Below are 71,013 nucleotides of genomic sequence, written 5' to 3' on the forward strand. Positions count from 1 at the left end.
GCTTGCGAAATGCCCTTCTTTGGAGATTTCCAAGACAAGGCTGGGCGGGCGTCAACCGTGTGGAGCCACGTCCGTCGGAGGTACAGGACGTCCCGTCGCCAAGGCAGGGGGCGGGGCTAGAAAGGGGAAGGAGCCCCCCGCCCCAGCTCCGGGAGTGGAGCGCCTTGCGCTTTTCGATCCAATCGGCAAGGAGGAAAGCACTCCTCCGCATCCGAGGCTGCTTCCTCTCCTCCTTTTTAACGCATTTCAGCCTCCCACGTGTTTACTTCCCACCCTTCCCGTTGTGCAAGCAAAACCCGCCTCGGTTGAGGCGAGTTAAGGGGCCTGTCATGTCGAGACGACGAATCTCGTGTAAACAAGATGAGCCTCCGAAAGAGCAGACAGAGCCAGCGCTGCGCACGTGCTGGAAGTGCCGCCTGCAAGGATTTGAGGGGGAAAGACTGGGTGGCTGTGCGTGTTAAAGCAGATTTTCCAAAGGAACCATTTCCCCCTCCCACCGGCACCGCACAATCAAAGCAACAAAAAAGGAACACAAAGCATGCTTTGCTCCGTGCTTATGCCCTCTTTTCAGCGGTCGTTTCTCCACAGGAGTTAGGAGATCTTACCTACTATGGTCACTGACAAGACAAATCTAAGGGCCTTTGCGCCAGGGCCGTTGGAGCATCCTGAAAGTTATCCATTCCTGCCCCCTCATCAAACTTGTGCTGCCAGAACTGATATCTCTCAAACACTGGACTTCTTCAGCAACACTGCCTGCTAAGCACAACTCAGCTTGTGGTTTAAACTGGTCCATTTTACACTGTAGTCAGTAGCGCCTGCAGTGCAGACTTTCAGCATGGACTGCAGTTAGCACACCAGAGGAAGGAGGATACCACATGCTATTATTGAGTGTTTGTAGTCTCAGGGATGAGGGGCATATATATGGGGGGCGGGGAGCAGGATATATCCCCCTGCTAAATATGTCCCCCTACAGTTTCAAACAGAGATCTTGGTTTGAGCATATCCTAGCCAGCAAGGAACTCCAAAACCTACCTCCAGCAGCTACAGTTCCCCTCTGCCCTTGAGCACTTTCTTGCTCAGCTCTTCAGCCCCAGCTCTGCTAAGTTCTAACAGAGATCATTGACTGTTAGTTCTCTCAGTTAAAAAAAAATATATATAAACTCTTTACAGGGCCCAACTCTTTCTTCAGGCCTGCAGATTCCTCCTCCCTCCTTCTCTCAATTTACAGCACCTGCATCACCAGCTCAGAGAAACCCCCATAATGACAGCTACTAGGTCCAACAGACTGAACTAGGTAGGCCGAGGCAGAGAGCCCCCAAAACTAAGGATATAACTTTATTGCCACGTCTGCTAAAACCTCAACAGATCTACTGAAACATAGGCCGACCTGCTGTTTGAAAAACACCTTCAAATGAGACAAATCTACTGATAGTTGATCTTACATGACTCTTTAACAATTATATAATCCACAACAATGTAGCAAAACTCTTAAAAGACTGAGGTGTGTGTGTGGCCAAAAAATAAAGCAACCCCTTTTTGTTCCATTCGATCCCAGCGACAAAGGAAACCTAAGCATGTTCCTTGCATAGCGACGTAGAATAGGACGCACGCTGCCGAAGCCCTCAGGAATCCCATGTGCCAGCAGACCACCTCGCGTGCTGCGCACCACCGACCTCCTTCCCCCCTCAAAATATCCCTCAGTCACGCAGTTTCCGTTCAATCTGCCTCCATCCGCCGCGCCACCCTGGCAAGCAACAGGAGGCTCGAGCGGGAAAGAATCACGCGCCCCCTAGCGAGAGCGCCGGATGCTTCTGCTTGCTCAGCTCACCCCTTGCTCCGCCATTCTCATCGCCTTGGAAACGTCGTCGGGGAGAAACAGCAGCACGGAGATCGTGTCTCGCTCCTTCTTGGCAGGGTGAAAGAACAGGGAAGAGATCTCTCTCCCCCCGCCTCTTACAGTGAGGATTCTTGATAACAGCTATTTAACCAAAGCCTTGGGCTGAGAAGGGCCAGCCTTGGTCTCTTCTGGGAAGAGCTCCCACCTCCAAGAACTGTCAAGACCAGAGCCCTCGACTAATAGTTGACTGACATACATGCCCTGGAAATACTTTTTTTGGGGGGTGGGGTTCATAATTAGGCAGCTGCATAAACCTCCTCCTCCTATCTCATTATCTGTGCTCCATTGCCCACCCCATCCCTGCCAATCCCACTTTTGCCAAATTAATCTGAACCTTGCATATACCAAAAATAGTGCAATACTGACATTATGCAAATTAATTAGTTTCAGGATTGACGTAATTTGTTTTAAGCACAAAATGCAAGTTTCCCTGGCACAGAACGTTGATTTTTCTCTTCTTATTTTTAGCTACAGTCAGCCCAACAGAGAGCACTATTACACACCCTCACAATGACTTGTTTTAACATAAACTAAATGTTACCCTGTTAAGCGATTATGTTATATATGGCAGCAGGCTTACACGCCCATCAACCTCTCTTCTGAAGCTGGAATGTCAAAAGCTAGGCCTGTCGGGGAAATACAGTGTAAGATGTTTTACCTGCTAATCCAGGTATGAGGGTAGGAGGTATGAGAACAAGCATCTGTTGCGGCATAGCTGTACAGACACCCAGTGGCATTAGATGCTAAACTCTGCAGAGGATTAGAAAATGTAAAGTGAACCCAGACTTTAAACACAACAAATGTAGACAAATTATGCAGTGATTGCAAAAGGGTGCAGGTTATGTTCGTCAAGAGCACAGGCTATCCAGGCTGAATTTGAGAACATTCAAACTTGGGGTACTATCGATTAAAGGAACCGCAGACTCAGTCATACAAATCACAATTTTAGCACTTAAGTCTGCAAAAGATTGGTTCTGAGAAAAAATAGTTCTGCAGAAAAGATTAGTTTGTTTTTAGATGTGTCGCAGGAGGCATCATCTTAAAAGAGGCAGTTCATTTTCTCTCACCTAGGAGGCAATACCTCTTCTAAAGTGTTGCTTGCCATATGCAGTTTCAATTAACACTGTTAGACACTTCTTTTAAAAAAAGAAAGGAGATAACGTCTGCCAACTGATTAAATGGGGATCTCATTTTAAGCCATCAAAATGGTTTCCTTCTGATCAATTGGCCACACATTGCAGCCCTAATTAGAAGTTATGCTCCTGCAGCTGTAGTGAGTGAATAAACCATCTTGGGCAGAAAGGGCCTGGGTATTAAAAACCTATCTATTGTGGGTGTCTTTCAGCTCCAAAGCTGCTGCTTTCTCAACAGCTTGCTACTCCTTCAGTTGCAGCCTGGAGGTATTTCCAATGGATTCTTTTTGCTAGCTAAACAAAGAAAGCTGAATCAACATGTACGATTTATCCAATTTTAATTTCAGAGAACCTTATAAGTTCAGTGGCTCACTCTTACCAAGAAGAGTGACAACACACCATAAATCGCATGGGCCCCGATTCAATTAACCCAGTGTCTGTGCAAGGAATCCTGCTAGTGAAGAGTGCAATGCTGAATTCCCACCCTGGATTAGTGCTGTTAAGTGCAAAACACCAGTTCTCCCATTAGGCAAGAACTGGTTTTGAGCAGCTTCAGCTCCTTTCAGTTATTTCACACCTTCTATGCTGACCCAAGTAAGATGCTTTAATAGGTGCCTCCAAGTCAGGGGTCAGCAACCTTTTTCAGCTGTGGGCCGGTCCACCGTCCCTCAGACCATGTGGTGGGCCGGACTATATTGGGGGGGGGGGATGAACAAATTCCTATGCCCCACAAATAACACAGAACTGCATTTTAAATAAAAGGACACATTCTACTCATGTAAAAACATGCTGATTCCCGGACCGTCCACGGGCCGGATTGAGAAGGCGAATGGGCTGCATCCGGCCCCTGGGCCTTAGGTTGCCTACCCCTGCTCCAAGTAGTGACGGGCTGGATGAGGGCCACAAAGCACATGCAAGTCCTTGGCTACAGCAAGTGGGCCTGCCTGCATTGCATTACAAAGGATTCAGGGGCTGCTCAGGGCCAGCCCACCAGAGGCTCAAAGAAGCGACCACAAGGGCAGCGAATCCCAACGTTGTTCTTTATTCCCTCCTCCCCTTGTTCCTGATGTCATGCTTCTTGCCTGGTGAGGAGGGGCACTACTTTGTGGTTCGCCTCAGGTGCTAAAATATATTGGGTCAGCTATGGGGATTCCCTTTGTGGTTGAGCAACAGATTCCCACACATCCCTGATGGTAGGGCTAAGAAATCAAAGCTCAGCTCAAAGACAGACTGGTTGTGAGTAATTGATCTGATATTGATTAGATGCTTACACTATTCAAGGTCAGCTCAGGCTTCCAAGAGTAAGCTTGCTGCCTCCTGTACTTTGGTACTGGCACAATCAGGGCAGTTACAATTTAGCCACCGTGATACATGCCATAATAATCTCTGGATTAGGTTACTGAAATGTGTTCTACATAGGGCTGCCTCTGAAAAGTTTTCACTAGTGCAAACTGTGACTGTTCCCAATAGCTGTTGTCAGCAGAGAGAAGGCTGCATATATTTTGTAATATTTGCCCTGGGTGTCTGTGTCTTCTGGTTCAAGTCCCAAATCAAAGGGTCTGGGTCCCCTAGTAGTTGAAGGAATCCCTGATCTTAAATATGCATCCCTCTTGACTCTTTAACTATTCAAATCTCCAGAGATACCGTCTTTCTTAGGAAGGCCTTTGAGTCGTAGAAACAAGTGGCACACTCTTTTTAAGCCAGCTTGATTTGGGTTTTCTAATTTGCATATTCTAGAGTATATCCTTTTATATTTTTTACTGTTTAAGTATTTTATGTGAATCTGAGACATTCAGAAGCCTCCGGGTTAAGTGCTTCACGAACAGCAGGAATGCTTTCTTCTATCCATACTATTTATTGAATTTTAAGGCATTAGGGTTTTAAGGAAAGTTAAGCCAGCCCTAATTTTAATACACAACAATAAATTGATACTCTATCAAACTTACTCCATTCAGTGCCTTAAAAAGAGGGGAAGGTAAAAAAAATAAATTACTAGGCTATCCCCTCAATAATAGCCTGTCATTTCCCCCTTCCCCGCCACAATTTTCTGAATAGTGTACACTGCTCTTCTCCAGCACATCTGTTGTTTAAAAGATGAGGGAAGGCCAGCAACAAGTTATTCCTCCACAAGCACTATGACTTCTCTTCCTGGCCCACTGCCAATAGCAAAACTACTTCCACCCTGCCATTTTTCATAGGAAATGCAATAGTGTGCTTACTGAAGAGGCCCAGGGCTCATGAAGTCCTACAAGGCTAAATATTTGAGGGGGGGGAGGGGGTAGTGCAGATGCCAACTTGCACTGGAATCGCAACACTGTGTAAAACTGTTCTAATGTGTTCTATGCTTCAGCAATGCCAAGCACATTCAGTGCTATCTTTAATCTACAGCTTCTAAAATATGTGCGGTCGCATAAAATGTGGCAGTTGAACTTTTGTGCATTTCACACATACATATCTGTGAAGTTATATCTTACAGATGAAGGAAAGATATCAGACCCCCTGATAACAGCTACATCTCAGTTAAGATGGCATATACACTAGAAAACCCTGGAGGTGATGCATTTCTATAACAAATACTGTGGGATGAAAGTCGAAATAGTACATTTTGAGACATATTCACAAATCATGTTTCTGAGTGCTATTGCAGTTATGAAAGAGACACACAGCTGTAATTTTGAAGGAGGTCCTTTTATTCCTGGATTTCCATTGGGTGAGGGGAGAAGGAGACACCCCCCTAAAAAACAATCAATTCCAGAAACACTCTTGCCTAGGCAACGACAGTAGATAGTAGCATGTCCAATTTCCAACTCTTTTAGTGGGCGTATCTCCAGCATATACATTTTATAATATCACAATTTTATATCTTTCATACATAAGTTCACTGCCGCTATGGAAAGACAAATCAGACAGGAGTTAGGCTAGAGAAGAATTGCTAACAGACTGTAGCACAGAACTGTTAAGACAGAAGAGAAACAAGCAAAGGTACAAACTTAAAATTTAACAGGGATGGGGTGGAAGAAAGAGTCAAGGCAGAAGCCTATCCTCAAGACGCAGGGAGAATGGAGAACAGACCCAGGCCAGCAAGTCAGACCAGGGTTTTGGCAGACACAAAGGACAATTCTGAAGTGCTCATAGAACTGAGCTCAGATGCTCCTGACCTTAGAAGTATATGGATACAGCCATAGTTTTGAATTTGGAGGTGGAATAAAAGGAGGAACACTCAGTTCTTAACACATAAAACTAGGGGTGAAAGTCACCTCATGAGTCCCATAAGCATAAGTCCTGCATGAGGGTTCTGGTTTGCATAACAGGGCTTTCCCCTCTGCCCTCCTCCCATGCTCCTCAAAATTGGCTTGGGAGTTGGGAGAACCCCCACAGCAGCACTGGTGTGCGGGACAAGAGGTGGAATTGTTCTGTCTCACAAGTTACAATACTTGCACTGATGAGACATTCACCATAGTGCAACCCTGAATTCTACCCTAGACCTTGATTTAGGCTGCAATCTTCACCCTGCTTACCTGGGAATAAGCTCCATTAAATAGGACTTACTTCTGAGTAGACGTGATTAGAATTGCACTGCTAATCAAGCAAGCTTTTAAAATACAGCGGGGGGGGGGGGGGAGATTCCTAATTAGTTAGAGAGGCTGCCAACAAGGGAAGATCTGTTTCTAATTGATATGCTGGAAGCCCCAGGCCCATTATCTAGCAGGTCTCATGAAAAACAACTGAGTAGCAGGTGCTGGGAAGTTTGGGGACAACTTTCTCTGCCTGAGAACCTAAGAAAGTCACTAGCCAATCAGAGTAGACAATACTGGTCTAGATGGACCATAATCTGACCTGATGCAAGGCAACTTCCTAACAGGCACCTACCACCATACAGATAATTGGAGACAATTAACTCCTTCTTCCAGATTTGATGAAGAAAAGATACTTGAAACTTACATTTCTTTCTCTCCACTACTTCAATTCAAAAACCAGAACACAAAATTTGCCAATGTGTTTTAACACCAATAACTACACTTAAATATATATTTATAATACTGATGGAACATGAAGTTTTATTTCTTTTTTTAAAAAGGGGTGTGTTTTTTTGATAAGGAGGGAATATTCTATATTCCCAAATTTGATTAAATGTAAAATATTAAGATGACATTTTCTACTGGCAATAAGTAGCAGATTTTATTAAATCATATAATCTTGCACCTAAGGGAAACTGTCCTTTTTATTAGTCTTTTGCCTTATGTACCTATAACAAGTCTTAGGGATGTCACGCTTAAACATTACAAAAAGGAGTCAAGTTTAAATGACAGAACTACAGGTTTCCCTGTCAACTGTGAACAGCACACAGGAGTTTAAAAAACATGGATTCCCTGCAGTAACACCTGGAACTGGGACTGACATCCATATTTATTGCACTGAAACCTGCCCATGTTCTATTTACAGTTGCAGTCCACTTTCCATTTTTAAACTCTACCTTTCAGGTTGCGTCTACAAATGTACATCAGCTCTAAGATATTATGTGGGATGAAGTGACTAATGATATTCTCAGACAAATTTTCAGATGATCAGAAATATTTTTCAAAAGTATTTGAAAGAGGCAGAATAAAATCAAAAGATAGGGAAGACAGGGAAAAGACACAATGAAGAAGTCTGTAAATAAAACATCACGTTCAACTGGAGTTTCTAAGGAAAGGAATGAGAAAGGCTCACTGAATTGCTAGCTGGATGTTAACTGACAGGCTGCAAGAGGCACGTGAGAGTGTGTAGAGAAGACAAGGATGGAAGGCAGTAACAAAAGATCTATTTGCCACACAGAAAACAATGAAGAGAAGCTGCTCTTTTCTAATTCAGGGACATGCTGACTGATGCTCCACATTCAGGAGCATCAGCATGAAACTGCCCAGCCCCTGGCAATGTGTTCACTGCATCCACTTCTGTACCACAGCAATGAATCATCAGGACATACAGTTAGCAAACAAGTTCAAAATAGTTCCAATATTATCAAGAACAGTGCAACACTAGCATGAGATACCATAGGTGAACTGGCAGATGAGGTTAACTGCCCAGGAGCAAGGCAGATCTCTCTCTCTCTCTCTCTCTCTCTCTCTCTCTCTCTCTCTCTCTCTCTCACACACACACACACACACACACACACAATCTCCAGGTTAGAAATAACTGCTGGGAGACTGAAGAAGTGCGCACTAGATATAGAATAAGGGGAATTATTTGAGATTGGAAATCTTTAGTCCAGGCAATAAATAGGTCTACTTATCAGAGCTTCATGAAGGCACAAATGCAGCTCTGTGGGTGGCCTTGAGCTCCCAGCCATGGAAGACTGTAGAAGAGATTCCTATGGAGAAAGATGACTAGGACTTTCAGCCTAGTTACACCAGACAGAAAACATCTACACTTGAATCTCCTAATGTTTTCTGAGCTCTTCACCAAAAGAGCCAAGCTTCACCTGGACAAAGCTGCTATTTTTCTACTCTAAGGCTAACAAGCAGCTTTGAGGTGCGATGTGATTAGGAAAATTGTGCAAGGGAAAAGGGTGAACCCTACACTTTCAATGCTGCTGTTCCAAATTCAGAGAACTAGCACCTGCTTTACATTAAAAATGAAGACACCAGGAGGTTTTATTAGAGACCTCTCACTTTTCAAGAAGTTTAACCCTTTGAAAAAAGTGCAGAGGGCTCAAGATTTTAGGCTCGAATCCATGCATGCTCCCACATTGGCACAGTTGGCGGGTGAACTCTTTAGAAAACATTACTAGGACAAACAACAGAATCACATCATTTCTTGGGGGAGAAAAATAGGGCACAGTGGTCCAGAAAATAAATAAAAATACAGACTCAACTTTTATAGGTTCCCGAGGTAAATGACAAATCCTCCCCAGCTTTCCTTGTCAACTCATACTGGCCTTATTGGAGTTTCAAGAAAGAAATTAAAGCTAGAAACCAGTATGCTGCCACCAGCTTCCATTTAACTTGTGTGATCACAGCTTTATGTGCTTGGCCAAAGAAAAGGGGGCAGCAGGGATAAATGTCAGAAGGTGGTGGAGAGGAAACATTGGCAATCCCACCAACCATTGCACCCACCCTGGGAGATTGTTTGGAGGTGCGGGGAGTCTGTAGCAACCTTGGGAGAGAGTGTGCAGCCTTCAGATAGAATGTAGAGGTGGTTGGAGAGTGCTGAGACATGCCTTTTACTGTTTTTAAAGGGTTGTTTTGATTATACTTCATTTTGGCTTTATGCGATATCCCCGGAATGAAACCCTTGTGTAAGTTGAGAGTCAACTGTAATTATACTCTAGTGTTTGAAAACTTCCTTACTTCAATTAACCATGTTAAAAACAAACAAACCAACCAAAAACCCACAGCCTGTCATCTCAGAAAAACCTGCAGGTATTATCTTGACATGTCTACAAGCCTTAGCATCTCTCCATCACTCTCATTGTGCATTAAGGGACCAAAGCAAGTCATCTGGGGGAAGTCCTGGGCACACACAGGTTATCCCAATTGTGTCCCTGCAGACTAGATATGCCAGTGGAGGCTGCTCTTGCATTGCAGCTGCCATTCCTGAGCTTCTCCTTCTACCCATTTTCACCAGCAGAACAGACTGGTGAATATTCCACAGGGAACATTAAAAGGATCCATTGCTTGGGAAACAGAGCTGCTTACTTGTTTCTTAGAAGTTCCTGGTGCACAGTGTTCACGAGGGTGAAGCAAGGACGCTGGGGTAAGGAAGAGAGAGAGATACAGAAGGACCTCCATCCCCAACAATTAAAAATGTACATATGCTATATACATACATTCATAGATATATCAATATAAATATATAAAACAAACTCCAGCAGGTGAGCAGATGGGAGGCCAAAGGCCAGGATCAGGGCCAGCCCTGGAATGTTTCACTAGTTCCTGCCATCATCTCTCCGCTATGGAAAAGGTGTGGCAGGATGATCCCTTGGCAGTACACTGAAGACCTTTGCAGAGGTGTCTACTTTCCCCCGTCCTGGAGCATTTCCTCTGTAGGGTGGAGTCTGCTGCCACCCTGAAACGATGATCCCACACTCATACAGCTAGCATGTGCACTGGGTTGTAAGCCAAGCCAGTGCTAAGCCAGTACCATCTCTTTTGTTGAGTCAGCTCGCTGCTTGGCCAGGCTCATAGAAATAATAGGCTGGCGGGACCTATAGGCGAGTGGGTTCCTCTTCACTTTCACTGCAGTTCCCACAACAGTCCTGGAGAATGAAGGAAGGAGGAGGCGGCAGGAGGAGGAGGGAAGGGTGGGGGAAAGCAAGGGGAAAAGGGAGAGCACACAGCAAGCACAGAGTGAGTACAGTTATTATTCAACACGCAGACATGCCACAGGATTCTATTCCCAGTCCCACAGAAAAAGAAACCATTGCTTAGAAAAGAACTTTGGGGCTCAGCACCAAAACCAAATCTGCTGGTGGAGCTGCTTGCAGTCAGTGCTCTCTGGCAGCCAACCTGCAGGACTAGAGAGGGAGAGAGAGAATATCATGCTGGACCTCCTGCCACACTCCCTTATTCACAACCAGACTGTGCCTTTTCCATACCCTTTCAATGCCTATTTATGGGCTGTGAGGAATCTAATTGTACTTGGCCATGGCCAAGTACAGAAGCAGGAAGAGAAATTATTCTATGTTAGTGAGCCCAGGACAACAGTGGGGTCTTACGTAGGCCTAGTAAAACCACAGCAGGAAACAGATAAACACAGAAAGATGAACCATTACTTCAATGGAACAACTGCAATAAGAGCATGGCCTAACTGTAGAAAGCAGGACATGTCTAGAACATCAGCAAGCTCTCAAAAAGTGTGCGGGGTTCTTGGGTACATGAGGGAGAGAGAGAAAACTTCCATTCTTAATAGCAAGGCCACATAAAGAAGGCATGGGAGCTGGAGAAAAGGGATGTTTAAATAATAATCCAGCTGCTTCCATGGCAAGGGAACAAGGCAAGACATTCACGATGCTTTACAGGAAGCAGGATTAGTGGCTTGAAGAACTATTAATGAACAAACAGCGTATTTTGGAGAGGGGGGAGAGGGGGAAGGAGAGGGAGGCACTGAAGAGGTAGAGTCCTCATCCCCTTGTCTTGTCATGTCCGCCAGGGGAGTTTGGGGCACCAGGTAGTCATTTTCCTGAGCAGAGCAGCAGAGAAGAGGTTGCTCACCTCTGGAAAGAGAAAACATGCTGTGAGAGCCCGGCCAGAAATAGCCATGCCCTCTCCTAAGGCCTCTCCTGGCCTACAGGGATAACTACCACCAAACAGAGCAGCCAGAGCAAGACCCAGAGGAACTGCCAAGGTGAGGGATACTGGAAAATGATGAGCCCACAGAAAGGAGGGAAGATGCCAATTTAAATGGGCTCTCATTCACACAACACACCACAATAAGGTCAGGTTCCTAGCACTGGGAGTGAACACTTTTTTCTAAGCAAAAAGCACCACAAACACATGTGCTGTGCAAGAAGCTATATTTCTAAATCATGAAGACATAAGGGGGTCCAGAGACTAGTTTCTGAGAAGAACAAATGACACTTTATCAAGTGTTTCTCTCCCACAGCTGTCTTAGAAGTTTTGGGATGGGAAACAGGCAGGCCGGACTGGCCATGACAAGAGGCATTTGGGTACATGGGGGACTACATTGCTTTCCAACTATTTGTCCAGAGCCAAAAGGAGCAAGCCTGTCTAAAGCCAAGAATTATTAGACTATGCTTCCAGCCACCCACAAATCCATGTTAAGTATCACACATACAAAGCTAGGGCCTCTTGGGTACCAAACCCAAAGACGTCCTTCTGGTTATTCAGAAAGAAAGTTGCCCTGGAAGTGGGAAGTCACATAGTTTATGGAGTTTATGTTAGTAAACTGAACTAGGTGAGCTTGAGTGCCACTACAGCAGCTGGCCTGCTAATGGGTCTGAGGTGTATAGATACAGAAAGATCAGTGGTGCTAGGACTGGCATAAGACATGGTACCACTTGAGGAAAGCTGCTAACCTCTCTTCTTACACCTTCACCCCTCCTCCACACCTCTTCTCTTCTCCTCTTCTCTCTCTTTTAATGTTTTGCTGGTGCTAATGCAGTAGCAGCAGTAGCAGTAGCAGCATGCCTCCACCTCCTCTCTGCCTCAGGAAAACAAGGAGGTCCTTCCTCAGAGCAAGACATACTGAGAGAGGTGGCATAGGAAAGTGCCTATACCACCGCTGCGCTTAAACTTTTAAATAATGTTAAAAGACCACCCCAGGAAAGTGGCAGTGGTGCAGGCACTCTCCTGGGTTGCTCGGAGGAAGGACTCCCCTACCCTTCCTAAATGCAAGGCAGAGGAGGGAGACGCTGAGCAGGCTGCCACCATGTAAGGAACAGCAAAACATGGAAAGCCTGGGAAGTGGGGGCAGAGAAAGAAGGGCAGATGAAGCAAGCAGGAGGCACTCATTTACTGCCCCATCATCAGACAATGCTTCCCAAGAAAATTCCTTCATTTTGCCCCATGGATGGGCCAGCCCTGTGCAGTGCCAAGAGAGGGCAGAGAGCATTCCAGAACTGGTTTCTGATCCCCATGTCAAGACAAACCTGCTTCCCACATTTCAGGCAAGTTACCTGTCTGCTGAAGAGACGTTGGAGGAGACCCTTTTTGGGCTGGATGGGTTGCTGTCCCTTCCAGTCCAGATCAGGCGGTATGGCTCCATCTGAACCAAAAACATTCAGCTCTTTGAAACACTCTGTGTCTATCATCTAGGGGAGAATAAAAAGATGACGAGCTCACTATTGGTCTTCCCTCCTCAGGTCCTCATTGACAGGGTGTCTCCATGACACTTGTCCCAAATTAGCTACTTATACAATACCTCAGCCAGTCAGTTATGGAACAGCTTTGCACCCCACCCCCAAGTGCAGATGACTCAGCGTGTCTTCCCATCAGAAGCAGAAATTCTCCTGAAGCGTAGAAGAGCACCTACCTCATTCTGCCAGGGAATAGGGACGCTTCCTGTTGCAAACCTATGGTAGAAGTCATGGTCGGTGGGCTCCAGCTCTACCCCCTTGACTGTAGAGAATTGTTCAATGTCCAATACATCCTTGCAATAAATAGCCTGGGGCTAAGAAGAATGCAGAAAAAGGAGAGCAATGAAAGGGCTATTCTCCTACACCTGAACACAACCAACAGGTGGTACGAGGAAGACTCTGCTACACACGTGCATTCTGAACTCACATCGGGTTTGAATGGTGGGTCGAGCATCCCTGCTTCCAACCGCTTGAAATTCAAGTGTTTAAAGAGAGGGTGCTCTTTCACTTCCTGAGCACCAGCACCTCGACATCCCAGCCGTTCCAGTGGGTCTTTACACAGGAGCTGTAACATAGCACAGGGTGTCACACCAAAGCCTCTGTACTGCCAGAAGGCTTTAGCTACAAAGGGCAACAGACCTAAGCTGAAAATTGCTTAAAATGTTATTTCTGAACAATATTCTGGAACAGAACTTGAACCATTATTGGTAGAATGGGGTTTTTTTCAACTGAACCCGAAACACAGCTTAAGTTACTGGTTATGAATAACTGAATAAAATGGCCTTCTAAATCCCCACATATGACAACTCTAAAGTAAAAAGACATCAAAATAATCTGGGAGGATTTGTTTTAATATTATGCCCTTATTTGCTCAGGGTTCTCAGCCCTTTCAAAGGCAGTAAACAGCAAGAAGGATCCCTGTTGCTTTATTTCTGAGACTTATACCCCGTCTTCCACTAGCCAGTCAGAAATCCCATGGCTTTAAGACAACAATCCACAGAAGTTACAATACAGAATGAATGTATCTTGTACACTGATAGACAAAAGAAGGCCGCTGGAGGGGAAGGGTCTAGTCCAATAGTTGCATTCTAGGGTATCCTGGATAATCACAGGAAGCATGCATTATTTTAAACATCAATCTGCATATTGAAGGACATAAAAGTTTCTTACATGAGCAAGCAACCTCCCTCCCAACCATTGCTTATTCAAGCCTCTTGCAAGATGCAAAAACTCTTAGCTATGTAAAGTGAGTTATAGTGTGGAGGAAAGAAGTAAATAAGGCTTGCTAATTCTTCCAAACATCTGAGACTGTTAATGTAGGCAACAAGATTGATGACTGGGACACAGCACTCACATGATTTCATACCCGACCCTTAGTTCTTCTACCAATCTTTTTACATTTACTCAAAAACGAGAAGGGATTTTTGAAACTATTGATGTATATTTAATGGGTAACTGACACTTCAGAGACCTCCTGCTTGAATGAAACCCTCTGCACTGGTTATGATTGAGGTTTCCTTCAATTGCTTAAGCTCCAATAAGCTAACTGAGAGAATAAATTAACAGGATGGGACAAGGAAAAGCTTAAAATATTAAACTGCTTGATGCCAGGTAGGTAGGTAATCTAGGAAGGGATCTAGATTCATGTCACAGTTGCAGCTAGGCCATACTGCACCTTACCCTACTCTTATTGAAAATACAAATGTTCCAGGAGCCAGGTTGAAGAGGAATGAAGAACTAGTGAGTACAGATGAGATGACGTTTTCTGAGTCTGACACTAAACTGCTACCAAGCTACAACTGCCCTGAAGAGAAGTATTTTTACAATTTTTGTTCATTTCACAAAGGTTCACTGCCTTGATTTCCTGGCTGCATCTGGCTCTGGAGAAGTCATACACACAAAATGAGATCTAGTAGCAAAACAAAAGTTATGGTGTACTGCACTACTCTGAAGTTAGTTTCCAGTGAGCAGGTACAGCTTTCTCAACGTACCCAGAGCCCACTTAGAGGTGAGCAGGCACCCCTTTTAAATGCTAAAAGGAGGGTAACTAGCTTAAGGATGAGACAATATATGTACCATGGAGCAGAGAGAACGGGAAGCAGGTGAGAACTTCTCAGAGTACTCTTCCTGCACATCCTTCACCAGGCGTTCTACTTCTTCGCGCTTAATCTTCTTCCTGCGCTGCTGAAATGGAGACTGGCCCTCAATCATCTCATATAGCAAGCATCCTAAGGCCCACCAGTCAGGGCTGAATGTGTACCGCTCATTCTTCACAACTTCAGGAGCTGCAAAAGTAAGAACCATTTGAACAGGCCTGTGGATATTCTTCAAATGCATGGTGCTGAGTGTTAAGGGAAAGTTTGTAGCTCAGTGAAGGTGAACACAGTTTGCACACAACAGGTCCCAGATTCACATCCTAGTATCTCCAAGTACAGCTGGAAAAAAACTAACTCTAGTGAGCCGCTGCCCATCAACATAGATAATATTGAGCTAGGTGGACCAATGTTCAGGCAGCTAGCTATGAGCTCAATAGAACTGGTCAGACTTACGCTAGTGTTGCCAAGTGCAATTCCAAATCTCATGTTTAATGTAGTGGCAGTGTAAAGTACAGTACTTGTAACTGCTTTAAGAAGAAGCAGCAGGCAGGAAAGGGAATGCTTAACACAGTCCCCAAGCCAGGGTTCAGTGATGTGCCACAAAGAGGAGCCATCTCATCATGTACACCTTTGTAATATACCTTAGTCCTTGGCAGGATTCACCTAATGATTCCCCATAAGCAGAAGCCCTGTGCAAGGTCTTCCACTGGGTGAAAGTGCTCCCCCCCCCAAAAAAAAATCCAGAGCTGTAGCTATGGCGTGGTGGTGGCGGCTAGCCAGGTTTTCGCCCCAGGTGAAGCCTCCAGAGGGGCGCCACTGAGGCTTCCTCTGTGTGTGTGTGTGCGCATGCACGAGCAAATGCATGTGCGTGTGCCAAACTGGGTCTTTGACCTGGGTGAAATAAAGCCTAGTTTTGTCCCTGCCCAAGCATTCTTCAAACTTGGCGGGAGGAGGAGATGGGAGAACCCCCAGAACAGAGGAGGTTGGTCCATCTGGCAAACTTAAAAGGTTGTGCAGATGGAAAGTTCAACAGAGCATGATGTTTAATTCCTCCCTTCATCCTTCCACACTGCCCTCAAATACCATCTTTTTTCCTCCTCCAGCCAAACAATGCAAGGAAGAGTCAATGTCTGTAGAACATCTACCAAAATATACTAATTAAGTGAACGTAGGCTAACTGGCACCATACCAATACTGTACTTTAACCACCACCAGGTTTTTGGCTTGCAGTAACAGGAAATAATTTGTACAGAACATGGCACCACAAGTCAAAAGCAACACTGAACTCTGCTTACTTTGCCAGTTCTACCCAATCTAAAGCATCCTTGTTCTGACACCTTGAAAGGGGTGCCAATTCTTGCACAATTTTGTTATCTAGACTGCTGGTCTTTGGACACCAGGAAAATGTTAGTCCCAAAGCTAACTGCAAAGTACAAAATTACAGCTTTGCAGAAACAATAGGAGCTTGTTTGTTTTATAAGCACTGTAAAAAGAATTAATTCACCTCCATCTAATTTCCTACAAAACTTAGGGTCCAAATGTAATTGAAGAGAAGGAATGCTTAGGATCAAGTAAGGTATTGCCAAAATAGAAGTAGTGAAATGGATTACACAGCAATGAAGACAAATGCACTTTCTGAGTCAAACTTAAAGATTTAACTGATAGTTTAACTTCTTAGGAGACTAATATCTTACCAGAATGTTGAACCTAGGGTTTAAGTTTCACTGGATTTCCAACATACTACAATAGCACCCACCATTGTTCTGAACTACAAACTTTGACAAGATATTGCTTTTACCCAGAGTCCTTGGCTGCTGCATTTCATGGTCTCCATGTTGAACCCAGTCAATTCAACAGGGCATTTCTTGCATACTCACCCATGTAGCCAACTGTTCCCACCCGACCTTTTATCGTCTGTCCCTCCGGAACATAAACTGCGAGGCCCAGGTCAGAAATGCGGATGTGACCTTATCAAAGGAAAGTGAGTCATGCAAGTGTGCAGTTTGCAGATTTCCCTCAACCCAGAACAAAATCTGATATAAAAACTGCAGATAGCAGTGAAGCCAGAGTGTTTAGAACAGACATTTACTCACCATGGTCATCCAACAATATATTTTCTGGCTTCAGGTCCCTGATGGAGGAAAATAGATTGTGTAAGACATAAACCTCAATGGGTTGCTTCTCCAGGACTAGCAGAGATGAAGCACCATAAAACATATAAGCAAGAATTAGTGATGCCAATATCACAGGAAAATATGAACTATATAGCCATACCTTTCACATATGGGAAATTTGTGAGGCAGGGCCACTTTCCCAGTACAAGTTTTTTCCCCTTCTTTCTTCCACTTGGGCATTAATGAGAGTCTGATATGTTTTGGATTCTCAGCTTGGAAGGAGAATGAAAACCTGTGCTGGTGAGTTCTGGGAAACTAGTCCTGCCTCAGAGGTTTCCTCGCTAAATTCTGAACAACTGCTTTTACAATATAGTAGCAGTGCTTAAGATACTGCACAAATCCTTGTTAACATAAAACCCCAGTGTGAACCCCAGCTACACCTGGGAGAAAAGACTGTTCTCACCTGTACACTATCCTCTCATGGTGGAGGTCTTCCAAGCCACAGCAGATTTCAGCAGCGTAGAAAACAGCCCGTGGCTCCTCAAAACCGGCTTCTCCCATGTGGTAAATGTGGAACTTCAGGTCCCCTCCATTCATGAGAGTCAGGACCAAGCACAAGGCGTCTTTTGTTTCATATGCATAGGCCAGACTCACCTACAACACAAGCAAGCCAAGTCAGCCACTAGAAAAGCAGAACAGCCAAGCACAGCATAGCACCTACACACAACTGGCACAATTCTGCACCAGCTATACACAACAAAATAGACGCTCAAAGCAAGATGCAGGATAATTTATGTATCCCGTAGAGGAAGAGTTAACTTTGCATGAAGCTTTTTGGGTAAGAGGTGAGGAGGAGCTGAAAAGTATGGAGGGAGTAGGGTTAATAGCAATGGGACTCGACATGATAGTGAGTTGCAGATGGAGAGAACAAAGAATGGCAGAGCTACAACTGATGCCAGGGCACTTTACAGCCATTGGAGCAGCCTTCCCCGACTCAGTACCCTTCAAATATTTTGGGCTATAATTCCCAGCATTCCTGATTAGCAAAGAGCTGATGGGAGTTGTAGTTGAAAAAATATGGAGGCTACCAGGCTGGGGGAAATGCACTAAATGAAGCACTATTCCCTTATTACTCTCGTCCCCTTCAGTGAGACAGTCAAATCCAGCCAGACCCCAGAGTAATGTACTTTTATTATATCATCACAGTCCTTTCATAGACGGGTTTCCCATTGTTTCATGCCATACAATAGCAATATTTTGACAGCCCAGCATTATGTGAGCAAAGTCAACTGTGTAGGTTCCTCCCTCCTGATAGTTGCCTGGCTAAAAGAGGCAGACAACTGAGTGGGAAAGGCCCACAAAACTGGCCCTGCTCATATGACCATAATTTTCAAGTGCTGCAGTGGCAGTGTGAGACAAAGCCATGGAAAAGCAGCTATGGCACATTTGTGGTCATGCATTAAACCTTAAGAGAGAAAGTTTTCTGCATAATATTGTATGAAAAAGACTGATTCCCTGCATCTTCCCCACAACATCCCCGGTAAGTGAAGAACCTGTATGAGCTGGTTATTACTAAAGGGATCTCCATACAGCCAGATCCTAGTCTGCAAATGCAGTAATGCAGACTTATGGCCCAGAAATGTAAGTCCAACAGCCTTATGCTTTTCTTGCCATCTGGGTAAGATTCCACATATTGCAGTCCTCTCCTGAATTAGTCAAGATTGCTACACCAGGGTGACAGAGTCAAAGACATGGCCACATTCTGTCTCAGCCTCAGCGCAGAAGTAAAGCAGTTCCTATGTACTTACTACAAACCTACTGTTCACTTTCTCCAGTATTTGCTTCTCATTCAAGGCCATGGCTTCCCCCTTCCGCTTTTTTATCCGCTTTTTCTCAAGCTTCTTGCAGGCGTACATCTTCCCGGTGGCCCGCACCTGGCAAGCACACACCTTGAGGGAAGAAAAAAAAAACCCAAATAAATGACAATAGGGCAGGTAACTCTTGGAGTATATAAGTTCTGATAAGGGGGTTATTGGATCCCGAAATCATTACTCTCACTGAAAGCAAAAGTGATGTGGTACCATAGAGATTAAGTAAATGGTTTATTGCGGCACACCATGAAAGCCCCAACTTTCACTGGAAAAATTGGTTCCCTGTCATGTTGCTGTAACAAGAAGGTGACAAACTCAGAGCTCAGAATCAAATCCAAAATGAATGGTTGAAGGACTCAGTCGTGTTGAATCACTCCTAGTATTCTCCTGCTTGTGAAGCGCTGCATGTAAAACTTGGGAGCATAAAAGATACTTAACACAGCAGTCAGCAACATGCCACCCAACATTCAGCTAATATTTCTAGATATCAGCATCTTAGGTGACCAAGAGTCCCTTCATATAGGACTCATTCTGTGAGAGAAAAATATGCCATGCTCTATAGATTCTTGAAAGCAGACGTGGGGCTACCTTCTCTGCATTGCTCAGACTACATACCTCTCCAAAGCCTCCCTTTCCTAGTACGCGATACTGGCGGAAAGTGTTCTTGGTCACATGCCGCCTAAGAAGAGAACAGAGGAAACGAGAATGAACTGAAAGTAGTCCACTAAAAAGGTTATCCTGTTCCCCCATGCACTCAGTGTAAAACTGCTTTTGGGCAGAATCCAACATGGTGTGAGCAGACTTCTGTCAACCCTCTGGAGCAGATTCTGGGGGCCTGCAAAGGAGAGGAGTCAAGAAAGAGCAGAGGAAAGTGAAGTCTCACTACACAAGCATACATGTTTCACTCACACATGGAAAGTGCTGGATTCAGCCCGTTGTTCTGCAGTTTATGCAAGGCATAGTATACACACAAGCTTGATGAACTAGAATATAGCATGGATTAAGACTACATGGTTAGCAAGTTTCAAGGCTGACAAAATGAAAAGCAAAAACTGATCTTGAAGAGGACTTGTTCTCACTATATGACCAGGAGTCACCGGCTAGCATTTTCTCTTTCACTTATCAGTGAAAGTATCAAGGGCATGAAATGTGTTCTTTACAATGTGCAAAAGGGTATTAGGTTGAAAAGCAAAGCTACACCTATCTCTGATCCCATAGCAAAGTGGAGCTTTACCTTTCCAGGTATTTCCATTGCAGGAAACGGTTGAAGTAGATGCTGTCAAGGTAGTCAGCAAAAGGTGCCACACTAAGGTAGTCATGGATGAGCCTAGAGGAAGGAAGCGGAACCCATCAGAAACAGTGAGGTTTCCCTATGCCACAAAATAAAGAGAACAGAACATGAGGCACCTCTGGGAGAAAAAAAAGCTGAAATGAACATCAAGTTTTAAAGCTTGAGACGCTTCAAGGGATTTGACAAGCTCTTGGATAAGGCGAGGAGACTGCCAGAGACAGCAGACATTGAGAAGGCTCAGGCAACATACTATCCAATCTGGAGAGCAATAGGAAGGAATATGATGGTTACTTCCCTTTTCAGAGGCTGCCAGAGAAAGCAGGGCTCCAGATCAGAGGCTCTTTGTTAATACACCACGGCCACGTAGGTCACTGCCAGAGCTTTTTGCACAGCTGCAGCAGCAAGACCTGGGGCCAGAAATCTGAATTATATGGGCAAATGCAGCAAGATGAAGAGCACAAAGACAGGGAACTCTAGACAAGGCTCACTTTTAAGAAAATTCATTTTGATACTGCCACAGCTTCCAAGCACCACCACTACCATCAGTACAAAGTGCCACCGCAATGTTATCTGCAATCATCCAAGCCTGGTCTGATATTTGCTGCCAAGGTAGTGAGAGATGTTTTAAAGGTAGGTCTTTCTTATTTAAACCCTGCCTTTCTTCTACTGAAATCAAGATGGTATACATATGGCTCTCAGGCAGCCAGTCTTCCATCTAGGTATTGACCAGATAATACCTGCCTGGCTTCAGCAAAGGCTGCTCCATCATGTGCCTTCAGACTATGCCCTGGGACTTCTAATGAAAGTACATTGTTCCCAAGGGAGATAGAATACAAGCCAAAAGGAGCATCACAACAGGCTGGGGTGACTCCTTTTCTATTCACCATCAAGAGCAGGGTAAGCCATCTAGCAACTCAAATATTAATATTTATTAAGCCTTATAAGCCGCCTATACACAACATGGCACCCACTGGCTCTCCTACAGCAGGGAAATAAACAGTACATGAATTCCAAGCAATGAATTCCAAGGCTTGCTGGTGACAACCCACTTACAGATGCAACAGGCTGTATGCAAAGTTAGCCCCTACTAGATAATCAGTGACCACTGTTCTGGGAATTGTGCACATTATGAAACAAATTCCTCCCAATCCCCCCACTCACTTGGTAGATTCCTTAAAGAGCTCTTTACCCGGTTCCTGCTCCAGTCTCTTAGAACACAGATTTACTAGCTCCAAGGGCACTTCAGGCACATGATCCACACCCTGAGAATAGATAGGATCAGACAGGAAAATCAGAGTTCTGTTGTTTTTAATACCTATGAATTTATATCCTGCCCTTCCCATAAATCCCAGAGCAGGTAACAACATTATTAAGCCAACCAACAATACAAGAAAACAATGAATAGTGAGAACAGATAATCAGATACAACCACAATAATTACATATTCATTATTGCAGCAACTAAGTATTCATAAATGTCTGGAGAAACCAGGAAGGCCAGAGTCTGACCCTGGAATGTCAATGAAGTTAGCACCAAGTGCCCCTCATGAAAGAAGCTGTTCCAAATTTGGGGCATCACCATGGAGAAGGTACTACTAATGGACTGGTAGAGTCAAATTCAGCACCAGGTTTGAAGGAGGTCCTGGGCAAGGTGCCTCTGGGCCCCTCCAAAGCACCATCCTGGGGTGACCCCAAGTGAGCTTACAGAGTGGCAGGGGTGGACAGCACCAGGGGAAAGTGGCATGGTGTGGCTATGGCAGCTGCCCGGCCTTGTTCTTCTCCTTCATCACCAGGCCCTTAAAATTTAAAAAGATTGTAATAATGCCAAGCTTGCTGGGGGGTCAGGTTAGCACTTTGGGGAGGCAGCAGTGCTGGCACAAATAATTTGTTTCTTCCGAGTACCTGGCAGTCAAAGGACAAGTGCTGGACAGATGCCGCCACTACTACCTTTCCTCCCAAATGCCTCTGGCTCCAGACATAGTATTGCTCTATTATGGGGAGAGCCTGTGGGGCATGGCGGATGCTTCTTCTTCTTGGTATTAGCTCTTGGAGTGCCAGGCACTTAAAATTAAACCTGGTGTAAGTCCTAGGAGGTTCTCGGCCCCCTACACCTGCTGGGAGCTAATGCCAGGCCTAGGTACCAATGTTTACTCCCTGTTGGTAATATTTTAGGCATATCCTTGACCCAGCTTAGTCTAGGGCAAGTGCAGCTCTCATTAAGGCAACTTTCCCTCTTTTTAGCTAATGCAAATCTCACCTTAGGGGTCAAATACGTCTCAATCAGGAGCTGACCACACTCTTTTAGTTTTTCATCAGGGGTTACTTCATATTCTGCCTATGTAAGAATGAGGATAAGAAAGCAATATTCAATTATTCTACATACCTCTCCCAAGAATAAAAATGCAGAAATGATGCAAATCAAGCACATATTCTTGTATAGTCCAAGAACCACCACACCTATTCCACACTCCACTATGAGCAGAATATGAATAATGTGAAAGTAATGAGGTAAGAATAAAGCCACCTCCATAAACTCGGATTTGCAATAGGCCACATGCCAGGATCCCTTCCTTCAAAACTTACAGTTAATCAGCTCCCATGCTTAACCCCCAGGAAGGGGTTCTCACATAGGTGTGCTTACCACAGCATCCAGGAACTTGACGCAGCGCATAAGCTCAAGCCGTGTTTCACAAAACAGTCTGAAAAGCAAACGACCAATGGGCTGCTTCTCACACAAACTGTGGTAGTCCCGCTCTGGAAAGAAAAGAAGCATTAGTCAACGGCTACTAACCCATACCACAATCAGGGAACATTTAAGAGAGGAGGACACTAAATCCATTTTCAAAAGAATTTACTTGATCTGATCTGAAGCAACCACTTTAGCAATCAAAGATTAGGAGAAGGGTCCATTCCAAGTCCTGAAAGCTATTCAATGGAGCAGATAACCTGTGTGTCTGACTCATTTTAATTCCTAGCCATAAGATCTTCATGTTAAATCTTTATCTTCAAGAATTTAAGTGCTCTCTTGAGTAACTGACATTTCCTTCTGGCCACTGCACGGAACTACTTTTGCAAAGTCACTCAACTGCTTATCAGTTTAGGAACCTGAATGGCCACAGCTGAATCATGGAGCAGAGAGTGAATTTCTTTTTTTTTTTTTAATAAGATATTTATTGAGATTTTCCAAATGTTACAATATAAAAATGACAAAAAAAGAAAAAAAAAGGAAAAAAAAGAAAAAATACAAAATACAAAATAAAAATGATTAAAAACCACTCAATTTTTCCATTACTTATTTTTCCTTAACTTGTTTCCCGGACCTCCTCACACCTCCCTTTTTTGTATTCCAGTTCAATTTGTTGGTTCAGCAAATTCTTACCCTCTTTGTTTATCCTAATCTTTGGTCTTAAAATAGTAACATTAGATTTTTACCTATTAACAACCCATTTTTCATATTCCCTTAAAGCATTACAGCTGGAAACCACTTAATTTCTATCCAACATCATTCTAACATTCATGAATTTTACAATATTTCTGTAGGTAGTCTTTGAATTTCTTCCAGTCTTCTTCCACCGACTCTTCTCCCTGGTCTCGGATTCTGCCAGTCATTTCTGCCAGTTCCATATGGTCCATCAGCTTCATCTGCCATTCTTCCAGAGTGGGTAGATCTTGTGTCTTCCAATACTTTGCAATGAGTATTCTTGCTGCTGTTGTGGCGTACATAAAAAAAGTTCTGTCCTTCTTTGGCACCAATTGGCCGACTATGCCCAGGAGAAAGGCCTCTGGAATTTCCAAGCAATATATCTGGTAACTCGTATGGCAGGAATGGGGAACTTGTCACCCTCCTGATGATGTTGGACACCAAACCCCCATCAGCCACAGCCAGCATGGCCGGTACCAGGAATTATGGAAGTTGTGGCCCAGCAATATCTGGAAAGCCCCAGGTTCCCCACATCTATACAAGGGGATATTAAATCTCTTTGCAGCAGGATGGAAACATCCACAGCTGCATATCTTCTCTAGCAGGATATCAATAAACCTTTTTTTTCTTTTTCTATGTGACAGAATCACCACAACTCATACCACAACTCATTGCTCCCTAGAAAGGTGCTGCTGGTATTTTAAAACAAAGTACAGACTATTTAACACTCGTTCAGAAGAGGAGGGGAGATCTTATCAGGCACCAGCTTAAGGCTTGCTTCTTTTCATGTTTTTGCCTTTTGGGGCGTCATAGGTTTGTTCGAGTGGATGAGGGTGTGTCCCCCCACTCCCCATATTGGCTATAATAATAAAGACAGGTCAGCTTGTCCACCAGAGGAGTTACTTGGCACAACTACAAGTCAGACATATCAAGTCCCAAAATTTAGGTTAATTTTTCATGGCTTGATTTTATGCTCTCAACCTGAAGTCTATACACCAGAGGTGTTGTTCCCTCTCCTTCACATCGCTGACTTAATTGGAGGGAGTAGGGAGAAGAGGAGTGACATTATTTTTGAAATTTACATTTTATTGCTTTCAATTATTCATACAGAAAGACAATGATCAACAATTTTACTCTCTCTTTCTCACCACAGGAGGAACGACATTATTAAATCATGTTAAAAGGATTCCGCCCTCTTCCCCTGATCTGGGCATGTCTTCTAATCTGAAGGGGACAAAGCTAGAGAAGTGACGTCAACAGCGAAGCAACAGGTCAGCCTCCTCGGGGTAACTTAATTCAGCTGTACTGGGTATAACTGAACGATTAGTTCACACAAGATGCAGAGATATGGCAGAATTAATGAGCAGAGGCTAATAGAAGGCAGCGAGGCCAGAACAGCAATATCATGCGGAGAAGCAGTAGGCAGTCTCCATCTGTAGGCAAGTGCTTTGGGTTCGCAGAATCCTTTAATTATTAATTTCTTGAAGCACACAGAAAAACCACAATGGTTATGGAGAGGTAGGTTATGGCTGTGGGGTACAGGCTGACTAGTGTAGCTAATGATCCCTTTCCAGGGCCGCCAATTCTCCTTCAAGATTCATGCTCAGATCAAGAGGCGTGTGCAGAAATCCAGGACCTTGTAACTTTGCAAGAAAGAAACAGGCCAGCTATGCTTCCATCCCTATGATGGAGGTGAGGAACCTCAAGCACAGGTGCCAATACAGCCTACCAAGCCTCTACCCTGCCCTTGAGATTCTCCCCATGTCATGCCCCTTCCCCATCCCTGCTCCACACTGTCCTGGAGTGCTTTAGCCTGGCTGATTGGTGTCCCTGAACTGTGATGATGCTTCTTGCAGTTTATGGGTTTGTTTATCTTCCACAGCTGGCAATATTTTGAACGAACCTGGCAGTACTTTGTAGCTCCACCCATAGGTGTAGCCAGGATTTCGGGGGGGGGCAGGCCTTTTGTTAGGGGGGCAGAACCTCAGTTAGCTATGTATTTTTATTGATTTTTATTGATGGGGGGCAACTGCCCCTCACTGCCCCCCCGGCTATGCCCACGGCCCCACCCACTGTGGTGGAATTAGTTTAATCATCACTTCCCAGGAAGCCGTTCTTCTGTAAATCACCCCACCCCAACTCTCTTACGGAGCATGTTGTAAGTGTTCTCTTCTGTGCAGCAGTTGCTCTAAGGAAGCTGTGGTTTCCTGATGTAAGAATACAGTCGAAGAAAACAAAGCCAATGCAGAAAGTGTGGAGAGGGGGGGAAGGGGCCATATGCAAACTGCACCATTTCCTTCTCTTGCAGGAAATGAGTGTATTGAATGAAGGAAGGTGAAGGGGTCAGAACCTGGCAGGATTAGAGGATTCTTCATAGCTCTGCTGGATAATAGACACTTTTTGCAGAAAAATTATTTTCTACCCAGGCCATGTAGAGGCAAGAGCTTTGCTCTAGGCAGGCAGCTCTGTGTTAAACCAACCTGGTCCAAGGTCTCCATAATGGGAGGGAGGAAAGGAAATTAACACACAAGAAGTATAAAAGAGTAGGGAATCTCAAGTTGCCCCCATTCTTTCAAAGAGAAAGAAAGTCCATAGGCAGGGATGGAGAACCTACCATCCAACTAATGTTGGACCTTAACTCCCAGAAGCCCAAGTCAGCAACACGAATGGCCAGGGTTGATGGAAACCATAATTTAATAGCATCTAGAGGGCCACAGACTCCCCTGTAATAGGACTTCTTCATACAGTTACTAAGAACAGCCAGTTTTTACAGACACACACAATACACCAGACAACCAGCAGCTCCCTAGTCAATGTACCATGTCCAAAGTTATTTTGTTCAAACTATGACAGAAGAACGTTCTAGCAAGCTGCAAACTAGACACTATAAGGAGATAGAAGGAGGACAGGGAAATAACAGGGACTTTTCCCAAAGCAAAGATAGTGAAAGAGAAAAATGTTATCCAAACAAAGCCAGGCCAACTGAGTTCAAAGTGGACAAATGGCTAGGCTATAAAGGAAGAATGCGAGTTTCAAGAGTCAGCACTAGAATACTGGCAGAAAACCAGCAGTGATTTTTATCTTCAATCGAACACAAGATAATGAACATTGTAAGGAAATGGAATATTAAAGTGAAACCACTTCACAACTGGGCATTATTGTGGACAACACAAGGAAACCCTGACATAGTCCAGCTTGGATCAACAAGGGGGAGGGGGAAGTATACAGGGAGAGAAACTGAAAAGGACATTGAGCTGAAGGGTCACATTAAGCTCTTTCAGGGAAAGGACCATAGTGCAGTGGTAAAGCACATGTTTTTCACGCAGGGGGTTCCAGGTTCAATCCCCGATATCTCCAGGCAGAGTTGGGAAAGTGAAACCCCAAAGAGCTGCTAAGTCTGTGTAGTCTAGAAAATGCTGAGTTTGATGGGCCAATAGCCTGAATGAAATCCAGAAATCAGTATTCAGAGTCTTATGAATAGTAGCCCAGAAATCCGCATGACCAGGGTGTAAGCAAATCATCAAGTGTTTAATGGAATGAGTTTCTCTCACTCATCTCAGTAGCCTTTTATGGTAAACCCATAACCTGATGTTATAAATTTGAAAAGTAACAATGTTACTATTGAATGTTTATTAGAATTAAGGAACATCCTTCTACAAAACCCCACCACAAAAAAACAGTACCACAAAAGACCTATTCAAATTGCCAGTTCTTCTTTAAAGAATCTATAGTGCTAGAAAATAATTTACACCATTATTCCAGAATAATAATAATAATAATAATAATAATAATAATAATAATTTATTTATACCCCGCCCATCTGGCTGGGCTTCCAGAAATAATCACCACCAAAAGAAATCCAAATCTAACAGATAAATCTTGATTTAGAGTAGCATTCAAGTCATCTATAAAAGGCCTCTTTTTAAATAATTAATGGTACTGCTGTATCAAGGCACATGATCTTGGGAACAAGAACCACTGTTGTCAACTGCAAGGAAATCTGTACAGCTACCATACACCCGATAGCAAAGAGCTTCTAATGCAGCCAGGCTGAGCAAGTCCTATCAGTAACAAGAAACTCTGTGCAGCATTTTTTCTGCACCTTGGGCTATTTTCACAATTTTGTCACTCCCAAGAATTCCTTTGTCACCAGTAATTTGAAGCCTGTCTGGAGAACATGTGTCTCTCCAACTTCCATTAGCCCTGGTCAGCATGGTCAACAGTCAAAGAGCAGAAACATCTGGAGAATTGCAAGCGCCCCAGGCCTGATTTGAAGGGATGCACTACAGAGAAAGTCAACAACTTTCCCCTTGGATAGGTCTGTGGGCTGGCATCCTGATAGTGAAAGAGGCCCCAGCTAGCATTTAAGAAGAAATTGCTTTAATTGCAATTCAGAAACCAAGCTTAAGCTAGAAGACTGCATGATTTCAACTTGCCAGGCAACAGTTCAAGTTTTCCCATACCACATCTAACTGCTCACAGCCTTCTCAATGAGCATTTTTTGTTCACTATAATTAGAGATGAAGAGCTGTACAGTTAATAGGTGGAAGAAAAGAAGCAAGCAGGCCAACTTGGAGCAGGAATACAGGCTCTAAAGCAGGGGTAGGCAACCTAAGGCCTGGGAGCCAGATGCGGCCCAATCGCCTTCTCAGTCCGGCCCGCCGACGGTCTGGGAATCAGTGTGTTTTTACATGAGTAGAATGTGCCCTTTTATTGAAAATGCATCTCTGGGTTATTTGTGGGGCCTGCCTGGTGTTTTTACATGAGTATAACGTGTGCTTTTATTTAAAATGAATCTCTGGGTTATTTGTGGGGCATAGGAATTTGTTCATTCCCCCCCCCCCAAAAAAAAATATAGTCTGCCCCACCACATGGCCTGATGGATGGTGGAATGGCCCATGGCTGAAAAAGGTTGCTGACCCCTGCTCTAAACTGACATGCAGTTTTCCCCAATACTTCATAAGCACTTCAAAGGGATCAGGGAAGAAATGGCTGGAGTTCCCCAGGAATGATTAAGCCAATAGAAGTGGGAGAGGAGACTGCTTGGATTTTGACACAGCTGGAATAAAAACTGATTCCCAGGGGAAAGCAAGTGGAATTAAGGAGAGCAGTAAAGTAGCTGCTTAAAATGAGATTGGGTAAACTTTGCAAGAGGAGAAAGGCATCCCTGAACTTATGAAGATACCTTGTACCAAGTCTGATGACTGGTCCATCTAGCCCAATACTGCCTGCTCTTGAGTAGCAGCTACTCTACAACATCTCAAGCAGAGGCAGTTCCCAGTTCAGATACCCAAGACTGCATCTGGGACTTAATGCATATAAAGTATATGCTCTATTACTGAACTAGAACCTCTCACAATGCTGCCAGAGGGTCATGGTGATGCAATACTAAGGCAAAATAATTGCACAGGAGTGTTTGGTAATGACAATGCTACCGCCACAAAATCCTGCATCATCAGGCAATCATATGAACAAGCATGGCTTACAATAGGGTGAATGTATAAGATCTTATGCCAAGTACTCAAGGCTTCTTTGTAACCCAGCCACTTCCACGCCATACACAAGAAAGCAGGGAAGACAGCATCTCCCCAATGCAAGCATGCTCCTTACCCAAAGTATGCCGAAGATCTTCACATTGGCTGATGTGTGGGAACTGTAGCATTTGGCGCCATTTTTTACTCTTGCCTTTTCGGTTTCCTCCTCCACCTGCATGACACAGAATTGGGGGGGGGGGGGAATCAGCAGGAAAACCAAGAACAGACGCTGATCAGTATGTTCACCCTCTGATGTTCTGTTATTAACATTTCAGTCATATCAGAATTCCTTTTAAAGGTGGTCAGGAAATAATTGGCCAAATTTGCTCCAACACTTTTCTGAGCACTGTCCACATCACCATTTCAGAAAAGTTCAAATATTCAGGTTAAGAACTTGGTTAAGGTCACAGATTGTCTCCCTGAGCTAACCTTCAGTTGGCTGGATATACAATGCACTGAAATATGATAGTTCAGAGTGTCTTGCATACCACAGTTACAAGTACACATTACAGTCAAGTAACCAAATGCCAAGACTGAAGAATTTTTTAAAAACTTTATTCCAAAACCGAAATTTTTTTACAAAAATCAAATTCAAAATCCATATTCATTTTGTAACATAAGCCTATTACATGATTGACTAAATTAAAATATACCTAATTGCCAAGAAGGAAGAATTTATTGACACAGCCATACCTAAATTTCAACTTATGTGCTGAAACTGATTCAAATGTTAGCCATAAGTTAACCACTTTAGTCTGAAACAGTGCATGAGGATATCTATTGCTTTAGTTCTTTCTTCCAATGAATAAAGGGATAGTTAATTAGCATTTTGAACGAAGGAGGCTAACTGGCACTGCAGATTTTACCATGCTAATAGGCGGTATTAGGGCTAATTGCCCAGGCCTTCTAGCTTGCCTTCAGGCACTATTCTGCATGATAAGATTTAGGGATTGAAAATACTGCTTGTTCTATACATACCACCTACTTCTATACACACCACATACCATCAGAAGAAAATGTGAGCCTACAGGGAAGCCACCTCCTTCCCACCCAGCAAGGTCGCATGATTAGGCCTTTTTAACAGCCCTGAGCAAAGACTTCCAGACTGCATGAGACTACTTAGGTCTCTTTCCCACACTAACAAAACTGAATTGGACAAGCATAGTTCTAAAATCTGCAGAGGCCAAGAAACAGTGACATGCCAGACTACCCATTAACTTCCTAACTGAAGAAAGTTTTAAATCTGCATTTGCCACATACAATTCCAGCATTGACTCACACTTCTTACTGCTATTACTGCTCACAGAATCATAGAATCAGAGTTGGAAGAGACCACAAGGGCCATCGAGTCCAACCCCCTGCCAAGCATACATGAGCCTGCCATATATGAGCAGGACTGAAGTTTGCTAAGCTGTTCAATCTATACATACCCGTCAGCAGTACAAGACAACTAAAACAAGCCAGCCCTCAGCAACATGGTTAAACTACAGGTTGCCAGTCTGGTTTATTGTGTCTACTTACTGCCACTACAACAGGCTATTCAAATGAGGGTAGGGGAAGTAGCCAGCTGCATATAATATAGTGCCTACTACATCTTGGTACTGTACCAGCCAACACGGGTTACTAGCCTATTAAAGGGTTAATTATCTATATTTCCATGCTTATGTGCGTGGGGGCCCAGAACGTAACCCCCACGTAAGGGGGGGCACCTGTATTTGTCTGAATGGAATTCCTGATAGCCTAGACTGGGGGGGGGGGGTGTTTTTCAATGCAAGGGACACCTACCTGTGTGGCGAATGGCAGCTATGGTCAGACAAACAACCCTCTCCATCCATCCATCCAAGCAAGCAAGAGGTATTGTTGCAGTTCAAGGACACAAAACCACTACAGGAAGATGAAGTGCAAGGCCAGTGAGGGGTGGTGACCTGGGGAGGAGGCACTGCATTGGCACAGACCTGAAGGCTAGATAGAGGTCTGAGGGCAACTTTTGGCACCTGAGCCTGAGGTTACCCACCCTCAGCCAACTTATTAAATAAAGGCTATATTCACTACAGCTCCATTATAATCAACAGAAACTGGCTAAATGCGAGGAGATAAGCACTTCTAAGAAACATGGCTCCAACATAACATTATTATATGGAAATAATTGCCAGAGTGCTGTCCATTAGGCAAATCATTTAAGACAGAAGGAACAGTGGCTTTGAGACAAGTTCTACTCTAAAATATTTTACATTGGCATCCTGCTGTGGGGAAGATAGGGGCAGAAAGAACACACATGCATGGTCCATAGCAATTCTTGTCTATGTCCCCTACCCCCCATAAGAAAAGATGCATTGCCTAAAAGAAGCTAAGAGTTGTGCCATATTATTGACTGTACAAATCTAGGAAGGAAGTGAATCAAGGCAGTGGGCTGCACAATACTTTCTCACTGAAGGAAGGTAGGTGGGGCATTGAGAGATCTCTGCTGCAAAAAAGTCCCCAGCTTCACCTCTCAACAAGGCCAGAGCTGAAAGTCCACCCGCCCCCCATTACAACTCAGTACAAAGGGAAAGAAAGAAAACAGTATCTCAACCACCACTCCATGCAATTTTATCTCTGCTGGTCAGCGCTACTGCAGCAGAAGCATTTTTAAAGAGAAAGGCAGAGGGAGTACAGTATCTTCTCCTGAATCTTCTCTTCTCCTTTATCACCAGTAAATATAGCCAGCCCCTTTCACAAGTATTTGAACATGGGATCCACTATGTATACAATTCATCCTCCTAAGAATTTCAGCATTTAAAATATAAATAAAAGAAATGGTTAGATGCTGAATTATCCCTTATGGTTTAAGACTGGCTTCCAAGGTTTTATGTCATTTTTAAACCAGAAGCGGCTTAGCAGGATTTCCAGGTGCCCATGGGGGCTGCCTCGGTGTCATATCTGGTTGCTTCTTCCTTTGACTAGCAGAAGCAAAATGATGTAGCATCAGTAAACATACATAACGGACATAGATTGTTGAATTCAGAATTTTCTTGGTATAGTTTTTTGGCTAGCTTAGAACAGTATGTTCATTTACATGACAGTACATACAGCCCTGCACTTAAGCTCACCATCTCACAGGGATCTGTACAATTTAAGTGAATAATATATTCAATTCCCTCCTAATTCTGCTGTTATTACCATAAGAGGGTTACCCTAAAAAGTATGAGAATCTGTTAATGAGGCATAAGTCACAGCCCCATAAGTCAGCAGTGAGCCTGCAGCCTGAACCAGAATATAGTTGTTTTAGCAAGCAGTAATAATAATTATTATTTATTAAATTTGTATTCTGCTATACCCATGGATTTCAGGGCAGTTCACAACATTTGAGTTGCAGAACATTTCAGTTTGGAATAAGCCAAGGCTAGAAGTACATGAAGAGGCAATATACTGTGGTGTGAGGTGCTGCTTCTCCTGTAAGTAGCTCTGAACAAAGGAGGATTGGGCAACTTGTTCAGCATCAAAGGCTATTTCAAATGAATAGTTCCTAGTCACAGTACTCCTATGTAAGACCACGCAAACAACCAAGTGTATATCTTTTTGTACACAAGCTGCTAAGTGGGTTTCAGTGCATGTACTGAAATATTTGCGTGCTAATAAATGCATGTGTAGCACATCTTCTGTAGCAGATCTCATCTACCCATGCCTCCATTTCCCTTCCTCCATTGCTTCCCTATGTTTATTTTAGATTGTAAGTCCAACTAGGGACCTGTTATCTATTTTTTGTGAAGTGTTCATATGGTGCTAGGTTAATCATCACCATCATCATCATCTTGAATGTGTACAGGCACTTTCCTTTCTGTTTTCCTGAACAGAAGTGTCTTCTATATAGAAAAATTGTCACATTTGGCTTTAACAGGGCATGCTGGAAATGTACAATGAGCTCAACGGCTTCATCTAATTTACATAGCTACTTAAACTCAATTACAAAACAGTGCATAAAAAATTCATGGAAATGGTAGTTCTTAGTGGCTATTGTATATAAAGCAACTTCTCGAATGCTACCATAGCCATTTCTGAGTAGTTACATTTCCTTCGATGAGATAGAACAACAATCTATACATGGCAAACTTTTATATGCCTACTTAAAATCAAATGACTTTTCTTATTGATTTTAGTCTTCACAGGCTCACCTTCCTTGAGGCTGTATACCCAAGAAATAATTCCTGACAAGCTAAAAGGTCAGGGGGAGGGAGAGAATTGAAGTTTTACACAAGCTAAGCTTTTCAGCTACCCGGCACGATCAAGAACTCCAGCCTGCTTAGCTTCATATGTTCACAATTATGAGCAAGCCCATCACTTATTATATGGATTCAGAGAGACCCAGTTCACAAGATCTAAAATTGTATATCTTATTGTTCGCACATTGAAGACCTAATGCCATCCAATTTTCAAGGCATGTAGAAACTTACTTTTAAGAGTTAAAGCAGATGTCTTCAGGACCTTTGAGCCCATGTACAATACAGAAACGTCTGGTCATCTTCTATTGCCCAGCCAAATGTGAAACATTTAATGGATATTTAAATTGGACCCAATTCCATTTGGACAAAAACTGAATAGAAGAAGTGATGGGGAACCCTAAACTCTTGCCAGAAAGCCTTTCAGGCCTAATGGCCTGGCAGCTTCTCTTAAAAACAAAGATCAGTAATTCATGGCAAGGAATACTTAGGCCTCAGTATCATATACAGATTTCATACAGCCTTAAGTTTATCAATGCTGAACTCAATTTTTATTTCTCATCAAAAAATCCATTCCTCAATTCTCTCATCCCAATCTGATGAGAGAAAGAAGCTGCCCATGTTATTTTTGCTTCACAACCCACTTCATAAAACTTAGTATAAATCAAGAACTCCAATTTTAATCTTTCACCATATTCTTACTCTTGGCTTCCCATGATTCAGTATATGAATGCTTTAATCCATGGCAGTACAAACCCTGTGAATTAAGTACTTTGAATATACCATGGGTCAGCAAACTTTTTCAGCAGGGGGCCAGTCCACTGTCCCTCAGACCTTATGTGGGGGGGGGGCAGACTATATTTTTTTTGGGGGGGGGAATGAATGAATTCCTATGCCCCAAAATTAACCCAGAGATGCATTTTAAATAAAAGCACACATTCTACTCATGTAAAAACACGCTGATTAATGGACCGTTCGCGGGCCAGATTTAGAAGGCGCCGGATCCAGCCCCTGGGCCTCAGGTTGCCTACCCACGGAATATACATTTGCTGTAATTCTAAGGTTTAGGGTTTGTTTCTTTTTTTTAACAAGGCCTTTAACAAGAGCAGTTCTTAGAAATTCTAACTTTATACAGCTTCTGTCTGTTGAAGTAACCAAATGATCAAGAAACACCTGTTTCTCTGGATGAAAGGAACCCAGATTCACTGCCAAAGAGCCAGAGAGTACAAAGCTCTTAAAATCTCTTTTGATTAGCATTATGTTGTAGCTCTTTCATGCTTGGGCCACTTCCACTATAAAACGTTCTACATTTAAGACTTGCACGACAGTTTGGTTGATTTACTTTCATTTCACACAAATTATGCATTTAGATGGCTGGTGTGGGGATGTACGGTATATACCTGTATAATAAAAAAGCTTTTAGGAGAATGGCATGTATGGCTGAAAAAGCTAGGGTGGCAAGCTAAGAATGGACGGTGATGGTTTTAATATTCACTGTCTTTAGGACTTCCGGGGTGGCGCCATCGGCAATGGCGGACTCTCTCTGAACAGGAGGGACTAGCTCCGCGGGAAACGGGTCTTTTCCGCTACGGCGAAGCGGGGACCCTTTTAAAAATCACATGCGGATGAAGCCTGTGACCATGGGACTCGGCGGGCACCTTTAGCGCCCCCCCAACTCGCTAAGGAACCCACTAACGGGCTCCGAAGTGAAGAGGGGGAAGTGGCGCGGTGCTGTGAGTCAACTGCTATTTCCGTGGAGCGAAGCCGCACAGCCGTTGCCGGAGAGCGCTGCCTTTTTCCTGGGACAATTCGGACTCTAAAATAAGCACCCGTGAGTACTTAGACTTTGAACAATTGGACATTAGATAAGGACTTGCGAGCAGAAAGGAATTGGATTTTAAAAACCTATTTAAATTTGGTACGGAACGGGAAGGTTTAAACAGGAAGTCAGCCTTCTGTTCTTCTGTAGACAGAATAAAGCAAAGACAACGTAAACTAGAGCTTAGAAAATCGCCTTTAAAGGATTGGATTTCATCATTTAAAATTGTGGACCCCTCTTCGACAGCAGGAGAAGGAGGGGGATCTTTTCCGGATTGTTTAAAGTGAGTTTAAAGTAAAGTAACTTTCCTCTGTCCTGATCCTGGAGCGGGGTGTCAGGACTGACGTTTGAAGTTCATTGACCAGAGACAAGCGTTTTTGACAGATAGCTAAAAGAAGAGAAACATAGCGATTCCACGGCTTCCCTTCACATCTTTAAGCAACAAATATTGACAAAGTATCTCAAAAAGGGAAACTGTGTTGCAAGAACAAATAGAAGTTTTCCCCCTAGAGGGAGACTGTGTAACTGTAACCAACTCCAGGGAGCCGGCAGCTGTTACAGATAACAATCCTGGGAACAGGCATTTGACCTTGCAGGACAATGTATTCAGAAGCTTTGTTGTGTGCTTTCTATAAAACAAATGCCCTACTGGAACAATTACATGAAAAGGTGAATTGGATGGCGACTTCGACTAGAAATTTTGAACAGGCAGTGGGAAATTTTGAACAGACAGTGGGAAAATATGTGGAGCCCACTCAGGAATTAAATCAGGAGTGTGTCCTGACAGAACAGGCCCAACAGGAATATGAGTTTTCGGATTTGACAAATGAACTTGGAAAAAGCCAGATTTGGAAAGAAAAAGTTTGGTTTGGCTTGGAAATGGGGGGCTGGATTGACCCCCCTATGCTGGGATGTTTAGACTTTTCAAATCTGGCAATGGGCCGTGAGATGTTTGGGATTGTGGGGGCTCTTAATTTTGGAGGGTCTTTGAAACATGCTTTTAAATACCATATGGAATTCAGTGTTGAATATGGAAAAGGGGCTGACCTGTCGAGAAGGGTTAAAAATATTGCCAAGCTGGAGTTACCACAAGCAGGAGATAAGGGAAAATACAGTTACAAATATGAAGAAGAGCTGCGGAAGGGACATGGAAGAGACTTGAGGGCCTCGGATATAAGGCTGCCAGGTTAATGGGCTAGATCGACGGGATAATAAGGACTGACAAAACCCGGAACCAGGAGGAAGGGACGTTGGATGAAGATTGGATTTGTTTGTATTTCTTTTTTCTACCATTAGAACTGTTTTATAAAACTGATGAATGTTAGAAAAATTTTGGAATGAAATTACTTGACTTTAGTAAAGATGTTTAAAGAATTATGAAAGAATATTATGGTTATGAGAAGTTGGTAAGGATAAGATTTAAGTTTCAAGCTTTAAGGTTTATTTTATTATAGAAAGATAAGATTAAAACAGTTTAGGGTAATGTAATGAGAGAATATTATAAAATATGGAAAGGATTTGCTGGGATAATTAACAACTAGGATACAAAGAAAGGGAGGAGGAGGAGGTCAAAGAAAGAAGGTAATGACAGTTGAGGATTTGAGAATAATGAATTTGTTTTTAAATGTTTTTTAATTGTGTGTGATGTATTTCTGTATTTATTTATTTTTGTCACTTTTTCTTATCTTTGAATTTGTATTCATACGGTTGGAAGGGGTATGTTTTTTTTTCTTTCTACTTTGTTAATTATTTTTATTTTGTATTTTCTACTGCTTTTATTTTATTTGGTAACACTTTGAAAATTTCAATAAATATCTTACATATAAAAAAAAATATTCACTGTCTTTAGAGTGAAATAAATGCCAGGACAATTTAGGCAGCCAAAACCTTCAGCAACACAACCTCAGCTAGCAATAATTTTGCATTAAAGGCTGAGTATCGTCTGGCTGGAATGAAGATATTAATTAGGCAGTGTGTTTATAGCATACTGTGAAGTAGGCTAATTGAAAACTATGGGGTAGGTATAATCTACTGTGCTACCATAACATTACACAGAATTTGGTTTTGAGTTGAGAACTGAGCAACTGAAGGTGCCCAGTTTTCATTTACAAGACATAAGTGCTTGGAAGTCTCAAGAACTAAACCAGAGGGGGATAGGACTTCCACATTCAGGTGGTGTGACTTCAGTATTCTCATGCCCCTTCTTACTGACTAGCAAAAAGAGGACATATACAATGGTACCTCGGGTTACAGATGCTTCAGGTTAGACTCCGCTAACCCAGAAATAGTACCTCGGATTAAGAACTTTGCTTCAGGATGAGAACAGAAATTGTGCGGCAGCAGCGGGAGGCCCCATTAGCTAAAGTGGTACCTCAGGTTAAGAACAGTTTCAGGTTAAGAATGGACCTCCAAAACGAATTAAGTTCTTAACCCAAGGTACCACTGTAATTCAAAATAAGCGGCTCTATAGAGATTCATATGCAGCTACAAAGACAGTTCTACCAAATCCTGCTGTAAAGGTAAAGGACCCCTGACAGTTACCGTAAGTCCAGTCACAGGCGACTCTGGGGTTGAGGCGCTCATCTCGCTTTATGGGCCATGGGAGCCGCCATTTTTCTGCAGTTTTTCCGGGTCATGTGGCCAGCATGACTAAGCAGCTTCTGGTGCAACAGAACACCAAAACCAGAGCAGCGCACAGAAACGCTGTTTAGCCCAAGTGCTCAGTGGATAAGACCACAGCGCCACCCCTGTGAGTCCCCAGATCCTGCTGATCTACAGCTCCCTTCACCCTCAGCCATTATAGCCAAAAGTCACGGATTATGAAAGCTGTAGTCCAACAACATCTGAAGACCCAAAGTTGGGAAAGCTACATTAAAGACTATCATTTTTACTATGGAACAAGCTTTTGAGGACTAGAATATAGTCCACCGAAGCTTATGCCATAATACGTAGTTTTTAAGGTGCTACAATACTTTATTTTTTGTTGCAACAGGTGGTTGTCCCTCTGGAAATTGTCAAGTGGGGTTCTACTTGCTAAGATCTGCAACTTTTCTAAATAAAATAGTGGAAACAGGAGTAAAGAAATCAGAGTTGAGGAGCAAACTAAACTGACACTTCTGCTCCAGGATGGTATCTAAGACTGTGGAAAGAATGTATTCTGCAGTAAGGGAAAAGGTTGCTTCATCTTCTTCCTCATTCATTTTCTTCTCCATGTGCAGATGATCAAAAGAAAGACAATGATAAAAGTTGCTTTCACATTTTACATTACCTCATTAGTGAGATGTGAACCCTCTGTTTTTCAGACTCTTAAATATAAGCCTGTGTCTGGTTATACACAAAAATGACTCACTACTACAAAGCCAAATTGTTCCCTTAAATTTAAGGCTTACAATTTTGACACAGAGGAAAGTATCTGGTAGCAGAGTATCCCAATAAAAAGCATTCCCAAAGTCTGCTAAAGAAAGCGGGGGAAGATTCCAGCACTCAGACCTGTGTTTTTTAATGCAGCGGTCCCTTATGGAATCTCATGCACATATGCCAAGTCAGAAGCCAATTCTAGAGCATCTCTGCTGCTCTATGGCAACAGAACATTGTTTCTGTGAGGAAACCCATTCAAGAGATGTACTACTACTACAACATTTTTTAAAAAACCAACAACTTCTGATGCTCCACCTAGAGTTAAGTAGTGCAATGGGTAGCATGCCTCTGACTCTACTAGCATCCATAATCCTGAAGACTTCCAAATCTTGTCAATTTATTAGCTCCTCTCAGTCTAGGGAGGTGAGATGGCAGCCCTATATTTAGGCGAGTGCTTCTTATGAGCGTTTTTGGCGAAGAGTGCAAACTTTCACTGATCTCTACATCGGTTCCGGGGAACAAGAACAGTTCAAAGCCTTTATCAAGAGGAAGCTGCCAGATAAAAGCAACGAACCGTGTCTGCAGAAAGCATCATTCGGCCACAACCCACGTCACTACGTTCCTCGGTCTTTTGTGAGGCCTCTATAAGCATGTGCTGGCTGGTCCTTAACTCCAAAGCTCCGCAGTTTTTCTACTTTCGGATATACACCCCCCCACCAGCACACAGGGAGGGAGGAAAGAGGGGTGGGGTGGCGGGGGGAGGAAGAAGAAGAAGGAGAAAGAGCTGGCGGGCCGGGTCATAACACGCAACGCCGCCTCTCCGCCTCCCTCCCGCGCCTTTGACAGCGGCCACCCATCCCCACCCCACCGCTGCCGGGCACTCAACGCCGGGCTCCGAAGGGCGCTTCTCGCCTCGCCCAGCCCGCGAACCTCTCTCGCTGCCTCAGGCGCCGCCGCTCCACGCGCAGCTCAGCGGCTCGTGAGAAAGGAGTGACCCCAAGCAGGAGGGGAGATGCCCGGGCCGGGAGGGCGCCGCCATGCCCTCGCTCGCCCAACGGCACCGGGGGGCTTCCTGGGCTCCTTCTTCCCTCAGTTTCCCTCACGCGCTCGCCCCTTGCGTCCCCAGGCCGGTTCCTCACCCTCTCGCGCCTTGAGCAGCACCGTATTGGCCACGATATTCTCGAGCTCCATCGGGGCCCGCCCGCGGCGCCTCAGCCGTTCCTGCTGCTGCTGCTGCCGCCGCCGTCACCTCTTACCACTCAGGCTCGGATCCCCCCGTTCCCACCCCTCGCTCCGCCCGCTGGGTCCGGCACCTCAGCAACCTCCAACGCCTACCTCTAGCATAGCCCCGCCCACTGCCTGCAGGCCCCGGCCAATCCCCGCTCCAGCACGGCCCGCATCGGCTCCCGGTTGGCCGGGCGGGCCTCCCTCCGCCTCCTCTCTGCCCTTCTTTTTCATTGGAGGGGCAGGAGGGGCGGGCCGGGAGCGCGGAGACCCTCCCTCGCGGGGCGATTGGCTCCAACGGCCCTTTTGGAGGTGGGGTGTGGCGCGGGGGCGGGGGGAGTCTTGAAAAAGGAGCGGCCAATCGGGTCGCTTGCAGGGAGGAATTGGACGGGCTCGAGTGGGGCGCTCAGCTCCACGCGCTTGCCCGCCTTCCCTCGGCTGGAAGCGTTGCCCGTGCAAATGTGTGATTGGGCGAGAAGTTGCTCGTCAGTTATGGTGGGAGGTGCCACAGGCACTTTCGGAGGGCGTGAAGTCCTACATGTGGTGCGCGTGCAGAGTGCAGAGGAACAAGGATGGGCTCCTTTGGGTTGCCGTTAGGAATAAGGTTGCAGGTGAAACGTATAGGTAACGGCCCGATCCTTTATACGTTCCTTGGAAGTAAAAGCCCCATTGAATCCAGTGGGAATTACTTAAACCAGAATGGATGTGTATTTAAGTCTTCCAAAGAGAAGGAATGGAAAAACTATCTCCCACACCTCCTTTGAACTCTAAACCAATCTTCATTAACTAGTTCTCATTATAGCTAGACATTAGCATTCTCACAGGCAGGCTATTTAATTTAATTATTTAGATAATACTTCACCATGCCATCATAGTAAAACAGAATACATTAACAAAAAATAAAAAGTAAAGTAAAAGAGATCCAGTGTGGTGTAGTGGGTAGAGTGTCAAACAAGAACCTGGGAGATCAGTGTTCAAATCCCTATGCAGCCATGAACTTGGGTGAAGTTGGGCCAGTGGCTGCCTCTCAACCTACCTCTCAGAGTTTTTGTGAACAGACCTCACAAGCCCATTATTTTTTGCCCAGTCCCAGAACTCCAGCCAATTGCCACACTAATGCTGTGCCCACTCCACTCTTCAAAAAGGAGGCCCAGAGGGCATAGCTTTTGTTGGATCAACTTCTTATTTTGTGCTTAGCCGTGTATTTATGCCTCTTATATACTTGCTGCACTGTGTAACCTTGCCCATGAACAGTTCTGAATTATGCATTAAAACCTTTGGCAGAAACCAATAAGGGAACTCTTCATCCAGCAGTGAGGGCTAGGACACATTCTGGGGTTCAGTTGACTTATGGAGGCTGCAGTCCTACACCTGCTTACCTGGGAGTAAACCCTATTGAATTCAGTGAGCTTTCATTCTGAGTTGTCTGTGAATTGTAGGGACAGCTGACAGTTTGTTTGGCATGTGGATGAAGGAAGTGTTAGTGTGGAATGCTAATACATAAATCGCCTACAGGTGAACACTTTCTGACTTGACATATATAATGGCAAGAGATGAGGATGTCAGAAATCCTGTGGGTAAAAATTCAGGAATTGGAGAAGCTTTCACTAAATGAGAGTCCCCTGAAATCAGCCCTGAGTGCTCAGTGGAAGGACAGATTGTGAAGCTGAGGCTCCAATACTTTGGCCACCTCATGAGAAGAGAAGACTCCCTGTTGGGAAAGATTGAGGGCACAAGATGAAGGAGAGGACAGAGGACGAGATGTTTGGACAGTGTTCTAGAAGCTACCAGCATGAGTTTGACCAAACTGTGGGAGGCAGTGGAAGACAGAAGTGCCTGGCGTGCTCAAGTCCATGGGGTCATGAAGAGTTGGACACAACTAAACGACTAAACAACAACAAAAAGGAAGAATCAGGGCATGATGAAAAGGTGAAGGAAAGGAAGAATGATCACAGATGGTTGAATGATGTGGATAGAGACATAAGAGTTATGGGATTCCATTGACCTTGCATTGAACAGACCTTTCAGCATGAGGGCTGATTCATACATTGATTTTGACAGATGAAAAACATTTTACATATGCAAAAATGTAATGTGTGTGTACAAGAAATACAAGTACATAAGTAGGAAACTGGGTCTCCACCTGGGTATCCAGGAGCAATCTCAGAACGAGAAGTACCCTCAAGATAAAAAGGCGAAATGTAACACACACAAAAACCACCGCCCCACATCAAGAGCAGGCAAGTCTATTCTAATCCCACATCATTAACTTCTCTGTTGTATTCAACTGAATTCAGTGGGACATATTTTAAGTAGGCAGTTGCCACAGAAGTTTTGGGAAATAATGGGCTCCCATCACAATGTGAATTTACCCAATGCATAATGCAGAAATATGTTACTAGGCAAGCTCCTTTGTCCCTGAAAAGGGTGTTCTGTTCATAATTTAATCAGCATGTGACGAGTTTTATGTGCCTGCGCAATCTGTATTGCCAGGACTAGTTGCTCAATAAGGCAGTTGCTGTGCTGGTGATTGGCACAGGTTCCTTGATGACTGAAACCGACTTGAACTTCTTTAAAATGCGTATGTAATTTGCAAAACAATACTTTGGCTTCTGAGTTCTGGACTTGAGCAATTGTTATGTCCCAAAGGGCAGGGCATGCATCATGTAAATGTTACATTTACAAAAGCAAATCACAAGTCCAATTGTTGTGGAAACAGACCTCTGAGTCTTACCATTTGGATGAGAGGGGAAACTTGCCTAATTAACAATAAATCTACCAACGTTGGTTTTTTTTTAAAGCAAGACAAACAGATAAAAAGGTTTGCATTCCAATTGGTATAGGTGACATGCAACCAAGTGCGGGATCATACAATCAAACTGTAGAGTTGGAAGGAATCCCAGAGAGTCATCTAGTCCAGTGTTTTTCAACCACTGTTCCGCGGCACACTAGTGTGCCGCAAGATGTTGCCTGGTGTGCCATGGGAAAAATTGAAAAATTCAAAAGATTTAAAAAATCTGTGTCCACCCTATTTTCCATCCGTCCTGGGTGGGGATCAGATCGGATGGGATCGGATGAGAGCGGACCGCCTGCGGTCCTCATCCAATTCCCCATAGAGAGCAGCGGGGCTCTGACATCTCCCTCTCCGCACACAGTGGTGGTGTGCCTCGTGATTTTTTTCATGAAACAAGTGTGCCTTTGCCCAAAAAAGGTTGAAAAACACTGATCTAGTCCAATCCCCTGCAACGCAGGAATCTCAACTAGATCATACATGACAGATGGCCATCCAATCTCTGCTTTAAAACCTCCAAGGAAGGAGAGTCCACCACCTGTAGTGGGAGTCTGTTCCACAGTTCTTACTATCAGAAAGTTATTTCTGATGTTTAGTGTAATCTCCTTTCTTGTAACTTGAATCCATTGGTTCAGGCCCTAGCCTCCGGAGCAGGAATAAACAGGACAGCCCTTGAGATGTTTGAGGATGGCTATCATATGACCTCTTAGTCTCCTCTCTACCAGGCTAAACATACATAGAGCAAGCTGACAAATATCAAAATCTTGCATCATAGAATGATAAAGAGTTGGAAGGGGCTTTGTAAAGTAGACCTTTAGTCTCTATCTCTGATTGAGGTAGAAAATCATGCTACAGCATCTTTGTCCACCTCCTGCTTAAAGACCTCCAAGTGAAGAAGAGCCCTCACCCCTCTAGGTAATCGAGCCTGTTATTAAACCCATTATTAGCATCAATATGTGTCTCCTAATGTTCAGCTGAAATCTACCTTCTTGTAACTTAAGCCTATTAGATCTAGTCATTCCTTCTGGAACAGGAGAGAACAAGACTTTGCCCTCCTGTATGCGGCAGCCCTTTGGGTATTTGAAGAGTGCTAGCATGTCCTCCCTATGCTTGCTCTTCTCCATACCAAATTCTTTCAACCTCCTCTCAAAGGACTTGTTTTCCATATTCCTCACCATCTCCATTACCCTCCTCTGAACCTGTTCCAATTTGTCTACAGTATCCTTCTTCAAGTGTATTTACAACTGGATTCATGAGATCTGAACTGCGTAGGATTAAAGAGCAATTATTACACTCCATGACTTGGAACCATGGATCTATCAATTCAGCCTAAAAGCACATTAGCCATTTTTGCAGCTGCATCCCTCTGCTGACTCGTGTTCAGTTAGTGATTGACTGCAGCTACAAGATCATTGCCACAATTGCACACTTGTGTTCCACTGTTTTTTTTTGGGGGGGGGGGATTTACACAACGCCAAAGCTGTGTGTGCTCATTCTCAGTCCTTGGATTTTCTGACTTAAGTGCACCTTGCAGGTGAAGGTGGGGCTTACCACATCATCAATCTGCAGTACGGTCCGCTATTTTTGTTATTGCCATATTGCAATTGGAGTGTGCCAGGAGTTCCTTGCAACAGCTGTGCACCATAGCCATCAATTTATTATAGTCACATCCCACCCACAGTACAGATCTCAAGGTATTTCAAATCAGGTATCCCACCCATATAACTCCTGTGCTTCTGGAAACCCGCCTTGCCTATAAGTTCTGGCTCCACTTCTGGTTGGGAAGAGAACTCGTGGAGAAGTGCAGCAAAGGAATGGTGTCACAGCAACCACTTCTCAGTGTCACCCACTACCCATAAGGCTGGTGACACTGCTGCCAATCACGTCTCTGCCGCCTGTGGATCCACTGCATCCTCATGCCTACGGACATGTAGCAAGTACCAGCAGCCAATCATGGCACAAGTGACAGTGCAAGTGGAATGGAAGGGGGCTTTGCACAATTGCCTAGGAAACATGTTTCTTTCCCTGCCCTCACTGCAACACTCGAGCATCAGCACACGAATACACACAAACCAATATGCAGACTGATTTTGAGCTCTTGGAGAAAGGGAGAGAGAGAGAGATTTTCCCAAGCATTCTCAGGCTACACTTGTAATTAGAATCATAGAATTCTAGGATGGTAGAGTTGGAAGAGATCCTGAGGATCATGTTGTCCAACCCCATGCAGTACAGGAAATGGATGAGTCAATTGTCATTTGAATTGATACATCACTACTAGGATTGGACCACACATTTGTTTCCTCTCATTTGGCCGTAATTCTCTGCAAAAACCTGTCCAGTAAATTCACTGGACAGTTACGCAAAGCACTGAACTCCATGTCTGAGCCCTGGCTGTGAGATGCAACTTAGGGCTTATCCACACTTACCTTTGCTCAGCATTTCTAGGCACATATCCAGGCTTTCTGGGTCAGTATCACCCTTTCCCCCTTTCCCCCATGAAAACCTGCTCTTTGCCATTTGTTCTGATTCAGTGGTAATCTCCAGAAAACTCAAATTGCCATTTGCTCCAATACAATGGCAAAGATTGGGTTTTCCAGAGCAAAAAAAAAAGAGAAAAAAGTGGACACACACTGGGAAAGTGCACACCTGTGCCTAGAAAGCACAGGGCAAAAAGTACATGTGGATAAGCCATAAGTATAAATATGGGACATGGCTGTTGTTAGCAGGCCACACGTGGGAAGTGGTTTTGCTACCTGCATCTGCTTTATACTGGGTGAATCAGTACACATACCTATATTCCCACTTATAATTGCATAAAGCCTTAACAGTAGGCTTAGTCTCATATCTCCAGATGAATCTAGATGTGATAATGGAGATGTGTGAATGACTCTCCATATTTTAAAACTGCATATGTTGGATCTGGATTCAGGACAGTGGTGTGGGGTTATCCCTTTTTTCAATGAAAATCAGACCTCTAGGTCTGCTACTTACCCCCAGTTTAGGGAGGGTGTGTGTGTGTACAAATATGTTTTTCCTGCTCAAGTAAACAGCAACTTTAGGAGGATCATTTATCTTCTTTGGGGGCAGGGAGCACAATAGTGCAATGGGAAAGGGCTAAGCATACCACCACCACTGTTGTAATCTGGGTTCTCTCAACCACAGCTGCTACTTGCACAATGTTTTTAAAGTAAGGTTACCAGACATCCCTGTTTCCTGGGGACAGTCCCCGGATTTACAAATCAGTCCCCATACAAAATCTGCTGAAGTTGAAAAGTGTCCCCGGATTCATTGGGGAAAAAATCTGGTAACCTTATTTTAAAGACTGAGATGCATGGTCACGCCATGTAGAGTCATGAGCTTCAGAGAATGAGACTTCCCAGGGATAAAAGTCAATGAACTATGGTGTTGTTTCATGCTCTGGCATAGCCAGAGCAGCAGGTGGCACTGCAGGAAAGCAAAAAAGGCTGCTCCAAGTGGTTGGCATATCCTTTTCTTGGAACTCCAGAGCCTCCTGCCTGCTCTATGTTTAGTTCCCATGTATGCAGCTGGGATCAGCTGTTTGCTAACTATATGCTCAGCATTATTGGTCATGGCTTATCATAGGCCTTGCAGAAGGGCTGATGTGGCAGGAACAGGAAGTATTTCCTTTTCAGACAAAGGTTCCTCTTGAGAGATAAAAACATTTTTTTTACAGAGGTGCTGGCAAAAGGGAAGATGATATGTGATTATTTTAATTCTTAAACAAAAGGCATCACTGAACAGGAGTACAGGGTGAGGCAAGGCAATATGATGGAGTATATTATACTACTAGGGAAACCAAAACGATGTTACAGTGCTGAGCCCAAACTATATTTCTCTCTAGCATGGGTGTTGTTAAGAGGGTGGAGCAGGAAGCAAAAAGGGACTTTTTGCCTTGGACTCACATTCCCCTCCTCCTTGAGAGATTCTCACGTTGATTATACATTCTGGTGTCTGATCTGAGTGCTGGAGGAAATGTGGGCCAGCCAGGAAAGCGGTGAAGAGGCCATGCTCTTGCTTACGGAAGTGCTTGTCATACAGATGGCATGCTAGAGTCTGGCCAGAGCACTCTGGGAAGTGGTGCTTTTCCAGGGACTTGACTAGCAGGACTTGTCACTTGGCTTCAATGTAGCCAGAAGTCACACGCCCAAGTCAGGTGTACAAGCATGGTTTTATAAGAACAGAATTCAAAAGAACAGCTAACCACCAGAGCAGGCCCACCCATGAGGCAATGTGAGGTGATTGTTTCGGGCGGCATGATCCACTGGGGCAGCAAATCCCAATATTGATATTTCTTTCCCCCTTGTTCCTGATGTAGATCTTCCCACACCCCTTCTTCCCTGGTGGGGAGAAGGGGAGCCATTTTGGGTTCCGCTTCAGGTGCCAAAATGTCTTGCGCCAGCCTTGCTAACCACACAATTTTTCCTCAGAAAGCCCACCCACAACTGGCCAGCACAGGAACCCATGCATATACTGTCACTTTGATAAAAAAAGTGACCAATAAATTTAATTTATAAATAAAACAAACAAAATGCAAACATTGCACTAGTATCTTGCACACTGCTCAGTCTTGTGGATATTCTTTCTGATCTAATTTGCTGAATCCAGAAGATCAGAGGCCTTACTCTGTGTAAATATGGGTGAAGCTGAGTGTGAACATTAGAATGAACTCTAAAAAATGAAGGTCCAAGGATCCAAGCTGAGACTTAAGACAGCAGAAATGGAACACTCAGGATGAAATGGTGAAATCAGCTATGATTAAATGGGCACAAGATGTTGGACATAACATAATGATGGCTGACTGGGAACAGTTATGGACTACAGGTATGAAATTCACGGCATGTAATGTCCTAAGAGAAAATTTAATGAAAATGACTTATAGGTGGTACATGACACCAGTCAAGCTTGCAAAAATTTATCATTTGCCCGACAATAAATGTTGGAAATGTAATGAGACTGAAGGTACATTCTTTCACCTTTGGTGGGCATGCCCAAAGATTAAGACATTCTGGGAGATGATCTATAACGAAATGAAAAAGGTATTTAAATATACCTTTCTGAAGAAACCAGAGGCCTTTCTCCTGGGCATGGTTGGCCAATTGGTGTCAAAGAAGGATAGAACTTTTTTTATGTATGCAACAACAGCAGCAAGAATACTCATCGCGAAGTATTGGAAGACACAAGGTTTACCCACCCGGGAAGAATGGCAGATGAAGTTGATGGACTATATGGAATTGGCGGAAATGACTGGCAGAATCCGAGACCAGGGAGAAGAGTCGGTGGAAGAAGACTGGAAAAAGTTTAAAGACTATTTACAGAAATACTGTAAAATTAATGAATGTTAGAAAAATGTTGGAATGAAGTTATATGGCTTTAGTAGAAATGTTATAAGGAATTAAGTATAAATAGATTAATAGAGTATTAAAGGGAAAAATAAGGTTAGAATGTGTTAAGATAATTAAAGGATAGAAAGCAGAGGAAGATGGAAAGGAATTGCTGAAACAATTAACAGAAGTGGAATACAAAAAGGGAGGTGTGAGGAGGTCATTGAAATAAGTGAATGAAAGATAAGATATTGAAACTGTTTGATGTGTTTTAAACTGTTGTTGTTTTGTTTTGTTAGTTTAATGTGTTAGTGTTATGTACTGTTTTTGTATTGTATTGTATTGCTTATTTTTTTGTAGTGTTTAAATTGCTGGAAAAGTAATAAATATTATTTAAAAAAAAAAAAAGACAGCAGAGGCAACAGTATTCAAGGGCTAGACCAGGAGCATACTGCCACCCCCAAAGTCATGAGCCTCATAACCATGGGCACCCAAAATAAAATTTAATTCTTAAACTGCGCAAGTCTAGGCCAAGAACAGGAAAAAAGGACAGGCTGATAGGGGCACCCACACTTTCCTTCCTGAGCAATTTCAACTGCATCTCTCTCAAGTTCCACAGAACCACCAGAGGAGCAGGGATGTCTCTGGATGTCTGACACACAGAAGGTCTGAATGACATAGATTTCTGGGGCTAGCCATATTTGGGTTTTTGGTGTTCTGAACAGCAAATAACAGGACCGGCCCTACCATTAGGCAGAGTGAGGTAAGTGTTTTGGATGGCAAATACTGGGAGGGAGTGGGGGGCACTCCACATTTGTTTCTCCTCATACCCTTCTGTTGGAGCTGTGTTTGCCATTTGGTCTGTCCTGAGCCCCCAGAACTAGCCTGTTGCCCTCAGGTACAGTGCAGGATACTAACCCATTGCCCGTACTGAAATAAGACTTACCGTATTTTTTGCACCATAACACTCACTTTTTTCCTCCTAAAAAGTAAGGGGAAATGTCTGTGCGTGTTATGGAGGGCATGCCTACGGGTGGCATGCCTACGGATTTTCCTCCTCTAAAAACTACGTGCGTGTTATGGTCAAGTGCGTGTTATAGAGCGAAAAATACGGTAATCACTAGTCCAGCTGACTAGTGATGTGGGATGTATATTCTTGGATGGAATGTGGGATGTATATTCTTGGCCTTGGCTCCAGGCAGCAAAATGTATTGAGCCAGAGTTCCTGGGGCTGATGAGCAGCATGGGAGCAATAAGGTAAAGGTAAAGGGACCCCTGACCATTAGGGCCAGTTGTGACCGACTCCGGGGTTGCGGCGCTCATCTCGCTTTATTGGCCGAGGGAGCCGGCGTACAGCTTCCGGGTCATGTGGCCAGCAAAAAAGATTCCCTAGCACTCAGCACAAAGGGATACTGAACTCTGCAAAGCCCTAAAGGACCTACCCAGAAGTAGGATGTCAAGGGGTTGTGTAGGAAGGAGGGCTGGAATATAGTTTGCAGGATGAGGTGGAAGGCTAAGGATGAGAGCAGCCAGAAGATATCCTTGAGGAGGACATCTAGGCCCCCCAATGGATCAGGTGATTCCCTTTTGAATCCTTGGGATGTGCAGATTCCTTAGAATGTCAGTTACTGAGGGTGTGGCGTTGCACACAGGGGCAAATGGTGCCCTTATCGATTAGCTGATCCCGTCATCTTTCCCTTGGGACAGCACTGCCACATGTCTGAGTGTTCTCCAAGATGTAAACTTAGGGGCTTCCTGAAAGGGTTCCAAGAATAGCTGACACATGCAGGATTAATCTGACCCGTGGATCTTCTCTTCGCTTTGCAGATGTGGGCAAATGGCACGTACCCCCTAGGCGAGGCCTTCCCTAACCATTCAGCCTCATTGCAGTGTGCTGCTGAAGCCCAGTTCCAGCACCTGCTCCTGCCCATCACATACAGCCTGGTTTGCGCCATGAGCTTGGCCTCCAACACTGTAGCCTTGTGGAGCAGCTGGGCCACCCGGGCCCAGGCACCCCCGATCATGATTTTCACCTACAACCTCATCGTCATCGACCTGCTGTTTGCCCTGTCTCTGCCATTACAGGCTGTGTACCATGCCAGGCGCAACGACTGGCCCTTTGGTGAAGGCCTGTGCAAGGCCACCAACGCCCTCTTTCTGGCCAACATGTTCAGCTGCACGCTTTTCCTGGCCTGCATTTGCCTGGAGCGCTACCTGGCCGTCATCCACCCCATCCTCTACCTGCGCCTGCGGTGGCCCCTCTACCGTGTGCTGATCTCCATGGCTATCTGGTCCGTGGTAGGGATTGGGCTGCTGACCCTGTTCTCCAAGAGCACCGTGACCCATCGCTTCCCCAACGGGAATACAGCCTGCATGGAGCACTTCCCAGCTCGTGTCTGGAGCGGAGGCCTGGCCGCCATGGTTTTGGCCTCCTCAGTGCTGGGCTTCTTCCTGCCTTTCCTCACCATCGTCATCTGCTCCGTCGTGATTGCCCGGCGCATCGTGAACCTGAGACGTGGCTCAGCCCAAGGTTCTTTGCTGCGGAGGAACCCGCTGCATACCCTCCTGATGGTGACCACTCTGCTCACCGTCTGCTTCCTGCCCTTCCATATCATCCACATTCTGCACACACTAGGCCGGATTGGGGTTCTGCCTGCTCCGCAGCTGCTGCGCTTCACTTGTTCAGCCCAGCGGGCTGCCATGGCCCTGGCTAGCATCAACAGTGCTCTTGACCCTCTGGTTTACTACTTCAACATGAAGCCTGCCAACTGGAGGCTGCCCTGCTGTGGCGCAAGCAGCCAGAACCTCGTGGATTCAGGCAATCTTGCAGTAGAGGGCCTCAGGAGCATGAGCTAACTGGAGGTCCTACCTAGGATCCACAGCATTGTCCGACTTCTTGTGGAGTGCTCAACACCAGCACCATCAGATGATATTGCCCATTGCCTTTTGAACTACTAGAATGGCCTCCTGGTTTGAATAAGGCAAAAGGATAAAATAATCTTAATGACAAGACACCCTAAGCTGGTTGAGGGTTTTTTTTGGGGGGGGGGGGGTTCAGTGGTAGATGGTATGCCTGTAATTTGGATGTGGCTGTTCCAAGCCAAGTTATGGGGGAATGAGTTAGAATATTAGCAGAGTTCAAAGACTGAATCAGGTTTGTAACCAGAGAGACAATCCAAAGGCAATGGAAGCAGGAACAGCTCTAGAAAGAAGTGCAAGAAGACTGGGAGCCCAGACAGTGGTGTGATTTGGGAAGCAACGCAGAAGTGTGCTTGTTGAAGAGATAAAGGGTAAAAGAGGTGTTTGGCAGGCAGGAATCAGAAATCAGGGAAATAATAATAATAATAATAATAATAATAATAATAATAATAATATTTATTACTTATACCCTGCCCACTCTGGGCGGCTCCTAACAGAATATTAAAAACACGATAAAACATCAAACATCAATAACTTCCCTAAACAGGGCTGCCTTCAGATGAAACAGCATGTAATGGAGTTCATCAGGTCCTTGCAATATTTGTTTGGCTAAGTGGGATAAATTCCTGCTCAAAATCAGGAGGACCTGAGGTAGAGATAGGTAAGTCCTTCCGAGGCTGGTCTGGAAATTATATTGAGGTACAATTTGCTGGATGTACACTGGGACATGAAGAACTTTAGTGCAAACCTTAATCACTGCTGTACATATGTGGTACATTCAGAGAAGCTGGGAGCCATAGGAAGTCACTCACCCCACGGTTCCCAGCTTTCCTTGACACACTGTAAACAAGTAGCAACAGCTCAGCTCTCAGAAACCACTGTGGTATACCTAGTCCAAATGGAACCATCCACCTCTGCAACCTATAGGGCTTTTCCTGCCTGTGTTAAAACTCCCAAGTTAGAAAACTTCTAAGTTTTCTATGTGATTACTGTGAATGGATCTACAGCACTATGTTTTGGCAAAAGTTACTTAGGCTGTGATCCTGAATTCACTGAAGAGTAAGCCCCATTGAAATTAATGGATTTAGTTTTTGGTAGACAGTTTTAAGATTGTACCATTGCGGTAGGAATTGGGGATTGAGCAAATGAACCTGATGACTGGATGTTTCTTGAATCAACAGTTCACCTGCAGGTCTGTTATGAGTAGGGGTTGGCAGATTTTGTGTAAGTATGAGAAACAGCAGATTTGAAGCTGGGGTTACAGAGACAGAGGGCGTCATGGCCTGGCAAACACCAGAAACTCTCTGATGTGGATGGGGAAACTTCTTCCTTATATGAGTGCCTGTTTGTCTCCACTTATGCACCACTTTTGTATTAGTAAATAAAGCAAATATTACAAAGACAATAAAAGATTCCGGTGCTTTCTGCGTGGCTCTGGGGGCTTCTCACTGCTTCGGAAAGTGGGGAGATGATAATGATACCAACAGGAGCCCCAAAGACACACCCTTACTTTGAACCTGCATACTACCACTTCCACTTTTGCATGTGCCCTCTTCTTGTTTTGCACACAAAATAGTCTGTCTTTCATTCATTCATTCATTCCCACTTTTCCATACATAACATCTCAAAGGCTACAGTTCTGAACACGTATACCTGCAAATCCTATGTGCAATTCAGATCCTGTGTGGAATTACTGAGAAGTAAATTCCACTGTTAGATAAATACAGAATTACAATTGCTTCAGTAGGCAGAAAAATAATTAAGTGTACCGCCCAGAACCTCAGCAATTTCTAAGTGGCCCATTGGAGGAAGAGAAAAGTATGGGAACCACTGAACAAGAAAAATTAAAGACAATAAACTCCTACACAGCAGTGGAAACATGCCATATAATTTAAACTTTTTTTTTAAAAAAAAAGCTTGCATCCCATTCTGTGCAGGCCATGAGGGTGATTCATCCCATGTTTAGTAGTTGTGATGCTCTAAGGAGGTTCCTGCACCCTTGCACGCTCCATGATAGACGGCTATACAATAGATGGTGGTGTCCCTAAGTATGTCTACTTAGAAGTAAACCTCAGTGAGTTTAATGGATCGTTCTGTATGCTTTTATAAGGTTATCGCCAAGCATCCCCTCATCCCCAGGGACTGGGTACTTACTTTCTTTTTTTTTTTTTTTAATAATTTTTTATTAAGGTTTTAAACAAAGAAAAAGAAAAACAACGCACAGAAAAAAAACAATACAAAGTTTAACAATAAAAACACAAAACATAACAATTAAAAACAAACTCTCTTTTCCATTCCCAATTTTAAATTACTTATTTTCTGGACTTCCTCATACCTCCCTCTTTTGTATTCCAATCTGCATTATTTGTCCAGCAGTTTCTTTTCCACTTTTTTAAACCCAATCTTTAATTTAATAAAATATTAAAATATATAGCTTCAACTTTTTTAAACATAATCCTTGTTCTTAATGTCATATACCTTTAAATTTTTCCCTTTTATTATCAAATTTCCATTTCTTTAAACATCTTTAATCTTGATCTTTAATCTTAATCTATCCTTAACTTTAACCTGTACAGCTGGAAACCGCTTATTTTCAATCCAACATCACTCTAACATTCCTTAATTTTGCAGTGTTTCTGAAGATAGTCTTTGAATTTCTTCCAGTCTTCCTCCATCGACTCTTCTCCCTGGTCACGGATTCTGCCAGTCATTTCCGCCAATTCCATATAGTCCATAAGTTTCATCTGCCATTCCTCCAGCGTGGAAAGTTCTTGTGTCTTCCAATACTTTGCGATGAGTATTCTTGCTGCTGTTGTTGCATACATAAAGAAAGTTCTATCCTTTTTTAACACCATTTGGCCCACTATGCCCAGGAGAAAGGCCTCTGGTTTCTTGGGGAAGGTATACTTAAATACCTTTTTTAATTCATTATATATCATTTCCCAGAAAGCCTTAATCTTTGGGCACGTCCACCAAAGGTGAAAAAATGTACCTTCAGTTTCTTTACATTTCCAACATTTATTATCGGGCAAGTGATAGATTTTCGCAAGCTTGACTGGGGTTATGTACCACCTGTATATCATTTTCATAATATTCTCTCTTAAGGCATTACATGCCGTAAATTTCATACCAGTGGTCCATAACTGTTCCCAGTCAGCAAACATAATGTTATGTCCTATGTCCTGAGCCCATTTAATCATAGCCGATTTTACCGTTTCATCTTGAGTATTCCTGGGTACTTTCAAAACAAATATGCAGCTCCAGCCAGATTGAGTAAATAATGAAGAATCACCCACAGAAAGCTCACAGCTTTCGAGTCACTACAGATTTTGCATGAGCAGGGCAAAAGAAAGGATCAAAGGATCACATGTTCCTGACTATGTACCCTTGAAATATGCTGGGTGAAGCTGGCTGTTTTGCTGATTTACAAAACCAGGCGATCAGTTGGAGAGCAAGACCCCAGTGGGAAGATGTTGCTGCTGCAAACAAGGCATCTGTGATGTTTAGTGGAAAGAGCTCAGAGGCTGGAGCCCTTGCTGACTGATTGCAGCACCACTGTTTGTATCCAAAACAGCTGCAGCCAGAGTGAACCTGTCAGACCTGTCCTCATCGCACTGCTTATTTTGTATTAAAGGCCCATCAAGTCTGACAGGTAGCTAAAAGCCCATTATGCTTGGAAGATGGGTAAGTATGGTGAGTTCCTGTTCTTTCCCCCCAAATGTGCCCCACTCCCCACAAAATGCTCACTGTCCCTACAAAAGCATGATGTGAATGAAAGATCACCACCACAAACAAGTAGCTATTGAGCATCTTTAATATGAAAAGGCCAATCAACCTCTAGTATCCTCAATAATGCTCAGTTCTCACCAACAAGCCCTGTATGTGTTACTTTGGAGAGATCTGTAGAGATGCAAAGATTGCAAGAGAGAGAGGCTCTTGCTGTTCAAGTGGGGGTTTAATAAGAACTGAAGAATGTCCCCAAATGCTCTTTTAATGGGTTCAGGGCCATTCCTCTTTGCCTTCCTGATGCAACACCACCAACTGGTACTGCTCTTCTTTTGATAGATATTCTATTATATATGGTACTTTTGTATTTAATTGTTCTTGTAAACCGCTTTGGGATTCCTTCTGGTTCTGTGAAGTGATATATAAATCTACTAAACTAATTAGCCACAGAGGAGGAAACACATTCAGGCATGATATGGCTAGATGGGGTAAAGGCCAAGGAGAGAGTGAGCCAGATAAAATCTTTGGCCAATGTAACTTCCACAGTGATGTCCCCTTCAGTAACTGAAATTTCAGCAGACCCACTTGCAAGCTTTCCTTTGCAATAGTATGTTTTTCTCCACCCCACCCCCTAGAAAAAAAGGCAATCAATTAATATTCTCACCATACTTGACATCTGGTTTTTGTGCTGGCTGAAGAGATGTTGTGGACACAGAAAACAGACACATGGGTCCGTTGGGGGGAGTCAAACCATTTTTAAATTTTCTGGCTCCCAGCCCTATCCTTCTATTTTAGTCTAGTCTAGTCTAGTATAGTCTAGTGTTTGTTTCCATGCTACAATCCCTACACTGCTGATTAAATCCCACCCAAAGACCTTTGCTTTGAGCTGCATCGATCTGGGGCTGTTTGCTTTGCCTGAAGCAAAGGAACAAAGATCACCATTTTGTCCTTCCCTAGGTGCCGCCATGACATCCCTGCTGTTGCTGCTGTTGCTGCTGCTGATCTTTGTGGTTCTTATTCCAGGGCAACCATTCTGGGTGAGACTCCTGGGGCATCCATTTAACACCCATTTGATTTCTCTTTCCTCCCCACCCCCTGGCTTTTTGCTTAGGTCTCCCTCCTAGGCCCATGATAATTTATCCCAAAAATCTCATTCCCATTTTAACATTTCTACAGCTTGCCCAATAAGAGTGATAATACATTTGTCCCATGTTAGAAGGATGTTGGAATGAAATAATGCGGTTTTAGCAGAAATGCTATAAAGGATTAAGGAAAAATAGATTGCTAAATGGTGAAGGAGGGAAAGTAAAGTTACATTATATTAAGATAGAATAGAGGACAAAAACGGGAAAAGATGGAAAGGATTTGCTGAAATAGCTAATTGAACTAGAATACAAAAAAGGGAGGTGTGAGGAGGTCAAGGAAATAAGCAAATGAAAGATAAGTTATGGGAAGATTTATTGTATTTTTTTCTTTTTTTCTTGTTTCTTTTTTTATTATCGTGATGTGACGTTTTGTATTTCTTAAATATGCTGTTTTTTAATTCTTTTTGTAACCCTTTAAAATTCAATAAATATTATTTTTTTTAAAAAAGATAATACATTTGTCCCTGTGTCCCTATTTTCCAGGGACAGTCCTGGATTTACAGAGGCCACCCCGGTTTCTGATTTGATCTCATAATGTCCCACTTTTCCTTAGGATGTCCCTATTTTCATCAGAAAAATGCTGGATGGTATGTTAGGGTGTCCCTTTTTTCATTAGCAAAATGTTGGAGGGTATGGAGTTATCCAACACCAGAGCCATCAGAAGGCAGTCCTGTATAGGGAAGTTTTTTTTAATCTAATGTTGCATTATGTTTTTATATATGTTGGAAGCCACACAGAATGGCTGGGGCAATTCAGTCAGAGGGATGGGGGTATAAACAGTAAAATGATGATGGAATAGGACGTCCCAATTTTCATCAGAGAAATGTTGGAAGGTATGTGAGGGCCTCCAGCAAGGAAGCGAAGCAGGAGGTAGTCTTGTTTGGTAAACTATTCAGGGTGAGATAGGCTTCAGGAAGGGCCCAGAGTCATGGAGGCCAATGTGCAGTGCTAGCACCCCACCACCACCTCAGATCCATCCTAATAGTTTGGGCCTAACCCTCTGCATTTGTGGGGCTTGTGAGTTGCCACTGTCTGGACTAAGATGCAAAGGCCTAGGCAACTCAAGCACGGTGTGAGGAAGGAACTGTGATGCCTGATTCATTTCAGTGGCTTTTCTGGTGTATTGCTTTATTACACAACGAGTGCATAGCTGTTTCTCAATTGTTCCAGGGAACCCCAAATGCCCACCAGGTAGGAACTCTGCTTCCTCAGCACTCAGACCATTGTATCTTGTTGAGTGGGATATGTGGTTCACCCACCCACTGCTTGAAGTCAATTTGCGAAACCATGGGAGCTCTGTGAGTTAGTGGCAAGCAACACATTCCATTCCCTTCCCAATGCCTGCGCAAAATGATGTGAAAGATTTTAAGCGCTTCATGTTTATTTTTCTGGCTTTAGAGGACAAGCAGTCCCCCTTTACTGCTCCCAAGAGAGTCCCAGTGTAGCCATGGGGGGAGAGGGAAATCTCCCCTATGCGTACCCCCCCAACCCCTAAAATCTGGGAAACTTGTGCAAGGCTGCTTCCTCCCTCACAGAACTGCCTCAGCCATTTTTGCACTACCCCCTCCCCCAAAAAATGTATATATAGGGTATGTGTTTCCTTCTGCACAGGAAACATGTCTATTGTTCCATTTAAAACAGAAAGCAGCTGACAAGCCGTCCTTCAGGGTTGCTACAACCCCCATCTCACACATGCTTTATGGTACATACTCATAAGAGTGAGAGGGCTCCCACTCACTCCTGTCATCCCTCTTTGGGGCTGTGTGTGTATCAATACATCAGGGTAACCAATGCTGATTCCACCTCCCAGCATTCCTAGCAAGCGAGGCAAATGGTTAGGGATGCTGGGAATTGTACCTGCAAGCAACATGCTGGCAACCCAGATGCATACATTATGTAAGAATAGAAGCCATTCCTTTTGCCTTCATTCCCATTCCGCCTTCAAGTTACCATTTCGTCATGGGTCTCGGCCCTCAGCTGGAAGGAAGAGGAAATTTCCTACCACCTTGTAATATTACAATTGGCTGTGCACGAGTTTTAAATTCCCTCCCCGACCCTCTCTCTCACACTCAACTTTTATACCTCCAGTTTACAGGCATCCCTAAGGATTTTTAGACAGATTTTACTTATTTGCTAAGGCATGACAGCTTCCAAAACAATGACACAATCAGTCAAAACACACTGAAAATAAAAAAATGCAGAATAAGTATGAAAACTAGGGCTTCATTTGAATTGATTAACTGATTAAATACTTTTTAAAAACAAAACAAATTATTTTCTAAGCACAAGTACTTATAAAAGCTGCATATGGCATGCACCCCACCTTTCATACACAGGAGAAGATACCTTTCCTAAGACGATGCTTCGTACAAAACACATGAATATAATCTAAAAACAAAAAAGTGGAAGCTTTTGGCTTCAGAGCCATGATTCATATATAAATTTAGGCTATAAACACTTAGCTGGGATTAAGTTGCACTGACCTCTGGGGCTTACTTCTGAATAGACCTATCAAGCACCTCACTGTTAATTGATTAATCAACTAACCCAAAATTATGATGAATAAACAGAGATTTCTTTAATCAGACACTTCCGGGTCACGTGGCCAGCGTGACGAAGCTGCAGCTGGCGAGCCTGCACCAGCGCAGCACACGGAAACGCCGTTTACCTTCCCGCTATAAAGTGGTATCTATTTATCTACTTGCACTTAAGAGTGCTTTCGAACTGCTAGGTGGGCAGGAGCTGGGACCGAAAATTACAAAAATTACAAATCACAAATAAAATTCATTAAAAGGGTAGCCTGCCTCTCACACTATCCCTTTACATTTTAGAGGTGTTGTAGAATGGAAAAGGACAGATAATTTATAAATTGTTTATATTACTTTCAAAAATGGTCTAAAAGCTTTCAAGGATGCATATGCTATACAGAATATATGTACCGGTATATGTAGAATAGAGAGGCTCACTTGAGCCTTCTGGGACCAGTTGAATGCAAGCCCCAAAAGGGCCTTTGAGGTGTTTATGTCCCAGAACAGAAAATGGTATGTTTAAACTATGCTGCAACACATCTGTTTTCTTTTCCGGGTAGGATCTGCATGGCCGGCCATTTAGGAGGATTCATGAAGGTGAGTTTCAACTTTGTGCTTGTGCCAGTGAAAGGAACAGTAGCCACAACATGAGCTATGCCTTCCAAGCACATTCAAAGCATTCCCTGCCCCCAAGAATAGTGGGAACTTTAGTATGTTAAGGGCACTTGGTTGTAGCTCTGTGAGAATCCAGGATTAATTTTATGTGGTTTTTTTCTTTAAAAATGTTTAGGGGTACTCTCATTTTGACTCAAGAAAATCACCATTTTATAGTTCAAATTGGGGGAAATAAATACAGTAAATGGACAAAAGTACAAAGATTCACAAAATGTTTAGGCGTATGCATACCCCTGCACCCCCCCCCCAAAAAAAGCACTGTTTTTATGTGTTTTGAATGTGCTGTAAAAGTATGTTGTGTACACAGCCTAGGATTCCAAGATCCTACGGTCCTACCCAGATCACCAAAGAAAGGAGGCATTATCCCCTCTCTCCCTGCCTTCTATTGTCAGGTGAAAGACTATTGCACTACTTAAGTGCAAAGTAGTGCAATAGTCTTTCACCTCGCAATAGAAGTGAAGGAATGGGAGGCTGGTTTCAGGATTAATAACCATGCCTGGGATGGAAGAGAATTGGTTATTTCCCTGCAACAGAAGTGCTCATTTGAGGAAAGAAGCCTATGTCCATGGCACAATTGCATGAAAAGTGTAGGTGTCTTCTATCAGCTTAGAAGGCACATGGATGTGACCAGAAGCAGGGGCAACTCCTGCCAGGTGGCCAGGCAGGACAGAAGTGTGATTTGCCAGCATTTATATTATTGCACACCACCTCAATCTCCAAGCGGTGCAAGAGCCCAGGGATCCCAGGGTTTGTGTTTCCTTTTGGGAGTGAGGCACAGCAGGGATAGTGCTGTCTTTATGATACATGGTTTATTTATGCATATATACAACCTGAGCCTACAATGGAGGGGTTCATAACATCAACACCCAAAAGGGTCTTGTTTCTCCCAGAGCCGCAGCCTTGGATTCAAACAGAAAGCAAACATGGCTCTCAAGTGTTCCTCTGACTCTCTCTCCAACTTATGCTTTACCTCTCAGTCACATCGCTGCAAAACTCAGCCTTTGGCCACCTTGCCATCTTGCACAGAGACGCTTTTCTTTTGTTCTCTGAATGGCCCACCCAGGTAATCACCTCAGCACAGCAAGTCAGCCTGGTTTATAATTTAACAATTGCTGGTTCCAGGGGTTAGAAGGGTCTCTGCTCCCCCCATCCAAACTCATAACCATATTTCTGAGCCTGTATCCTCAGTGGAAGCAGCCCATTTATTTTTTGCCTTGCAGAGACAGAACTCAGTGAGCACGAGCCCTGCCATTTCCCTTTCCGCTTCCAACGCGAAATGCACCATTCTTGCATCCCGAGTTATTCCATATTTCATAAGCACTGGTAAGCTTCTCTTCTTCATGAGAAAGAGTCGTATGGGGAGTACAAACAGTAGAACATGCTAGGGAAATGGGGACGGCGGACTTTGAGGTGGTATGTGGGGAAAGACATGATGGCCTGCAGCTTCCCGCTTTGGATTAGGCCCAGCTTCTAGGTTTTCCTTCCATGACTCAAAACGTTTCTCTGTCAGGTGCGCCACCACAGAGAACCTCGACCGAGATGGGAAATGGAGGTACTGTGGGAAAGAGGAGAGGCCAAGAGGTGAGTCGGTAGGGGGAAGTGGGAATGAAAGAATCCGTTCGAACCACAGCAGGCAGTGAGGGGAGAAGCTTCACCAGGGTGTGCAAGCGCCCCCACCCCCGGTTGTTTAGCCTAAAGTGATGCTGGTCCTCAAGAAAGCAAGAAATAAATTTGTACAGCCTCCAGCCCTGCCAGTCTTTACGACCAGCAGCATGCAGCAGCCAGGCCTTACTCCAACATCCACGTAGCCCATGGGCTGAAAAGCTCAGGCCCACTGGCCAAACACAGAATTATCCTCAGCCCTCAGGGCTCTTCCTGGGCTAAGCCACACCTGCTCTCCCTAAGTCAAACCCCTCACAATCCCTCCTTCACACTCTGTGTTTTTGCCCGGCTTAAATGTGCCCTTGAACTCCGAGAACGCCTCTTGCTTGTCTGGATGGAGGATAGCGAGGGGTGTGTGAATGTGTGTAGAAGCCAACCTACTATACTAAGGGCAAAATTCATTTGTTCCAGCCACTTTTCCCACTCACCACTGGCATGTGACCTTCACAGAATCACAGAATTGTAGAATTGGCAGGGACCCTGAGGATCATCTAGTTCAACCCTCTGAAGAGAACATAACTCTTGGACTGAAAAAAATTCTCTATCCCCAACATAGCCCAAAGCCTGAGACTTCCAGCCATTACTGACTATTCGATTTATTTATTTTTTGGCAGGACACTGTGACCCTAACCCATGCCAGAACGGTGGGGACTGTGAAGCTAGGCGAATGGGATTCCATTGTATCTGTGCAGCTGGCTTCCATGGGAAACACTGTGAGAAAGGTATCTGAGGCTGGTTCCTGGAACTATAGCACATGGAGACCTGGCCTTGGATATCTGCCCTCTCTCCCCGGCACCCTGGTCAACTTAAAAAGGTCTTTACTCTGGAGCAAACCTGATCTCATCAAGCAACATGGCTGACAGCCATGCCTCCATTACGAAAGGGGCTGGTGGACCTCCAGAACCTCACAGTGTTAGGTTGGGTAACTCTTTTTACTCCTGGTACATAAAAACTCAGTATGGAGATTATTAAGGACCATGACATCATATTGGCACATATGGTGACTTGGCTGTTTTCACACCCATGAATCAACCTTTGCCAACTTGATGCCCTTCAGATGTTTTGAACCACAGCTCCTATCTGTGCTCTGGTCCATAACACCCCATCATTTTATTTTGCAGAAGACTGCTTTGGAACTAAAGGACTGCAACACATTGGCAGGAAGGACACCTGGGTGCGGCACCGGCCTACTGGACCAGAGGAGTGCCATTGCGCAAGGAAGAAGCTTGTCTGCAAGCCCATGCATGGAAAGGGTCAGAGCTGAGCAGAAGTTGACATAAAGTGAGGAGGGGTGGGTGGGGCAAAACAAGGCAGACAGATGGGATAAGACTACCCTGTGTGGTCACTACATTGCCTGGGCTTCATTTGAAATAACTATCAACAAGGGTAATAGTTTCTATTTCACTTCCTCGACAAAGACAGACAACACAAAGTGTCATCACTGAGTATTGCTCACTATATCATATCTAGATTTCTGATTTTTCACTGGATAAAATTAAGCATTGCACACAAGTGCATGTAACAAATCTTCAATAATTAAAAACCAAACAAAACCAGAAAAGGTTCTTGTGGAAACTTTGATTTGGAGTGGAGGATGGGGGTGTTGCAGGGAGATGCACAAACCTTTCTTTGCCTGCCTGTTATTTTTCTGTTCCAGAGGCTCCGGGAGCACCTTTTCCTTTAGAAAAATAAAAAAAGGCTGCTAGCATTTTGTTACATGCATCTGTATGTAATGTTTAGTTAGGTCCCTGGTATCCCAGTGATGCTGCATCTAAAAGGCTTGAGACGAAGTCTTTTCATGCCCATCCTTGGCTGCAGCCACTGTAATTTTAAAATGATTAGAACTCCTATAATCTTTTGAACCTTATCAAAACAAATATAAACTCCTCCAAGGAGGTATCTTTGTATTGTTGTAATGAGGGTTCTTACTCCAATATCCTCATCATCCCTAGAGCCTGTAATATAGTAATGGTACATGAGATTGGATCCAGTCTATGTTAAGAGTGCATTCCTATATATGCCTACACAGATGTAAGTTTCGTTGATTTCCAGTGAGGCTTACTCCCAGGAAAGTTGGTACAGGATTGCAACCTTGGTTGAACTTAGGTTCCATTGAAATCAATAGAATGAGTGATGTTTGACTATTTGCCAATGGATTTCAATGGGAACTAAGTTCAACTAACATGTTCTGGCTTCAACCCATAGAGATCATAGTCCTGCATTTTAAGCCCAACACAATATGTATTATTTTAATCAAAACACAATTTTAAAGAAATCATAACACATTAGAGCCATGACTCACAGGGAATTTCACCAGAGACTGTTTTCAATGTGAGACTTGAGTCTGAGGGCTCATCCATGCTTCCTCTTGTCCTGCTGCTTTCCTCCCCCCAAAATTCCACTCTTAGAAAAACATGTTCCCTCCTGCCTCTGTGACTATAAAAGCTGCTTGATATTCATATCTCTATCACCGAATCCTTTCACAGCTTGGAAATAAGCAGTGTCTCATGCTAACCGCTGCAGATGAAACAACTTTTAAAGGCATGGACAGAAGCAGAAGCCAGTCATTGGACCTGGAACGTTAAAACTAAAACAAATGTGCCGTATGGGTGGCCCAAACCAAAGCCAACTCCCATGCATCTGGAATTAGGAAGAATGGCTTCTGGGGACCCAGCAATGCTGGTGCCTGCATTATAGGTGGTGGACTTGTCTCATAATGCACAAGGCAAAGATGAAAGATGGGCATAGAGAGGTAATCTTGTCATGACAGAGCACAAGGAATGCAGCTGTCACACTGTATATGGAATGAGGAGAGATAGGATTATTCCTTAGTTGATGGGTCAGCAGGTCAAAAACATCATAGCAGGGAAGGGAAGGAGTAGGCTGTTAAGCAGATACTAGACTGATGGAGTCTCAACTGCACTGTTAATTCTTGAGCCAGACCTTGCTCTCAGTTGTCTCTGAGGGTCAATAGCTCATTGGCAGAGCAGATGCATTGAATGCAGAGGGTTCCAGGTTCAATCCCTGGCGTTGTTGTTGTTTAATCGTTTAGTTTGGTCCGACTCTTCATGACCCCATGGACCAGAGCACGCCAGGCACTCCTGTCTGCTATAAAAGATCCCTGCTTAAAGAGCCTAGACTGGTGCTGCTGCCAGTCAGAGCAGAGTAAGGCAATATTGGGCTACATGGGGCAAAACAGTCTGACCTCATACAAGGCAACTTCCTGTGATCTATATCACTTTCTCTGACCCACAGCATGCGCAACAAACACTTGTATGAATGGAGGCCGCTGTCTAGAAGTGAAGCACAGCTCGGTGTGCAGCTGCCCTGAAGGGTTTTCTGGGCCACTGTGCGATATAGGTATGTTTCTATTTTTAAAATATTTAAGAATCACTCTTACAAATCTTACAGTTCTAAGTGGTTTACAACAGAATAAAATGCACCATGAAACTCATATCAAAAATAGTAAAGTAGGAAAATATATCAGTTTGCATGTATGCATGTTTAAAACTGCCCAGCTTTGAAAACCAGTGTTGGCTAATGAAATGGAAAATGGGAACTGCTGCTGTTGGCAAAAAAATAATAAAAAGATGTACACCGGGTAAAGTTACTTCCGTCACATACCGTATTTTTCGCTCTATAAGATGCACCAGACCACAAGACGCACCTAGTTTTTGGAGGAGGAAAACAAGGGGGGGGGGGAATTCTGAATCTCAGAAGCCAGAACAGCAAGAGGGATCGCTGCGCAGTGAAAGCAGCAATCCCTCTTGCTGTTCTGGCTTCTGTGATAGCTGCGCAGCCTGCATTCGCTCCATAAGACGCACACACATTTCCCCTTACTTTTTAGGAGAGAAAAAGTGAGTCTTATAGAGCAAAAAATATGGTACTTAATGTCCTATTCTTCAATTCTGAACACTGTATGTGGCCCTTGAACCGAAACATAGATTCCTCACCCCTGATGCAATAGTGAGAAGGGGCTGTTCTCTTTGGAGAGGGTAGACAGGGGCATAAAAATATTACCTTATTCAAAGCCTAACCTTTTTTCCAAAGCACCTGAGGGTCCCTGGTCTTTTTATTCCCTAGAGCACACGCAGACCTGCTACAGAGAGAATGGGCGGCTATACCGAGGCATGGCCCACTACACTGTCTCAGGGGCACCGTGCCTCCCCTGGGACTCCCCATTCCTGTTAAATGAGTACTCCAGCAGTATGAACAACTCGTCCATCTTTGGCCTGGGGCCACACGCGTTTTGCAGGTGAGATATATTTTAGCATGGGAAATGGGGATGCTTGTGACAGAACACAGGAAATGTTAGTGAGAGGCAGCACCGGCTCTATCAATTGACAAAGTAAGGCAGCTGCCTCAGGCAGCAGATGTTGGGGGTGGGAGTCAGGGAGTGGTGGCATGGGATTGAAGGACAGAGTAGTCTGTGCCACATACCGTCTGCCCTGTGCCTCCTACACTATGCTGAACCCCTTAGGTGCAGCAGCAGATACTGTCCTGTTGTAAGCGCTGAAGTATAATTCAGCAGCTGTGATTCCAGATGGCTTTTGGAAGTGGGAGAGGAGCACCATATTGGCTTTTGCCTCAGGCAGCAAAATGCCTTGGTCTGGCACTGGTTCAGAGGGCATCTGGGGGAAAGTGTCCAGGTATGGAAAGCGCCACAACTAACATCCAAGAAGTAGAGCAGATGAAAGGAAATTGAAATGCTAGGGGGTGAGGTGAGGTAAAGGAATGCAGCTGGCACATGGACAGGGGACAGATGGGAGATACACACAATAAAATTATCATTATTATTATTATTATTATTATTATTATTATTATTGAAGCAAGGTTGCTGAGCATTGCCCTTGCTTAAGAGAGGACTGGGCCTTTTCTTTGTGCAGAAACCCAGACGGTGACAGCCGCCCATGGTGTTATGTGCTGCGCAATATGCAGCTCAGCTGGGAATTCTGCAATATCACCAGCTGCCATCCCCAATATACAGGTGAGGCATACCATTCTCTCTGGAAGAAATGGCGTGTGTGGCTGAACCTGACATGAATGAGAGCTAAACTGTTTTCTCCCCAGATACCATGGCACCAACGGCAGCAGTACCTCTGGCATCTTTGGAAAGAGAGTCAATGGCTCCCAAGAAGCCTGAGAGCGTCAGGCCAACAGCTGGACCAAGCCAAACTGTCCCCATCCCAGCTCCAGTGTGTGGGCTGCGCTTTCCCAAGACCACCACCTCCTCACGCAGTCGTGTAGTGAGAGGCATGGTGGCACTTCGTGGCTCCCACCCCTACATGGCTGCCATCTACATAGGGGATCAATTCTGTGGAGGAAGCCTCATTTCTTCCTGCTGGGTCCTGACAGCTGCACACTGCCTAGAGTTCAGGTAAGTCTTACCATCCATCCCAAAGTCCACTGACACTGGGCTGGTTCCAGGCTCCTTGAACATAGTGCACAATGAAATCAGTGAAAGTTAGGTTGTGGCTAGCTTGCCCCACTGAGGTACATTAGGCCAGAGTTTGGAATGATGGTAGAAATCCTTATCAGCTTGATGGAGATGACAGAGTGGTTAATTTATTGATGGTCACTCGTTAAAGCTCTCCCCCCCCACTGCATCCCATGTTATGTGGCCCAATCCTATGCCTGTTCAATGAGACATGTCTCACTAAGTTCAGTGAGAAATACTACCAAGTTAGTGTGCATAGGATTGTTGGGAAACCTGCGTCCCTCCACATGTTGTTTGACCACCACTTTCATCCTCCCTGGCCGTTGGACATGCTGGCTGGAGCTGATAGGAATTGGGAGTCCAACAACATCTGGAGAAAACCATGTTGGCTACACTAAAATCTGGAGAATCCTCTTCTGAGCCATGAAAGACTCTGCTGACCACAGATCTTGTACCATAGGCCAGATGTTTCCAAGATTTCAGTGGTGCTGGGCCAGACCCAATACAACAGAAGCACAGATGGCTCCGTGAAGTTCCAAGTACAGAATTATCTACTGCATGAGCATTATTCTGAGATCACCAAACGCCATGACATTGGTGAGAGCCTCTTTTTTATGTCCTGCACCCCCTCATCACCACAAGGTAGCCAGACTTGCCTGAGCCCTCATTGGCCACAACAACCAGTCCAATCTCCTCTGCCCAAGTTGCTCATGAAACATTTTGGGGGCTCTATATGGCATTCGACCTCACCAAGACCCACCCAGAAGAGCCCCTAGTTAGTCTTTCCAGACTTGTGTGTATCGCTCAAGGACATGAACTGCAAGGCCCTAATCTGGTGCTGGGGGACCTGAGGCCCTCCAAATGTTGTTGGACTCCATCTCCCATCATCCCTGACAATTGGCTGGAGCTGGTGGGAGTTGGGAGCCCAGCAATATTTGAAAGGCCACAGGTTGACCATTTCTGCCATGAACCATGCCATGCTGCCCCAGGAGGGAGTGGAAAATGTGATATTGGATTATGGTGGGCCAGAAGTCTGCTCACCCGCCCTGGTGGTGGGAGTCTTCATTCTAAGTTTCTTTTCCCAGCCCCAGTCCAGAGTCGATCAAGGAAGACAAGGCTTTCATCCACTCCTACCTGTCTGCCCGCCCACCCCTGCAAACCTCATCCCTGAGCCCCAATTCTAACCTGCTCTCTTGTACTCTCCCCAGCACTGGTGCGATTGAAGGAGAAGACGCCAGGACACTGTGCTGAGTTGTCACACTCCATCTTGCCAGTGTGCCTACCAAATTCAACAGAGACATTTGACACCAGCAAGCCATGCCAGATCGCAGGATGGGGACATATGTATGAAGGTGAGAAGGGAGTGGTCAGATTAAGACATGAAGTTTAAGCAGGCCTTATTATCTTTCCCTTAAACATCCACGCCTGCTGGCTGGCCACCTGTTCCCACAGAGAGGGAGGGCATGATGCTGTCTCATATTCTTCCCTGCCCCTCCCTTATCAGCCATTTTTGAAATCCCCACTCATGTTGGAGGAGGATAAACAAGGTGCCAGATGGTGCCTACAATTCCTTAGCATCTTTTCCATCTTGATCTACCATATTGAGCAGGGTTTTTTCACTGATCAGCAAAGGCAGCCCACAGCTAAACTCTTCCTTACAAGAGGGATTGTTTGGGATTGTCAGCGGATTGTTTGGGATTGGCAGCGGACTCGTGAGGTCTCAGGATGCCCAGTTTTTTCAATGGCCACAAGGCCAAACTTGGATTGTGTGTTTGAATGGATTGGTTCACTGGGGTCCTCTTCTTTCCCTGCAGGAGCCGACAAACTCTCTGTGTACCTGCAGGAGGCAGATATGCCTATCATTCCTCATGAGCAGTGTCGTTCTGAAGAGGTCCATGGGACCCACATTGCAGAAGACATGTTGTGTGCTGGGTACATGGATGGAAGAGCTGATGCTTGTCAGGTGAGACTATTTTGAATTACCGGCAGCACAGGGAGATCTCTGGCACACAGAACAGAGCAGGCTTTGCGGTGGAGACAAGCATTCATGTTTGCAAATTCATTCATTTATTGCATTTATATTCCACCCATAGGAGCCAACTCCTAGGGGCCAAGGTCCCTTTAACCCCCCCCCCAATAAAATATTTGAGGAGCCATTGCCGTTCAAAAGGTGTGCGTGCGCAGCATCATGTGATTGATTATGCAGGGTGGGGCTTGTACCCCTGATCCCACCTTTTTCTCTAAGCAGTTCAAGGTGGCATACATCAGAAGGCAGATACTGGCCCATTAGGAAGGCTAAAACCTTGAATTTATGTTCTGTTCCTCCTACCCCCATGCTCTTCCTATGCTCTGCTATTAATCTCTGTACCTTCCCTGTTTGAAGTACCAGAGGCATTTGTAACAAGACTGGTCTCCCTTGGAAGGTGGTGGACTCTCCTTCCTTGGAGGTTTTTAAGCAGAGAATGAATGGTCATCTGTCACGGATGTTGCAGCTGAGATTCCTGCATCGCAACAGTTGGACGGATGAGCCTTGTGGTCCCTTCTAACTCTACAATTCTATGATTCTATTATTCTAAGTGTTGATCTCAATAACAAAATGTGAAGTGGGATGCGGATGGGTTTGATTCTGGCCTCTGCCTATGTATTCACACCCCTGCTTTCTGTGTTGCAGGGAGATTCTGGTGGACCCCTGGTGTGTGATGAGCAAGGCAAGGCCACGCTATATGGCATCATCAGCTGGGGCACAGGCTGTGCACTGGAGAACAAGCCTGGGGTCTATACCAGAGTCACTCACTATCTTGACTGGATCCAAAACCACATGCGTTAGCAAGCCTGAGATGGCAGTTTCACAAAGCCAAAACCTATGCAGCTGCCTTTTGTGGGGGTGGGGGGATGGATGGGGGTACAGTGTCTTTCTCTGCAGCTACTGATCTGCTCTGTGTATGTGTGTAAGCATGTGTGTGTGTGCATGTGTGCAATTCTGCTAGACTAGACAGTGAGTATTTCAGAGATTTTTTTTTTTTAAAGTCAGATATGTCTGTGTCATTTACCCATCATAAAATAAATCAAATTTTCAACAAAGGAAAATTGTCAGTTGTCCAATATGGGTACTGTCATTTCTGAGGAAATGCTACCTGGGATTTTAGTGCTACCTGACATTGATTGGTCCAGCTGATTACCCCTCATCTCCACTAAGACTGTTTTCATGCTCTTTGTCTTGCCTTCTCCCCTGAACACTTCACATTTCTCCTCCTCACTTCCATCTTCCTCACAGAACACTGGCATGTTTCTCCCACCTCCGCCCTACAGCCCATATTCTTCAGCTCCAGGCAACACCCTCTGCATTATTCTTGAGGGGGAAGGTGTGGTTTTGAATGCTCACAGAGCTAGGGAAGCTGTTGTCCTGTGGCCAAGCCCATGGCCGCTCAAATTGTAGGAAAGGAATGCCAAGATCACAGGCCTAATTTGAGCATGTTAGTATCTTGTGCATGCTCCCCCAAAAGGAAAAAATAAACAAAAACGTGTTGGGGGGGGGGAATAGAAGATTTATTAATTTCTGAACACCAGAGGGCAGCCCATGTCCACACTATCTCCAGTAAGAGACTCCAGAGCATGGACAGCAAATTTGCATCGACTGAGACTAGGAAACTCATTGAACATAATTTCTATCACCACTTTATGACATACACTAGGTAAGAAAGCCCAGAGATTGGTGGGATGACAAGTAAGGGCCTGCTCAGCCTACCAGGATTCAAGCAGCATAGAAATTGGGACACAGTGACAGAGACCAGCCGGAAAAATAAACCTGCAAGTGCTATGTGCACGATGCAGAAGGACCAAAGAGTTTGTTACAGAACTTATATTCTCAGAAGAAAGTACATCGTACACTGCACTGTGCCCTTTTCAACTACATGTTCATACCTTGGCAGAGAACCATAGCATTATACAGGGCATGGCAAAACACGTGTCTCAGGGCTCATCTCATCATTTTATTTGTATGCTGCCTTTCCATAGTTAAAACCATGCTCAAGACAGCTCACAACATGGAAAAAACCCCACCTAATTACAAACATAACAAAAGTAGTTGTAAACAATAAAAAGTGCACTAACGAAATTAAACAGTTTCCACAATTATCGTAAGATCTAAAAGATTTCATTGTTGTTGGCATTCTTGTGTCTAAAATAAAACTGTAAGAAATAAAGATCAATAACAGCAACAACCTCCCTCCCCCTCTAAACAAAACCCCAGCGCAACAGTCTGTTTGGCAGCCTAAGCTTTTGTAGCTGGGGTCAGTCAGGGCCCTCTCCTCCCAGGCCAGGTGGAAAAAGACCTGCAAGGCAGGGGGCAGGTCTTCCAGGATTCACAGCCAGGATGAGCTGGCTCATTCTCCTTAACATAGGGATGTTAAGACATGTAGCACTTCAGATGTTGCTGCACTACAAGTCTCTTCATCCTTGATCATGGGCAATGCAAGCTGGGCCTGATGGGAGTTGGAGTCCATCAACATCTGGACAGCCACAGGTTCCTCATCCCTGACTTCATGTCTCCTTGAGAAATGTGTGTGTTACAAGGAACCAGGCTGCCAAGGGACCCATGTTTTACACATAACTCTGTGTACAAATCACCATTAATTGAGGCTCACGTATGTCTTTGACACAACAGATAGGTAGCCGTGTTGGTCTGCCATAGTCAAAATAAAAAAAATCCTTCCAGTAGCACCTTTAAGACCAACTAAGTTAGTTCTTGGTATGAGCTTTCGTGTGCAAGCACACTTATTCAGATACACAGTATCTGTGTGCTTGCACACGAAAGCTCATACCAAGAACTAACTTAGTTGGTCTTAAAGGTGCTACTGGAAGGATTTTTTTTATTTTGACACAACAGTAACTGAAAACTTACATTTCTGACTAGCAAATAATCCTAACCTATATGTACAAGATATGCCTGCACAATCTTGCATGATGTTCAAGCCTGTGATAAGACAGACCTCTGGTAACCAGCTCTGAATATATCTGTCTGTCAATCCCTGAACGTTTTTA

At 44.2% G+C, this 71,013-nt stretch overlaps 3 protein-coding genes across 10 annotated transcripts; 2 read left to right on the plus strand and 1 right to left on the minus strand.

Moving 5' to 3' along the window:
• Positions 1-5,699: 5,699 nt before the first annotated feature.
• GRK6 (G protein-coupled receptor kinase 6) lies at positions 5,700-39,818 on the minus strand. 6 transcript variants are annotated; one of them, XR_013983301.1, is made up of 17 exons: positions 39,664-39,818; positions 29,229-29,324; positions 22,839-22,951; positions 22,455-22,532; positions 21,360-21,460; positions 20,142-20,234; positions 19,523-19,586; positions 18,845-18,985; positions 17,500-17,690; positions 17,016-17,053; positions 16,800-16,889; positions 14,903-15,111; positions 13,254-13,391; positions 13,003-13,140; positions 12,647-12,781; positions 8,174-10,267; positions 5,700-8,126 (listed from the first exon to the last, which is right to left on the minus strand). XR_013983301.1 is itself a non-coding variant. In XM_080996603.1 (16 exons), exons 1-16 carry the CDS (start codon positions 39,713-39,715, stop codon positions 10,217-10,219), a joined length of 1,728 nt encoding a protein of 575 aa, XP_080852729.1. In that variant the 5' UTR covers positions 39,716-39,818; the 3' UTR covers positions 5,700-10,216. The 6 variants fall into 6 exon arrangements, 3 of the variants coding, with proteins under 3 accessions (XP_080852729.1, XP_080852731.1, XP_080852730.1); XR_013983302.1 differs by having other exon boundaries at positions 5,700-8,134; XR_013983303.1 differs by having other exon boundaries at positions 5,700-8,142.
• An 8,516-nt stretch (positions 39,819-48,334) lies between these two features.
• LOC308470308 (lysophosphatidic acid receptor 6-like) lies at positions 48,335-52,198 on the plus strand. 2 transcript variants are annotated; one of them, XM_080993456.1, is made up of 2 exons: positions 48,335-48,644; positions 49,709-52,198. In XM_080993456.1, exon 2 carries the CDS (start codon positions 49,709-49,711, stop codon positions 50,735-50,737), a length of 1,029 nt encoding a protein of 342 aa, XP_080849582.1. In that variant the 5' UTR covers positions 48,335-48,644; the 3' UTR covers positions 50,738-52,198. The 2 variants fall into 2 exon arrangements, with proteins under 2 accessions (XP_080849582.1, XP_080849581.1); XM_080993455.1 differs by having other exon boundaries at positions 48,335-48,547.
• Positions 52,199-55,432: 3,234 nt separating this feature from the next.
• F12 (coagulation factor XII) lies at positions 55,433-69,075 on the plus strand. Of its 2 annotated transcripts, XM_080996585.1 has the most exons (14): positions 55,433-55,563; positions 58,760-58,796; positions 60,095-60,197; positions 60,385-60,455; positions 61,151-61,258; positions 61,658-61,789; positions 63,792-63,896; positions 64,620-64,791; positions 65,423-65,523; positions 65,607-65,913; positions 66,434-66,570; positions 67,182-67,325; positions 67,788-67,936; positions 68,645-69,075. In XM_080996585.1, the coding sequence occupies exons 1-14, from the start codon at positions 55,492-55,494 to the stop codon at positions 68,798-68,800; spliced, it is 1,794 nt and encodes a 597-aa protein (XP_080852711.1). In that variant the 5' UTR covers positions 55,433-55,491; the 3' UTR covers positions 68,801-69,075. The 2 variants fall into 2 exon arrangements, with proteins under 2 accessions (XP_080852711.1, XP_080852712.1); XM_080996586.1 differs by lacking the exon at positions 63,792-63,896.
• The last annotated feature ends 1,938 nt before the right edge of the window (positions 69,076-71,013 follow it).

Source organism: Podarcis pityusensis (assembly GCF_964106645.2).
Source record: "Podarcis pityusensis genome assembly, chromosome: 2".
NCBI classification, from domain to species: Eukaryota; Metazoa; Chordata; class Lepidosauria; order Squamata; family Lacertidae; genus Podarcis; species Podarcis pityusensis.

What these genes read in the sequence shown, in the direction of transcription:
- GRK6 (XM_080996603.1), bottom strand. Translation starts at nt 39,715, where the DNA reads ATGGAGCTCGAGAATATCGTGGCCAATACGGTGCTGCTCAAGGCGCGA. An exon ending in GAAAGGGAGGCTTTGGAGAG is followed by an intron (nt 18,986 to 19,522) that starts GTATGTAGTCTG and finishes TCTTCCCTCAAG; the next exon opens with GTGTGTGCTTGCCAGGTGCG. An exon ending in TATATTGTTGGATGACCATG is followed by an intron (nt 16,890 to 17,015) that starts GTGAGTAAATGT and finishes TCCTTTGATAAG; the next exon opens with GTCACATCCGCATTTCTGAC.
- F12 (XM_080996585.1), top strand. Translation starts at nt 55,492, where the DNA reads ATGACATCCCTGCTGTTGCTGCTGTTGCTGCTGCTGATCTTTGTGGTT. An exon ending in CAAGCCCATGCATGGAAAGG is followed by an intron (nt 61,790 to 63,791) that starts GTCAGAGCTGAG and finishes TCTGACCCACAG; the next exon opens with CATGCGCAACAAACACTTGT. An exon ending in ATGGGGACATATGTATGAAG is followed by an intron (nt 67,326 to 67,787) that starts GTGAGAAGGGAG and finishes CTTTCCCTGCAG; the next exon opens with GAGCCGACAAACTCTCTGTG.